The following is a 72,089-nucleotide window of genomic DNA, read 5'->3' on the forward strand; positions in this document are numbered from 1 at the left end:
ATAAAGGGGTTATTACACCATATCGAGGAATAATGTCCTTTGTATTATATTATAAAGGGGTTATAACACCATATTGAGGAATAATGTCCCTCGCAGTATATATGACTTACTCCTCGGGAAAACATTCCTAAACGTGTTAGCGTAATTACCCTCTATTAGATTCAAGCTATTTTTGTCAAAATCAAAGCATCTTACTTTTCTATCACATGAAGAATGCTTTTTAGTGAGGTATTTGTTCTTGATTTTTGTGTAAACAGTTTTATCAACTCAAGTGCATGCAGCCCCTGTTTCAAGTTGATATTAAGGTAAAACCGAACGTTTGGGTTGTATTGTTATTGGATTGCCGTCTTATTGAAGTTTGTCCAAAATATGTCTTTAATGATTCTCATTGTACGAATGACAGTACGTTCTGTCATTAAAAATTGATATAAATAGTCAGCGCAAATCAATCTGTTTTACTTTTTTTTGTAGGGAGAGAAAATAATTCACTTTAAAATGAGTTCGATACTGTAGCAGTATTGTCCGTTCGTCTTTGGTGATAGTTGTCTCATTGGCAATCAAACCATATGGCCATAATGAATACGATCTGTAGTAATATTGCGACATCAATGTACTCAAGCTTAGCAGTAGCTTTAATAGGTATATTAAAAATGATAAATGCTATGAAAATGTATTATTTTATCTTTTCTGAGTAATAAAATTTAACGCTGAAATACATTCATTCTAGTTATTTTTAGTTAATTTATGTAATGATTAAAACAGACGCTATTCACAGCAAGAATATAATTATTGCCTTTTTTCTCGTGTATAATCCGACTAACATCGGAAATAGCAACATACTTGGCAGTTAATGACCAGATGAAGAATATAATTAGAAACAACATATGCGTCCTTCCAGTAGTCCTCAGAGACGGAATAACCAGCGTATTTTCTTCCTCTCGCATTACGGTTCCCAGGAGATGTGTTAATAAATGGACGATCTGCTTCAAGCAGAGAATATGTCACTTGAAATGTTATGAACTTACGAGAATACATATCTTTACATTGATATCTTTGTCTCCTCTTGACTGTTAGCATTGAGATCGTTTGAAGCAACAGGTGTATACATAGCAAAAGCGTATTCATTTGAAAGCTCAGACTTTGGCTTTTTTCGGCAACATGGACTTTTACAGCACATATTATGAACACGTTTTCTGAACAAACTCCCAGTTAAATAATAAATGAAAAAATAACAAGCCTGGTTTGAAAGACAAATCTCCTCAACCACTTTTCTTATCATTAAATACTGTAAATATTTCCTCCATGTTGGATCCAACACCATTTTTTGTACTGACATTTTATTACCATAAGGTAATAAAGATTGCATCGCATATACAATGGAGGCCGGCAGTAAGGTACATATGAAATAAAACGACACTGATAACAACGTTACTGTTGATGTTGTTGTTGCGCGTCCACTATGTCCGGAATAAAGACGTGTAGTATCCCTTGCATCGATTTTACGTATTTCAATAATAACAAGTATATTAAAAATCAGGACACATAAAGGTATTAATAAGAAATGTAAAATCTCTGTAACAAGCGTCCATATTTTCTCAAATTTTTGGTGCCCGAAGCTTAGGAAGGCACAAAGTTTTATTTTGTCATCATAGTCCCAAAGATAGGCCTGGACTGAGGATAATCCTGCTGAAATGATAAACATACAAGTTGATACCATTAGGGCTCTTTTAACAGTACAGAATTTTTTCTTCTGAAATGGATGGCATACAGCAATATATCGTTCTATTGTAAATGCTAAAACCAACATCGGTGACAAATACTGCGGTATCATAAGAAAAACACTGAATGTTTCACAGGCACCAGGACTGGCGTATAACTGTATGCCCCAGGCATAATTAAGTTCCATTATCAAATGAACAATTAGGAAATATATATTTACTATTGCTAATATTCCCTGATAAACAGCAGAAGAATTTTTTCGGTTACTGCGTCCGAACCATATGGCAGCCGAGAGTGGGTTACCAATAAAACCTATGACGTACCAAACAGGTGAAATTATTCTGTCGATTAATAAAACCTCTGGTGAAATCTGTTGTAACGTTTCTATGTATCGTGGTGCTGAATCTTTCGGTAAATCAAACGTCACATTTTCAAACATTGAGGTATTTTTCACCAGACTGAAAGATAAAAAAGAAAATGTATATATATGAAGAATTTTCCGAACGGAATATTTATTTTCTTTTGTTTTGCCACTACGGCTTATTTAGTCATAACAAGGTCAGAATATTCATTTTTTTCTTTAAACAAAAGTAAATAAAATAAAAATTATAATGTCTAAAAAAAAAAGTCAAACTCAAAATCTAATACGACTCTTATTTCCTATTCTTTTCCATCGACATTAAAAAAAATCCAGAACACTATTTGACTTGACAAACTATAAGTTGTTCATGATTGTATTGGTCTAATCTGGATTATCAGAAATACTAATGTATTCATACCATATGTCGGAATATAAATTCAACTTATAACTGTCAACTGGGTCTTTCAATAAATTGTATGTAATTGATATATAATGTAACAAATTATTTCATCTAATGTAAGCTGTACACTGGCAGATAAACTAAAGCATACAATTCTTTTAAAAGTTTCTTTACGGATAAATTTGTATGAATCAACTTCGGCTATTAGACTTGGTAAATAAACTCGACTAGAAATACAATACATCATGATGATTAACAAAATAAAATGAATAGGTATGAAAATAAGATGATGAAGTTTGATTACCTATGAGACAAATATCCAACATAGTCCAAAATGAAAGCAAGTATAGGTCACCCACCAAATAGCCATCAACAATGAGTAAACCCAATTACGCTATGAAACAGTGTACTTTGTTTTAAGGACACGGTTCATTTCATTTATTTTTACAGTTCATTCTTATTTCTTCAATATGAATATATATAAACTGATGGATTTATTCAACGAGAAAAGAAGCATCAAACTGCATCGATGTAACGGTTATCCAATGTACAGTTTTACCAACGCCAATCAACTCTCAAAGACGTTGGTATTGTCGACTGGATGCTATGATTTCAAACCAAAATCTAAACATTTATCTATATGTGCTGCGCTAACTTGCTTTTATCATTTTTATCAATGTGATAAAGCCCATCACCCAAAAAAATCATCGCCACGTTCGACAAGAACAAAATGTTTTATAAATTATAACATACTAGTAATGGATATTTTATGAGACGAGTACTACGAAAATAACCTGCATGAAACTCTCTAAATCTCTCTAAGAATCATGTCTGAAAGTATTCGCATTTGTAAATAAGAAATCCGTATGAAGTACGTGTGAATCAAAGAGTATATTCACTTCAGCTCGCAGATAATAAATACTTAATTGTCAATCACATGCTGGATAAGGAATTGATCATCAGTTTATAACAGGTTTATTCACCAAAGCTCAATATCAAAAATATTTCCGGTGGTCTTGAATTTGCTAAAAAAAATCTTCAAACTGATGGTTTAATTTTTCAATCAATATCAAGTGTATTGATTGAATATTGTGAGCTTAACACCTAGTGGCCAATATCTCATTTAAAATCAAGTAAAGCATAACTTATGGTGGTCCCTTTTGGAGTTCATGCGATTCCCTCATTTTTTTTTTGTTCTCTTGATTAGTAAACTCTCTTTTCAAAATCTATGGCAGGAAATTTGGACTGCCACTGGAAATTACGGGCATGTTGCAAAAGGTCACGCATAGGAAAGGGGTTTCAACGTGGAGAGAGCGTGGTAATCTCCATTCGCGAGGCATCGGATTTAACGTCCCCATTCGAATTAACGCTGCTGTGTTCAGTGTATGAAAGAGAAAACCCAAATTTCCCGGATAACCATTCTTCTCACTAAATTATTAAAATATCTAGGTGTGGTGCAAGTATTGCAACTCACATGTGTTAACATATAAATTACGAGGTTTAACGCTCGTAATTCTTCACAAGAATGCATGTATATGTAATAACAATTTAAATGCATGTTCTTTTCTTTCAGTTAAATTGTATCGGGGAATAACATCAAAATTACATCCTTATACAAGATTATGTGTTAAATTATATTTGTAAGTATGTTTACTAATGTGAAACAAAGGCGGCAAAATATACTTTTGAGGGGAGAGTTGAAAAGCTAGTCCAGATCTGCAGAAAATACCAAAAATGAAAATAAGTCACTAAGTCATGGGTTGGATTAGCTGAGGTGCACTTTGTTTGTGTTTATCAAAAATCTCACGATAAGAAAAAAACACTTAAATCAAAACAAATCATTGCAGTTATCTAGCAGTACATGTAGAAAAGCGAAGCTTACCGGATTTTTCATGACTAATATAAAGTATCTTAAGTTTTATGTCTTTCAAAAATTTTAGGATGAAAAACAAAAGGAGTGGCAAATGCACTTTATTACCTCCCTTACTTTTGAGATTGGTGACAATATCTCCTATTTCCCCCTGTTTGACCGACAATGAAATGGAATGTTAAATCTGTTTATAAATTGATAGGATATTTTATATACTGCAACACAAAGTTCAGACTACGTAATTATATATCCTTACCAAGATGGTAGCAATGACTTTTAAGAAGAGATAAATCTATTTTGATAGTAACACGTTCTGAAATTCAATCATGGAATTAAATTGGTTGTCTTACCATAAACAAAAGCGGTCGATCAAAATACAACGCAATTAGCACTGAATGGTTCCGAGAAAACGTCTCTATGTTCAGTATGTTGTATGGCATTCGATATGTTGTTTCAATTGGGTAGAAATAATTTTCCAATTTTTATCTTCCGACAAAGTATGGTTAGACTGCTCATATGGCAATAATGTCACAAAATACTATAAAATCATTAAACAAAACAAAAAAAACAAAAAAGAAAACAACATTGCTTTAATTTTTGTTCATCATTTGAACAGTTTCAGTATGTTGAATAGATGTCGATAAGTGTATTTGTTATTATTCGTGGGATGGATACAAATTTTCTAAGTTTTCGCAGGTAAAAGTTCACCGCGAATTTTAAGTGTTTAACAAAATACTGACATTTTTTTATCACATGATTAACAACAAAAATTTCTAAAACTATCCGTTTATAAATTTTGAAATTATAAAGAAACTAAGGTTTCAACTCCCTCAGGCAAAGTTGACCTTAGAGGCTATTTTTAGGTACTTTTTAGTCATATAGCTCTGCAACTGTTTCGGTTCTTGTACATCCCCGGCTTTCAAATATTCGGCTTTGAGCGTTCCTGATGAAGATAAATCCAGAAAAGCGCTTCAGAAGCATGAAATCAATAACGTGTAGTTTTCATTTTTTATAAGAATCCATCAGGAATATTTTTCAACCACGAACATCGTTTTACTAAATCCACGAAAATAGATACCAAAAAGAAATCGACGAAAATAGATACCAAAAAGAAATCCACGAAAATAGTTACCAAAAAGAAATCCACGAAAATAGATACCAAAAAGAAATCCACGAAAATAGATACCAAAAAGAAATCCACGAAAATAGATGCCAAAACGAAATCCACAAAAATAGATGCCAAAAAGAAATCCACGAAAATACATTGCCAAAACGAAATCCACGAAAATAGATGCCAAAAAGAAATCCACGAAAGTAGATACCAAAAAGAAATTCACGAAAATAGATGCCAAAAAGAAATCCACGAAAATAGATACCAAAAAGAAATCCACGAAAATAGATGCCAAAAAGAAATCCACGAAAATAGATGCCAAAAAGAAATCCACGAAAATAAATACCAAAAGAAATCCACGAAAATAGATACCAAAAAGAAATCCACGAAAATAGATGCCAAAAAGAAATCCACGAAAATAGATACCAAAAAGAAATCCACGAAAATAGATGCCAAAAACAAATCCACGAAAATAGATACCAAAAAGAAATCTACGAAAATCGATACTAAAAAGAAAAAAAGAATCCCCAATTGCAGATTTCTAAGCAATTATATAAGACTTTCTTTGTAATAAACTGTTACCCGCGTCATTGTTTATTTGTCTTTTATATAACTTACAAAGTCAGACAGATATTGTTGTAGTAGATCTGACTTACTGTATCATTTAAATCTCATACATAAAACTGTATTACATGTTTAATAGCATGAAGTTATTATTATGCATGTCTGATAAAAGAATATAGTTTCCATCGTTCTCTTTTTGCGCTTACAAATGGACTGAAGCATCATCTAAGAATCTTCCTTTCTTGTATGGAAATTTAATTTCGTATATTGACATGAAATTTTCCCAGAAGATAATGTGTCTGGTGTATATGACAAACGGATATGAATGACATATTCAATAAATTCCATGACAAAGCTGTTTATGGTGCAGTTGATTAAGCTGTAGAGCGTTAGGAATATAATTACTTTCAGAAATTCTTTTCAACTTCACAAAAAGAAAATGATCCGCATTTGGAAATATGGGTTATCCTTAGGTCAAAAGATGTCTGAATTGGCCCTTCCTGATTCCTACAAGACATTTAACAAAACCACAACGTGGTGTGTTATTCATCACATCTGTGTATGTGGCATGCCATTGATAAAGCGGCATTCAAGATCTTACATATACTTTGGGGTCAGTAAAACAAATCTGAAAGTATTCGCATTTGTAAATAAGAAATCCGTATGAAGTATGTGTTCCTTGTCCAGTTATTTTAAACGTGTCAGTAGATGAAAAACATAGTGATGCACTTCATGTTTTTTTCATTTCATTTGTTTTCAATTTGAAATTTCAGATTTTACTATTGATTGCTGATCACAGATAGTTAAGCTGAGATGAAAGCCAAGTTAGGAATATGACAGCTTTTTTTCCCCATTCGTCCTGTTGGTTGATAAAGTCTAACTTTTGATTTTGTCAGTTTTATGGACTTCCCATTTTTGAATTTACCTTGGAACTCGGTATTTTTGTTATACTCTTTATTCCCTAATAGTGCTAAAAAATAAACTAAAACGCCAATATTTTATAGCGACCAGGTTTGAATGTTATAAGGTCTTATTCACCATAATACTGTAATAGTTTGCCTTTGATAAAATTTAATTTTTGTACCTTGATTTTATGACTTCCGTTCCATGGATAATAAGACGATAAGCAACGGTCATTAAAACCTCTAATGATACATAATCTGTGTCCAGATTAATGGATTTCCCATCAAAGTTAAGCGATGACAGTTATTGCTTTCTATAAGATGTTATCAAATATTAAAATTAATTTGTGTATTCCATTTAGTACAAATGATGATACGTTACACTGTTTGGTATAATGAACTAATTAATGTGGGGTTTATATTATTCATTAATTTCTTCAGAATTCATTTGGGGATTTAAACTTTGGACACAATGCCAATTCGTCTATGTAAAATCGCTGAAAAAATTTGCTGCAAAATCTTTGAAGATAGTGGTGCAAATTATATAAATGTTTAACGTTCACTTGATATACATTTTGATTATCTAACATGAATAACATTGAAATAATTTCAAAGCAGCGGCGTACTTCCGTTTTATACGAATTTAAATATCTGTGTTTTCTGTCAAAAGCATGTTATACTTTGGTAAAACTGTTTATACGCGTTACTTTGAAATTAACTCCATATCTCGCTTTATGAATGATGTATGTATTTCTGAAAATGAAGTCATTTTATGGAAACGGATGTCAGGAAAAGCGCATGACATAAAATACAGTATATATATACCTCCTTCAGTTCATAAATTTACTTTAAAACTTATAATGCAATAGAACAAATTTAAGAGTAAAACTAGTATTTAAAAAAAAACGTACACACAGTAACCCTTAACAAAACAAAACAGAACTATGATATCATTCTAGCATGCCCGTAAATCAGACTGGCCTGCAAACAGAGGAAATAAAGAGAATGGTATTTCCCTTTAAACACAAATTCAATGAATAGAATAACGAACGATAGACGGAAGATACCAAGGGACATCCAAACTTGTAAACTCGTTAGTCGAACACAAATAAAAATGCATATATTAATCTGTAAAATGAACAACATTCTCCAAAGGTCTTATTTCAGTAAATTACATATTACATTTCCTTGCGTGCGACTAGTATGTGTAATATGTGTCAAAGACGATATAAAAATTATAGGATGTGGTATGATTGCCAAATGAGACAACTTTCCACCAGAGACAAAATGACGTGGAAGTAAGCAACTGTAGGTCATCAAACGGCTTTCAACAATGAGTAAAACCCATACCGCAAAGCAAGCTATAAAAGTTCAAACAAGAAAACAAGATAACTAACGTCCTGATTTATGTACAAAACACTAAACGAAAAACAGATATGATATACAGCAAAAAAACGACAACCACTGAATCACATCTCCTGACTTTAGACAGGCACAAACATAATGCGTGTTAAACATATTAGCAGGCTCCCAACCCTCTCCTAATGGATTTCTTTATAACATACATTTAAGTCTCAAGACTCAAACCATAAAAGCACTTAAATTGTATACTTTGCTAAATATTGACGGCTATTCACATTTCCTTTAATAATGATTTTATTTTTTAAGATTTCACCTGAATATTCTAAAATGTGTTACAGTTGAATAATTGTTACATTATAGAACGCTTAGAAAAAACTCTTTATGTAAATCTTTAAAACACTTTAAAATGTTTCCTTTGAAAACACAATTTTGAATGGTCATAAGAACTTGTATCTTACAAATGCCAGTTATGAATGAAAAGAAGGGAAATTTTATATCAATAAAGAAAAATCTGTATATGAACATGACAAAGAATAGGAACAACGTTTTATTGCTGTTCTTCATATCTTAACTTTACAGCGAGATCAATTACATATATTTTCATAACCCTGACGTTTAGTTTTGAAATGTTCATACTTTTACCGAATACCAGGTGCATCAATTAATAGATCATACACTAAATTTTAAAAGCCATTACAAAAAATGTTACAACCAGCTCTTTAATCACACTTCAATAAGTTCACATTTATAATGATTGAAACCATTTATACAAAAAAGGTTAAATACAATATAATATATTAACATTTGTAACTTGATAATTTTAACCGGATAACAGATTTTATGATCGTATTACCCATACCTTTTATAACCTTCTCCGAAACAGTAGTCATTTCTACATACCATACAAAAATACAGTTAGTATATGATCGCTCAAAATTAAGAGTCAATACAGGATGACAAAATAAGAAGATGTAGGATGATTGCCAATGAGACAACTCTCCACAAGAGACCAACTGACACAGAAATTAACAACTATAGGTCGCCGTACGGCCTTCAACAATGAGTAAAGCCCATACCGCATAGTCAGCTATAAAAGGCCCCGAAATGACAAATGTAAAACAATGCAAACGAGAAAACTAACAGCCTGATTTATACAAAAAAGTGTGTAAAACTATGCATTGTTTGCTTTCATTTCTAGTAGAAACAAATATTAACCATGATGCAAATGAAAGAGTGAACGCAGAGTGAAACTAGAATTTAAAAAAAGTACCCAGTAATAACGTAATTGTGAACAATATGCAAAGTATTAAATGATATAAACTATGTCAGAACTCCAATGTGCTTTATTATTTAAAAGGGTAAATCTCATGTGTGTTAAGACAATGTATATAATCAAAGATCTCCGTTAATTCCAGAATTAGAGCCAAATAAGATAAGTCACATGGAAATAAAAAGCAGTGAATTATATCCAAGAAGAAACCAAAGTCAAAGTCAATTCATATCAAAGTCATAAATTCAAGTTAATGTTAAATTCTCGTTCAAGTTAGATTCCCGTTCGTGTAAAACTCTCGTTCATGTTAAACTCTCGTTCATGTTAAACTTTCGTTCATGCCAAAAAATCGTTTTTAGAACACTACGTCGTAACGCGTTTTGATTTATAAAACAAGTCATCGTTCTTAGCTAATTTCAAAACAGCACTATAGTATTCCGAAAATGTGACATGTATACGCAACGACATCTTTTTCCAACGATAAGCCATACACAAACACGCAAACACACATACATACTCGTACATAAAAACCAAGTGTCAAACAAAGATAAATATTCGGTTAAGTATTGTAATTTATGCCTCGTTCACACGTACATTTAATTCGAATTGAATTCGAATCGAATGCGAATCGAATTCGCTAATCGCGTTCACACACTCTTCTTTTTTAATTCGAATTGATTCGAATTGGCTAAATCGCATTATCCAATTCGCATTAGAAATGCGTTTTTGTTAATACGAATTAAAAGTTAACGTCGTTAGGACAGTAAAGCGAATTTGATGCGCATTGCAATTCGAAATAGAATTTACGTTTGGACGTTAAACGTTTCGAATGCGAATCGAATTCGCTAATCGCGTTCACACACTCTTCTTTTTTAATTCGAATAGATTCGAATTGGCTAAATCGCATTATCCAATTCGCATTAGAAATGCGTTTTTGTTAATACGAATTAAAAGTTAACGTCGTTAGGACAGTAAAGCGAATTTGATGCGCGTTGCAATTCGAAATAGAATTTACGTTTGGACGTTAAACGTTTCGAATGCGAATCGAATTCGCTAATCGCGTTCACACACTCTTCTTTTTTAATTCGAATTGATTCGAATTGGCTAAATCGCATTATCCAATTCGCATTAGAAATGCGTTTTTGTTAATACGAATTAAAAGTTAACGTCGTTAGGACAGTAAAGCGAATTTGATGCGCATTGCAATTCGAAATAGAATTTACGTTTGGACGTTAAACGTTTCGAATGCGAATTAAACTAATTCGAATTAGTTAATGCGAATCGAATTCGAATTACGTGTGAACGCAGCATAAGTTAGGAGATGTCTCAGAGAGGATAAGACGTTTTAATATCTTAGGATAATAAGTATAAAAAGTGTTGTTCAAGTTCCAGTTACCAGGCGCAACATAAACATAAGTATTTGTAACAGTTTTAAGATAACCAGAAAATGTTTCATCGTAGTTTTGTAGTATTTTTAGAATGTTTTTTAAATATATAAATACTAAAACCATTATTTGTACTCTTATTAAAGTTTCAGTTTCTCTGTCGACATGGCCATTCCCTCCGAGCTTAATAATTTGCTGGTTATCCTAAAATTTGTTAATAGGATACATTTCATTTTTTTATACTTATGTTTATTCGTTCATTTGACACAAACACAACATATGTTCTTTAAAATCAAATAACATATATCAGACACAATCTGTTAATTAATGAATAAAGCGAAAACTATAATTACCTGAAGATGTGCATGGGGTATATGTTAATGAGACTGCAACCTAACGACATATATACCAAGACATCAAAGGGGGCAATTTACACAAATTTTCTTTATCTGGGAGGGAACTTGCACAAATTGGACATGTAAACAAAAAAAAGAGGAAACATTTATGAACATATAAAAAGAAGATGTGGTATGATTGCCAATGAGACAGTCCTCACTCATTTTCTTGCAAAAAAATATCAAAAGCAAATGAAATTAGTACATAATGTAAGTGTATGCACATACAGAAAATCATATCGGTATCCAATGTTATTTATCTTCGTCTGTTATTATATCTATATATTTTTTTTTAATTCCAAAAAGACATTCTACATAGTATTTTTTTCCTAGGCTTGATAATTTGGTTTAGTGAAAAACTTTGAGTTACATGTACATTAAGTATTATTACAAATTCATTTTAGATAACCTTCACTTCCTGTATACGTGTAATAAAAAAAGAAATCATTATTATTATTATTACTATTAAATAAAATTAAAAAATAAGTTAAAAGCGTAGTCCTCCCTCGTTTTCTTGCGAAAACAATCAAAAGCAAATGAAATTAGTACATAATTTAAGTACCCTACCTTAATAGATCTTTCAAATCAAAGGAAGACATCGTTTATTGTGTATGCACATACACAAAATCATATCGATATTATTACATATCCCAGCAGTCTTTAAAATTCCATAATAAGTCAACTAAACGGGTCAAGATGGTGTGTCTGAATGACTGTCTGCACCAGCGGACTGGATATCATCGCATTTATTCAATAACCTACGCAGGAATCGTAATTGTTATGTAAAATTCATTAATTATGCTTCTTAATACTTGGAAGTATTTGAAGGGTATCACATACATGTACAAACGGATGAGAGAAAATAAAAATATCTGCAACAATTCAATAAAAACTACATTTTATAAAAACTCGTACTTGCCACTAGATGATCGTTATGATAGCAACACTTCGTTAAATGTCACTTAAAGGATGTGTAATATTACATTGTAAACTATATAAAACATCAAGTTTCGCTAACTTTTGTCACCAATTCAACCATCATACACAATTAACTAGTTCAAATGAGGTATATTATTGAGATTCTTGGTAAATAATCATGGACAAATTAACACCTCCTGCTATCTTATAACCGTTAAATTATCATTTATAGATATAATAATAGACGAAGATTAATAATATTGGTTTTTTATTAAAAAATAGAGATACCAAAATACAATGAGAGACCACGTTGTACAACAACGTACAATAAATGACAACTGGAACATTCAAATTTATCAATTTTTCTACTAAACGGCATTAGATAATAGTTCGCTCGTCTACCCTTAAGATATTGTCAAATTCATAAACATTGGCGCATGTTAATACATGACCAATTGTGGAATTTATATATGTATTCTCTCAAACGAGGGTTAGACCTTTCGTCTATAAAACAATAAACAATTATAAGGTTACTGTCTAGAAAGAGATAGAAATAAACCATTTCCCCGCCTACATTGTGTCGCTGAACCCATTATTGTTTCTAAAAAAAATAATAGGAATTGGCTAACAGTAACCTACAAGTCAAAATGATCAAACTAAATACAAAATATAATACCGGAGATAAAAAAAAAAACAACAAATAGGTAATAAGAAAATGTTAATACTACTAAGTAATACATATTTGATTAGATATTGGCAATGGTGTTCGTGGTTTTCGTCGAATAAAACTTGTCGTCAAATTTAAGGCTAATCCCGATACTCTTGCCTAGAACTGTGTTATGAATCCTTTATATCATATGTTTTCAAAAACATGAAATAAATTACCTTTTTTTGTTATTCATATTTAGTATTATTTTGATATATTGATTCCAATTCAATTGTTCAAGTTTTCTCCATGGGAACTTACCGGATATCATTAATGACCTTGGTATACGCAAAAAGAATGATACTTAACCCTGTATTATTCAGCTCCATTAAGCTAAGATGAGTCCAACCCCCACTCCCCCCATCCAAAAAAAAAAAAATCATTGAAAAAAATTCAAAAGTTTTTACTGATGGATCCAATAATGGAGTTAGACACATCTTTCTAGACAGTAACCTTATATGTTTGTATTGTTTTATAGACAAAAAGGTCTAACCCTCGTTTGAGAGAATACATATATAAATTCCACAATTGGTCATGTATTAATATGCGCCGATGTTTATGAATTTGACAATATCTTAAGGGTAGACGAGCGAACTATTATCTAATGTCGTTTAGTAGGAAAATTGATGGATTTGAATGTTCCGCTATTGTTAGTAGCGCCGTCTGCTTCAATGCTTACCGCTGAAGCAATAGTAATATATTTGACACTGCAATATATTGCTGATTTAGACAAAAACAAATTTATTATTTGTCGTGACTAAATCTGTTCAGTCTAAAGTCAATCAAGAATGCAAACATTAATAATCCATTAATGTTCTTCATGTTATTTGTAGTTTAAACTTTTATTTATAAAGAAATAGTTTTGTGATGGTTGTCAAGCCTATCCACGGAAACACATTTGTAGATCCGGATGCCATAACTACGTGAAATGATGTAACATATCCTACCTTATAATTAGAGATTATGTTTTCATATGAAGTGAAATGTTGGAGTGAACTTACTATATAACAAGTGACATGAAATTTTGCTTAATATTGGGATTTCTTCCCTAATTTCAAATGTTGGAAAAACCAGTGAGTGGTCACAAGATGTCGCATCGGACTTACTAGGGCAATGAATATTAAATAAGAGTTTCAGAAGCGCCTGAATCGCTCGCCTGGTAAAAAATATGCAGTTTTTTTTATATTTATTCTTTTCCTTTATTGCAATCAGATATGTTTGTTTTTTTGTAGATCTTATTTAGAGGCATTTTGAAGGTCTTTTATTGATGAACATTTTTTACTGTTTACAGTGTATACGTATCTATTAAAGTTTTTTTGAGATAAAATATTTATAAAATGGGTAAAAATTGTCAATCAGGGGCAATAACTCTTAGAAGGTGTCAGTTGACAATTTCAGCTATATTGAATTATTAGTACATCTTATTGTGCTAGCTTAACATCTTTGCTGCTTACAAATTTTTCTCGGTCTATAATGGTTTCTGCAAAAAGTGAAATAATGATTTTAATTGGAAAGTAAAAACCATCTTTCAAGGGCAATATACTCCTATAAGCGGTCAATTGACACTTTCGACAAAGTTCACTTATTTGTATATCTTATTTTGCTGAATATTTTTACTTTAAAATTTCTCTCTATCTATTATAGCGTCTGTAAAAAAGCAACAACAAAAAATAGTCAAATTAGTCTTTAAAGGGTAATAACTCTAATAAGGGATTCAATTGAAGATCCGTCCATGCTAACTTATTTGTAGATCATATTTTGTTGAACATATTTACTGCCGAAAGATTCTCTCTACAAACTATAGTTTCCTAATAAAAAAATGCGAAAAGAGTAAAAATCATCATTTAAAGGCAATAACTCATATAAGGGATCATTTGGCAATTTCTGCCAACGGCAAGTTTGACTTATTTGTAGATCTTATTGTTTAGGTCAATTTTACTGTTCCAAATTTCTCTTTACAAATGTTATTTATAGTTTTCAAGATATTAACCAAAAACTGCGAAATTTGCAAATAACTGACATTTCAGGGGCAAAAATCTAAAGTGGGTCGTCCATTTTTTCTGTAATTCCATAGGAGATAGACCTCGACCTGTTGATCAATTCTACTCTGTAAGATTTGCTCTAACTGCTTCAGTTTTAAGATACAAGCTAAAACAATTTGAAATTCACTAACAATTGACGTTTCAGGGGTGATAACTCCAAAATCGGAATCCCAATTTTTCTGACAATTCCTTAACAGATAGACCTTGACCTTCTGATGTCATATTTGCTCTAACTGCTTTTGTTTTTGAGATGCAAACCATGGACAAATACTGCATTTCTCTTTATATGTTCTGTTTTTAGCAACACTGGTCATGTGATACAACTTTTTAAACTAGATACTCTAAGGAGCATTCGGGTAAAGTTTGGTAACATTTGGCGCAGTAGTTTCAGAGGAGAAGATATTTTTGAAAAGTTTACGACGAAAGCACTTGGTTACGCGGAGGAAACTGATTTTGTCAATCTAGCACGATAAAGATAAAATCATTGTGTAACTATGCAATGCTACTATCTTAAACACAAAACAGATGTAAGAAGTATGTCAAAAAGTTTATATTTATAAAAAGTATCAAATTATATAAAAAAAAAATGGATATTATGAAAAACACCAGTTTTTGTTTATTTTTGTTTGAAGAATTGAAAATAGAATGGCTAGAAGTTTACAAATATCAATCAAATCTATACATTTTACACTTGCTTGATTGTAAACTCGAAATTACAACCAGGATGTTGTTCATTTATAGCTCACCTGGTCTAATGGTCTTGTGAGCTTTTGCCATCGTTTGGCGTGCGTCGTGCTAGATTGACAAAATCAGTTTCCTCCGCGTAACCAAGTGCTTTCGTTTCATTAGTACGGCTAATTAGTGGTAATAACAAACAATAAACCCGGCCATGGGTTAACGAATGGCCGAGGAAGTATAATCGATTAAAAATAAGCGCAAAAAAACAAAGACAAAACAGCAACGAACAACACTTGGTCCAGATAGCCTGACTTGGTACTGGCAGAAACTGTGGTGGTGTGAAATCAACGAGCACACCACCTCTCCTCTCAAACACCCAGTCCAGCTACCAACATAACAGGTTGGCCACTTATTTGTAAAAAAACTCATCATCAAAGATACTAGGCGCATAATGTTGTACGCCAAAAACGTTTCCTCTACAAAACACTCATCAAATAAGCGACTTAATATTAATTCCAACATCACTCTAAAAAATTATATGAATAAAATGTTACAAGAATTCCATAAATATAACTTTTATTATTAAGTCTGTTGAGCCCCATGAATAAAATTGAAGCACAATTCTTATACTTGTTTGCTCTTTAAATACTATTAGTATACCAAGCTGGCTGTGAATCCTTTAGTTTAACCCAGTGGAAATATACTACCACAATAAAAACTCATTTATTTATAATGACACTTTGTAAAGGTTTTGATCTTGAATATGAGCCTAGTTGACAAGATACAAGTCCTATACCCACGAATGAAGACTTTTGACTACACTACTTTCAACTGAATGTGTAGCGAGTTAAAAATATACAAAGGTGATTAAATCTGAAGTATTTTCAATGCGTATTCATCAAACTTTCAACTTCCACGAAAATACTGTATGAATCTGAACTATATATGGTGGAATATTATCTGAGTAAAACTAAGATTTTAACTTTAAAGTAAATAGAAATTAGTATTCTCTCATCTTATTTTTAGAATAATACCTAAAAGAAACCGGATTCAGGACTACAAATTTGAAACTGGAATAGAAATTTGGCAGTCAGATATAGGGAATAATTAAAGTGGAAAATAACTACCGATAACTGTACATGTATCTCTGTTTTTAGAGCTTTTAGTAATGAAAGATATTATTAATATGTAATTGCAAACAAGAACAGTCTAATCGAATCAATTGGGAAATGTACACACTATAACAATAACCTAATGGTAGAAGGAAATATCAATTAATAATAGGAAAAAAATATCGTCCCGATTGTCAGGATTTTGGAATGAAAAATAAAGGAGATCTAATTCAGCCAAAGTTCACTTATTTGTATATCTTATTTTGCTGAATATTTTTACTTTAAAATTTCTCTCTATCTATTATAGCGTCTGTAAAAAAGCAACAACAAAAAATAGTCAAATTAGTCTTTAAAGGGTAATAACTCTAATAAGGGATTCAATTGAAGATCCGTCCATGCTAACTTATTTGTAGATCATATTTTGTTGAACATATTTACTGCCGAAAGATTCTCTCTACAAACTATAGTTTCCTAATAAAAAAATGCGAAAAGAGTAAAAATCATCATTTAAAGGCAATAACTCATATAAGGGATCATTTGGCAATTTCTGCCAACGGCAAGTTTGACTTATTTGTAGATCTTATTGTTTAGGTCAATTTTACTGTTCCAAATTTCTCTTTACAAATGTTATTTATAGTTTTCAAGATATTAACCAAAAACTGCGAAATTTGCAAATAACTGACATTTCAGGGGCAAAAATCTAAAGTGGGTCGTCCATTTTTTCTGAAAATTCCATAGGAGATAGACCTCGACCTGTTGATCAATTCTACTCTGTAAGATTTGCTCTAACTGCTTCAGTTTTAAGATACAAGCTAAAACAATTTGAAATTCACTAACAATTGACGTTTCAGGGGTGATAACTCCAAAATCGGAATCCCAATTTTTCTGACAATTCCTTAACAGATAGACCTTGACCTTCTGATGTCATATTTGCTCTAACTGCTTTTGTTTTTGAGATGCAAACCATGGACAAATACTGCATTTCTCTTTATATGTTCTGTTTTTAGCAACACTGGTCATGTGATACAACTTTTTAAACTAGATACTCTAAGGAGCATTCGGGTAAAGTTTGGTAACATTTGGCGCAGTAGTTTCAGAGGAGAAGATATTTTTGAAAAGTTTACGACGAAAGCACTTGGTTACGCGGAGGAAACTGATTTTGTCAATCTAGCACGATAAAGATAAAATCATTGTGTAACTATGCAATGCTACTATCTTAAACACAAAACAGATGTAAGAAGTATGTCAAAAAGTTTATATTTATAAAAAGTATCAAATTATATAAAAAAAAAATGGATATTATGAAAAACACCAGTTTTTGTTTATTTTTGTTTGAAGAATTGAAAATAGAATGGCTAGAAGTTTACAAATATCAATCAAATCTATACATTTTACACTTGCTTGATTGTAAACTCGAAATTACAACCAGGATGTTGTTCATTTATAGCTCACCTGGTCTAATGGTCTTGTGAGCTTTTGCCATCGTTTGGCGTGCGTCGTGCTAGATTGACAAAATCAGTTTCCTCCGCGTAACCAAGTGCTTTCGTTTCATTAGTACGGCTAATTAGTGGTAATAACAAACAATAAACCCGGCCATGGGTTAACGAATGGCCGAGGAAGTATAATCGATTAAAAATAAGCGCAAAAAAACAAAGACAAAACAGCAACGAACAACACTTGGTCCAGATAGCCTGACTTGGTACTGGCAGAAACTGTGGTGGTGTGAAATCAACGAGCACACCACCTCTCCTCTCAAACACCCAGTCCAGCTACCAACATAACAGGTTGGCCACTTATTTGTAAAAAAACTCATCATCAAAGATACTAGGCGCATAATGTTGTACGCCAAAAACGTTTCCTCTACAAAACACTCATCAAATAAGCGACTTAATATTAATTCCAACATCACTCTAAAAAATTATATGAATAAAATGTTACAAGAATTCCATAAATATAACTTTTATTATTAAGTCTGTTGAGCCCCATGAATAAAATTGAAGCACAATTCTTATACTTGTTTGCTCTTTAAATACTATTAGTATACCAAGCTGGCTGTGAATCCTTTAGTTTAACCCAGTGGAAATATACTACCACAATAAAAACTCATTTATTTATAATGACACTTTGTAAAGGTTTTGATCTTGAATATGAGCCTAGTTGACAAGATACAAGTCCTATACCCACGAATGAAGACTTTTGACTACACTACTTTCAACTGAATGTGTAGCGAGTTAAAAATATACAAAGGTGATTAAATCTGAAGTATTTTCAATGCGTATTCATCAAACTTTCAACTTCCACGAAAATACTGTATGAATCTGAACTATATATGGTGGAATATTATCTGAGTAAAACTAAGATTTTAACTTTAAAGTAAATAGAAATTAGTATTCTCTCATCTTATTTTTAGAATAATACCTAAAAGAAACCGGATTCAGGACTACAAATTTGAAACTGGAATAGAAATTTGGCAGTCAGATATAGGGAATAATTAAAGTGGAAAATAACTACCGATAACTGTACATGTATCTCTGTTTTTAGAGCTTTTAGTAATGAAAGATATTATTAATATGTAATTGCAAACAAGAACAGTCTAATCGAATCAATTGGGAAATGTACACACTATAACAATAACCTAATGGTAGAAGGAAATATCAATTAATAATAGGAAAAAAATATCGTCCCGATTGTCAGGATTTTGGAATGAAAAATAAAGGAGATCTAATTCAGCTTTTATAATATTAAGTCATGCCGGTTTCTGTCAACAAAAATGTCCATTTGCTCTAATTTGTCAACACAATAGCTTCCTAAAACATTTATCATATGAGTAGTAAATCCCAAGTATGATTGATATATTTGCCACTGGATGTTTAGCATTAACAATTATGCAAGTGTTATAGAAATCAGAGCAGGTCGTTCTAAATTGATATTAATGCCAGAGGTAAACGTGCTATATCATGACTATTATTTAGTATAGAATAGATGATATCCAGACATACCCTTGAGATATACATCAGCATTGTCCTGTATATTTTGATTGTATCTAGTTTGTAATTCAATATCATTTAAAATCATTTCGAACCATTTCAATAATTGTATGTTGTTTGTACATGTACTTTTATGAAAAATATGTTAAAGCATAAATATCATAAATAATTGGGTATCATTACCATATATTTATAATTTTAATTTAAACAAATGAAGACTTGAATCATATTATTTGTCATTAATCATATTCGCTATGGTAATACAGCTAAATACATGAATATTTAATTTTCAATGTTAACTGCAAGCTATTGTATTAAAGTCACCAACACATGTTTTAATTCGATCTTTGTTTTTTTATCTAAAGAAAATTGACACCAACTTGTCAAATACTTTGCAAATGGTGGACGTTTAATTACATTGTACCAATATTACACCAATGACTACCAAATTGATGTCTGAAGGGTGGTACTACGTTATCACGGACTGGACCACCGACAAGAGGAGGAATATATCTCACATAATGTAAATTGTTGAATTTCAGATTGTTGGAGTAAAAGTTCTATAACTATTGCTTTTTGGCACATTTACACTAGGGTCAAATTATACAATTTATTACTAATATATTGCGGTGTAGTGATTAGTGAATCAAACTGTTTTATTTTAGTGACTGCTAAAATATAAACAGTTTGATTCACTAATCACTACAAAAAGCAATAGTTATAGAACTTTTACTCCAACAATCTGATATCCAACAAATTCTATTTTTCTACTGTTTTCTTTTCTTTAATCGATATAATTTATTTCGATTTTCAAACACTTTCATGTCATATGTTTTTCTGAATTTCTAATCTTATGTTGAAATGATTGAAAGATTGAGAACTTAAAACACCATTATACACCAACGGTATAAAAAATTCTTTATTTCACTATTGCTCTGATAGGTTAACTATTTCTTCTGTTGAAGACATGCAATAAATATAAAAATTATGATCTGTTGTTTGATTGCCAAACAATGGCCAAAATACAAAGGACCACAAGGGCTAACTGCAGCATAGAATTTGGTCATCCCTGGACTTCTCCCGGCCGGCAATTAAACCTTTCTATAGTTAGACGTGTAGGGTACAGCCACATCTGGTTTGAACGGTGACGTTAAATATGATGTCTCGTGTAGGTCGAGTGTCACACTCTCTGCAGTTAAAGAAGCCTTGTAACACCTGTCTGGGGGTCCGTAGGGCAAACTTTCTGTTCCTGTCTAGGATATACTTTATTTTCAATTGACAGTCCTAATTCCCCGCCTTTTATCCCGGTCGACGTATATTGAACCTACCTATTGTTTTAAATGTTAATTTGTTCTCTTCCTAAGTATGTATGATGTATTTGTCACTAGACGTTTAGCAAGAAAAAATCAATTAACCAAAGATCTAAACAACTACAGGTCAACGCTAAGTATATAACACTGCGCGAAACCCATACCAAATAATTAACTATAATATGTCCCGCGGTGATATAATGTTGAATAATCCAAAAGAGAAAAACAACAGCCTAAATTATACTAAAGCGTCAAACGAAAAAACAGTTATGACAGACAACAACCAGCAACAACCATTAGATTACTACAGGCTCCTCGCTTGAGACAGTCACATGAAGAATGTGGCGTTGTTAAACATGTTTGCGAGCGTTGAACCCTCTACATAACCTTGGATAGTGTTGTAACAGCAAAAAGAAAGAACAAAATATGATTATCAGTTGGAAAGGGTGTGATTATCAGACCGGTATAAAGCATGCACAAACTCAATTTATAGAAAGACAACAGACACAAAGTACCGATCTCTGAGTACTATAACCTTTTGTTCCTACAATTAATCTTTTGTTTAGCGCTTTTTCCCTTTCTCGATTTGCTAATTCTTGACTAAATATGTATCAAATGTGTAATAAAATGAACGTTTAAAATGATTGAAGTACATCAAATGGGAAAAAGCAGAAATATGTCAATAAGGGACTAATAATATCAGACTTGTCGATGCAATAAACTTTTATCAGAAACCTAAAAATGGGCGGTCATCAGTTATAATGTAGTAGCAATTAGTTTAATGTCACGGTTAAAATATAAAATTGATAGGAAAACTTTATCAAAATGTGTTTACTGACCCATCAATCTCAGTGCATTTTATTTTGTTGTCCCAACTCAACACTTCATTGTGAAAGCTACGATGGTCATTAGAAGCGAAATCTATTATACATATATTGTACTTTTAATTTAACAATGGGACCCAGTTTCGGTGAGGTACTTTAAATATTTTACTTTTAATATTGACGGTCTTATACATGCACACCTATGTTTTTTGTCGGTCTGCGCTCTTAACTAAAATTTCCCCTTTGCCTGGGGAAGTTGAAACCTTACTTTTGGCACATATCACAGCCAATACACTGAAAATTACAAGCCAAATAATTTATTTAAATCAAGCCAGTAATGAACCACTGGCAGTCTTCAAGAAGCGTTACCGACCTAGTAAAAAAGCTTATCACGATTTCCACTTGTCTTGACAAACTGACTGTCTAGATCCCGATATAAGATATAAAAAATGCTCAAAAATAAAAGTTTCCAAGATAGTTAAAGAGGAGGAACTGCAATCCTGGTAAAATTAAACCCATATTCTATTTTAAGTATTTTGTTTTTAAAGTTATCTCCCCCGAACAACCAGAATCATTTTTTCTTTCAGAACAATATATTTTTTTTTGGGGGGGTAGGGGGTCGTCAATATGGTCAATGCATGTTCAGATCTTGACGTAAAATGATTTTACATTATTTTTAACCCATTCCAGGACATTTTAAATTTGATTAATAAAAACATAAAAATTTATCTACGGTGGTAATGTATTGAATTTGATATTTTACAGACTCTCCTTTCCATTTTTCACAACTTCGATGACTAAACATTTAATAACTGAAGTCTCATATTTGTTAGTAACTATATCATTCTAGTAGACATCATTTTTGATATCACTTCATAAAATACATATCATACAAAAAAAAATCCATTTCTATAAGCACATTGTCATTCGACAAACAGACACATTTGCCAGTTTATTAATACCAAAATAAGACTAATAGAGTTTCTTCCGATAATAAAAAAAAATAGTCGTGATATGCTAAAACACCTCTGGTGTAAATCATTAATTTTGCTACACAATTTTATTCTTTATTTGATATTCTGTCCCAACTGTCAGAATTTCATCTAGAATTTTTATTATCTGTTTTATTTTTGTGATAGAAGCTAGTACAAAGGCAGTGTAACCTTTTATCATCAACGCCAGAAAGAAGCAATATCTAATTTATACAATTTATTATTTCATTCTTTTCTTTGCTTGCAGTTACTAGTATTTCATTTAGACATTCTTAATCCATTTTAATCACAGTCTCCTTTTGTTTAATCAAATGCATCAGGCGATAGTCGTATATTAGTCATATTTGATGGCTTTAAAAGTTTTATCGTTAAAAATTGATAAAAAATATTCGACATACGGGAGTGATTTTTATTATGTTATTTTATTATTTAGGTACTTTAAGATAAAACAGCAGAAGCCAAGATATAAAAATAGAGGCTCCACGGAACCTTTCTGAATTTTTGCATAACCTCGCAACAAGAATATTTGTGTTAAATGGAAACAGTTTGGGCCAAAATCTTGTCTTGTTGGAACATTTTAATGGACCGTTTTTCTGTCTATTCAAGTTGAATGATGATAGCAAAAATAATAATGGGTTAAAATTGTGATTAAGCGTCCTTACAGGTTTGATAGACGCTTTCATTCAGGTCGACTTATTCATAGACCCTTTGTTGCTTACTATGTTTGCTGCTCAAAGTTTTAGACTATCTGTTATAGTTTACAAGATATAAATAGATTTCCTTTGACCTAATTGTTTTGCTTTATTTTCTTTTGGAGGTCAAGGTGCAAAAATTCCTTCATAAATCTAACAAATTCAACTTCCTATTCTGACCTCTAGATTAGAAAAATTGGTTTTCTGAACCGTTTTGATTTGCTACTCCGATCTTTTCCGACTTCCTTGTACCACTTGTTTTAAATTGATTTGCCGTATAAAAAAAATCAACCATTTTGCTCTCCAACATGGAGGTCAAGGGAAATAGCACCAAATCAAACTATGTCAATTACAACTATCTATTGGGTAAAACACTAAAATTGGTAAAAAAAAAAAAAATAACATTGGGTTCATTTTGCTGTTTTTTTGTTTTTTTTTTGCTTTATTCAGCTTCTCTTTATCTCTTATAGTTTTGGTTTTTTTCTCTCTCCAAAAACGCTACAAAATGTGCAAACTGCTTTTCACTCAACTGCTTTAATTGTGTATTTTTATGTGCAATTTTTGTTATTGAAGTGGTCCAGCCAAAGAGTTAGAGGGTTGAGTAAGTCAAACCTTGCTAAATGATACGGTGCTTGTCTCTTGTCTGTCCCAACATTTCCAAATTCGTGGCGATTTATTAAAGCTTGAAATATGACACAGAAAGCTATCCATTATCAAAAGACTGAAATTGATTCTTAGAGGGAGCTACCATTTGATTTTTATGGGGGGAAAGGGGGGGGGGGCTAGGATGAAATTTGAAAAAAAGGCAGGACAGGAGTTTTGAGTAAAAAAAAGGCAGGATGAGCAACTTGGCAAAAAAAAAAAAGGCAGGATGACAATTTATGTAAAAAAGTCAGGATAAACTAATAAAAAAAGGCAGGACCGAATAGAGTGAAAAATAAAAAGACAGGACAGAGATTACAACTAAAAAAAAAAGCAGGACAACATTTTTCATCTAAGCCCCTCCATAAAAATCAAATGGTAGCTCCCTAAATGTTCGTTTTGGTTTAAATTTGTTTGATTTTGTGTTTTTATTTTATTGGCATGTACTCCACATCTTCTATTCTTTATCTATTATTTATATAATCGTATAAACGACAAACGGTTGTATGACATTGTAGTTCACAAGATATTGACTGCTCTTGTAATATTGACTGAAACAGAAAAAAAGGAGAAAAAAATAATACTTTTTGTAATAGTCTGGTTTGGTTTTAAGATTGAAGCCCGTCACACTCATTGACAGTAAATAAACAAATTCGGGTTTTTTTTTCGGATTAATATTTTAATCAAAATTAAGAACGACGCGTTATAAAATTGAGAAAGGAAATGGGGAATATGTCAAAGAGACAACAACCCGACCAAAGAGCACACAACAGCCGAAGGCCACCAATGCAGCGAGAAAATCCCGCACCTGGAGGTGGTCCTCAGCTGGCCCCTAAATAAAATTGTGTACTAGTTCAGTGAAAATGGACGTCACCCTAAACTCCAAAACATATAAATGAACTAATTTAAAAATTTAAAAACATACAAGACTAACAAAGGCCAGAGGCTCCTGACTTAGGACAGGCGCAAAAATACGGCGGGGTTAAACATGTTTTGTGAGATCTCAACCCTCCCCCTATACCTTTAGCCAATGTAGAATAAAGAAACACATAGTAATACGCACAGTAAAACTCATTTTAAAAGAAGTCCGAGTCCGATGTCAGAATAGGTAACAAAAGAAACTAAGCAAAATGACAATGATACATAAATGAACAAAAGACTACTAGCAGTTACTGACATGCTAGCTCCAGACCTCAATTAAACTGATTGAAAGATTATAACTTCATCATATGAAAATCAAGTACAATCCCTCCCGTTAGGGGTTTAGTATCATACCATCATTAAATATATGAGAAGAACATAATCCGTATCATGCCAACAAGTGGTTTTAGAATAAATGTGTTTATTTCGGATGCAAATACCCTATGAGTGAATCAATATTAATACCAAAATATGCAATCCTTAATGACTTGACAACAGTATCGGAACTATATCCTTTCCGAATAAGTCTGTTTAAAGGTTTGGTTAGCTTTTGAGGTGAATGCCGACATTTTTGTGCTTTGTAAAGAATATTACCATAAAATATTGGATGTGAAATACCTGAACGTATAAGATGTCTGCATGTTGATTTATATTTACGAATGATGTCCTTGTACCGATGATAAAATTTAGTAAATGTTTTGACTAGTTTGTGATATCGAAAAACCTGGTGTAATAATTTTTCAGTAATACAGAGATTTCTTTCGTTGAATTCAAATACGTTATTACATACTCAAGCGAATCGAACAAGTTGAGATATATAAACACCATAAGATGGCGACAAGGGAACGTCGCCATCTAAAAATGGATAATTAACAATAGGAAATGAAAAATCATCTCTTTTATCATAAATTTTGGTATTAAGCTTCCCGTTAAAGATAAATATATCAAGATCCAGGAAAGGGCAGCGTTCATTGTTATTATAAGCTTTATTTAAAGTTAGTTCGGCAGGATAAATCTCGTTAGTGTACATACTGAAGTCGTCATTATTGAGAGCCAATATATCATCTAAATATCTAAAAGTGTTATTAAATTTTTGAATCAGATGTTGTTTCTATGGGTCTTTGCTGATTTTAGTCATAAATTGTAACTCATAACAATACAGAAACAGATCCGCAATAAGTGGTGCACAGTTAGTCCCCATGGGAATTCCGAGAATCTGACGATATACGGAATCTCCATAGCGAACAAAAATGTTATCTAGTATAAATTCAAGGGCAGTTATAGTATCAAAGCAGGTCCAATTGACATAGTTCTTTTGTTTGTTGTTACTAAAAATTGACCTAAAAGAGTTTGAACATATATATTCGCATTCCGATTTTTTAAATGCCAATTTAATCAGGTGTGTGAATTTCTTCTTAATAAGATTATGAGGCAACGTGGTATATAGGGTAGAAAAAGCAAAACTTTGAACAGATTCGAAATCACCAATATATAAATTGTATTTGTTTGCTGGTATGGGTTGAAGATATATGACCTCCATATATTTCTTCAAATGTTGAAGGTGTAATATCACTTAATCATAGTACGTCACATCCGGTTTCATACGAAAAAGGGTCGAAAAAAAATATTCCCTTGAATTTGACAGTTGTAGGAAGTTAATGCAGAAAAAAATTGTCTGAGTCATAAACATATATCTTGGGTGTTTCAAAGCACCATTCTTCTTTTATCTGCTTTTTCTATAAAATATTTTGGAAACTTGAGGTTACATAGTTACTAAAGCTGCTTAACAGAAAAAAAAAGTGAAATTTTGATTGGTAAACTTCCAGTGATGGTTATAATCTTATAAGCAATGAAATGTTATGTGAAATGTTGTCTGTAGTACTGGACAGGATAAAACTTTACTCATGCCAATTATTTCTTTATTTGAAACAAAGATAAATTTTTTGAAAAGTGCAAATTATAGGTGAAAAATCAATGGTGGTATTACTCCTGAAACAATGATCTCCCGTTATGGCTTTTAATGAAAAGTTTTCTTTAATCACCCAATACGTTTACCTTGCCGTAAATTCCAAAACACATGAATTTGAAGAAACAGATAAAGTCCTCACCTTACAATGTCTAATAGATTAATGGAATCTGCCTCCATCCTCCAAAAACTAAACTATTCCTAAGATATCACCAGTTGTTTTGTGATGCCACATACAATATGTTACATACAATATGTTACATGTTTATTGTCTGTCGCATGAGAAATGTTAAATTGTCCTATACTGTATTGGTCAATAATCTCACGTCTAGTAGTACTGTGAAATAAACTTTGACAGCCGTCGAAGATAGTTGGATAAGTCAACGATAATGTCCTTTCTACTCTTTCATTCATCTGATTCACGCCTATCAAATAATACCCTACTGTTGATAATGGTATCATTAAAGTATTCATGTACTTATCTAATTTCATAGTCATGCTGGTCAAGATTTGGTATGTTGAAAGGTCACACACAGAATAATATAAGTAACCACATTAGTTATGAATGGGTTGGTAATAAGACATTCTATCGTCATTTGTTACATAAACACTTGATTTTAGCATGGGAAAATTGAGAGAGAAAAATCAGTAATAAAAAGTGGATATATTCGGTCCATCGTTATCTTTGCGATGCATCGTAATTTGCCGATGGCGTGTGGTGGTCGACTGTAAGAAGCAATTATCATTTTATTGTTGGCTCCAATGATAAAATTAGTATAAAATGTTTAAATCAACAGTTGCATCAAGAGCGCGTGATACATGCTCATGTCCGCTTTATCTGTCCCTTCCTGTTTTGTTAAGGAATATGTTGCGCGCGTTGTTTGACAAATTCCAATTTTTTTAGAAAGATAAAACCCTCTCTTTGTCATTACTTTAGCTCTATATTGAAAGTAGTTATCGTTCTGGTGAGCACCAACACTTTCTAATATGACGACGTCACATTTTGTAGTTGCTCCTTTTTGTCAAATATATTTCTTGGTTCCTTTACTAATAATTTGTAGCATGAGCGCACGTTTTTTTCCGTCCCTCCTATAAATAAATTAGTTTTTGTTTGGTTGCTTCGCATCCAGTGCTTAACCTTTCATGCATATTCAGAATGAGAACACAATAGCAATTAAACTAAAATTAATAAGGGCATGAAATGCCGATAGATGAAAAATAATATTTTATTACATTTTGTTTTCCTGTGCAAACTAAGGTTCAAGCCTATTCACTTCTTTTGTTGTGAGTGTATTTTTAGCTCACCTGGCCCAATGGGCCAAGTGAGCTTTTCTCATCACTTGGCGTCCGTCGTCCGTCGTCCGTTAACTTTTACAAAAATCTACTCCTCTGAAACTACTGGGCCAAATTTAAACAATCGTCATTAGGGTATCTAGTTTTAACCAAAGCATCGTCGATGTTGTGATCCAGCCATATTCATAGCTAGTCTGATATTCTTTCTGGCCATACTTTTTCAATATTTTTCTCTCTTTTCATTTCCAATCTTAGTTACTGTTACATTTCTATGTTATTATACAAAGGTAGGAAATTTTGCAATATTGATGCAAATATATACATATATATTGATATTTCAATTTCTGTCAGATTTTTTTTTTTATATAAATATTTGCAATTTAATGGTATTGAAAAGAGTGGAAAGGGAAATCGTCAAATAAGTAATATATTTTTTTTTATATTTCATTAATAATAACTGGCTTAATAATTTCCAGAAAGAGGCCTTGGAAATGCACTTTCTCAACAACAAAAATCTTAAAAAATAATACCTATTTTTATCTTAATTGGTGTTCATTCTTCATTTTAAAGAAAAAATATATTTCCTGTATTCAAATTTAAATGTACAAATACCTAATCATGTAATGCTGAAATATTTCCAATTACTGTTAACAGATACATATATATGTATCTGCTGTTAAATAGCAATAAAATGGGATATAAATGTAGAATAAACAAATACATTTTATTGCAGAAAATGCTCAGGCAAGAATTATGCAATTTTGTTTATTGTTTCAACCAAATATCTGATAATTTTAACTAATTAATTAGAACTTGATTATTGACTTATGTCAGATGATAATGACACTGATTTTACAAGTGAAATAAAATTTGTTTGCATTTTTCAAGGACGTATTACTAACATACCTGTATATACGTCATTGAAGGCCCTCGGGCTGATATAGGTATCTCGGGATGATACGGCATGTGATACGGATTTTGCCATGTATTATTCTCTATGTATCGAACACAAAGACGGACGGACTACATGCTCCAAAATATTTCTTTTTGGATTATAAAAACACAAGAAACCGACCTAAGAGTACTCGCATTTACTGAAAGCTATTTCAAAGCTAATTTCAAATTATAAATAAATCATGTTTTCCCAGACTAAAATTTCAATCAGAACTTGACAATATATTCAATAACAACAGACTGTAGAATGCTACAGGCACTATCTAGCTATTAGTAATTGCATTATGCCTCTTGTACATAATATCACAGACATATAATACAATTGTATTGTATGTCTCTGATAATATGTATTAGGGGACATAATGTTTTGTTCGTTCCAATGTCATGACATAAAATCTCCTAAAGCCTAAATATATTTCGAACAGTTGTGCACAATCTTGTATATAGAGAATATCATATGGCTTTTTCAATATAACATTCGTATCAAACCCGAGACAACAATATACAATATATATTGGTTGAGGGTTGATACGGTATATGATATTGAAAAAACCGTATCATATACACTTTATTATAATATAAATTTGAACTTCAAGTAGATGTTTTTCGCGTGACATGACGTAATACAAATTAGTTATTTGATAAAGCCTTTGCAACCGTGACTGATATCGATATCATCACGGATGGTTGATACAGCACGATTGCTATTGATCGTATTACACATACAATTTATCTGTATTTACAACTAAGTATATAATAAATCGTGTTATCGGAATGATTTTGGGGGTTTCTAATATAAAAAAAAAATCAGACTGTAGGCTTTAAATGTTCTACTACATAAGGGGACACGCAAATCGGTTTCATTCTACACATGGAATGGCACGAAATTGAAATCAACTGTTCCCATGTGTAATTTGCATTAAGTTTTGTCTCGTCTAAACCAATATTGTAGAAAACCTTCTATTTAAATTTGGACGGGGGAATTAATTGACATGTACTTTTATTTATAAGATTAAACTGGAATCATAACTTCAAAAACTCGACAAGCAGTCTATCAGCGATGGAGAAAAATGATTGTTTTTATTTACAACTGACAATAACGACACTTATGAATTAAATATGTAAGAGTTTTATAGTTGTGTTTACATAACTGACATCTATAGACTTATTTATTAGAAGTTCTAAATGTAAATGTTATTTTCAAAACATTATTAAGGCAAATCTCTTTGATCCTACGTTAAGTATAAATTGGTTAATGTATGCACAGCTGAAACTTCACTGATGATGCAAAGTTCATTCATACTTTTAACATTTTACTAAGGACGCTAACTGATATTCGAAAGTAACGCTTAAGTATTCATGGCGGTGTAGAGCGGTAGTTTATCTGAACTATTTATTTATTTAAGAAAAATAAATGGAAAATGTGTCCATGGGACACAGATGATGCCCCCGCTTGCATATCATATAAAGTTATAAAGGGACATAACTGAAGAACGGTAAAAGTGACGCTACCCAAATTTGTTAATGATCTGAGTTTTGTAGTAATAAATATTGTGTATAAGTTTCATTACATTTGGTTGAGACAAACTTAAGTTAGAGAACAGAAACGAAAAATTCAGCATTTTTTTCCTTTTGTAAAGGGGCATAACTCTACAACAGTAAAAGTGACGCCACCTAAGTTCAAACTTGATCTGCATTTTGTGGTAATAAGCATTGTGTATAAGTTTCAAAACATTTGGTTGAGGCAAACTAAAGTTACAGAACGAAAACGAAAAATTCAGCAATTTTTCCATTTGTAAAGGGGAATAACTCTGAACGATTAAAGTGACGCCACCAAAATTCAAACTTGATCTGTGTTTTGTGGTAATTAGCATTGTGTATAAGTTTCATAACATTTGGTTGAGGCTAACTTCAGTTAGAGAACGGAAACGAAAAATTCAGCATTTTTTTCATTTGTAAAGGGGCATCACTCTAGAACAGTTGAAGTGACACCACCAAAATTCAAACTTGATCTGTATTTTGTGGTAATAATCATTGTGGATAACTTTCATAACATTTGGTTGAGGCAAACTAAAGTTAGAGAACGGAAACCAGCTTTGGGACGTACGGACGTACGTACGGACGGACAAGGGTAAAACTTAATGCCCCCTCCGCTACGGGGGGGGGGGGGGGTCATAAAAACACACATATACATAAAATCTAATAATCTGAGGATCGGAATTGTGTTATTTTGTTTTAAATAGTCCCAATGCATTTGTTTTGAATATCATATGAACCAAAACAGTGTACGGGACTTACGTAAAAACAGCGATTTTAATTTCAGTAATGTTTTTCGAATATGATTGAAAGGATTGTTTTCTCGAGTGCAATAAAGACAGCGTTTCAAGACAATCGAAACCCTAGAATGGGTTTTCAAAATGAATACCCGTTCAATGACTAATAACAGAGTCTACGAAAACTCCAAAACTCACTTTACCAAAATAAGGAGATGAAATTGAGAATGGGAATGGGGAATATGTCAAAGAGACAACAACCCGACCAAAGAGCAGACAACAGCCGAAGGCCACCAATGGGTCTTCAACGCAGCGAGGTGGTCCTCAGCTGGCCCCTAAATACAATTGTGTACTAGTTCAGTGAAAATGGACGTCACACTAAACTCCAAAACATATAAATGAACTATAATTTAAAAAAAAAAAATTTTTGTTGGGCAATGTATGACAAATATATGTTGAAAAACCTCGCCCGTAATTATAAATTATGTAATTCATTGACCGCTCCCGACATGTGTAACTTCAAGGCATATTTTAGCGGCGATCGATGTCTTTCAAAATTACTGCACTTTTCTTGTATCACTGGTGCTTTCGACTGGAGAACCGTCGTACACAAGCATCGCACAAGTTGGCACTCCGTGGCGGGTGGGGAGGAAGAAGGTGAACTGTGGTTTATTTTTATCAATAGTACCGCTTAAGTCGACGCTAGGAGCCGTCTTGACTTTGTTGTAGGGTATGAATGATTCGTTCATTGTTTTAGACCCTACATCAACTGTCAAGATGAAGAACAGGAATAAAAGCCCTGTTCATTGATAACTTTCTATCTTTTCAATGTATTGTGTGCGATTTTGTCCCATGTACATTTACTCCATATCCTTTCATTTTCTAACAAAGGCCAGAGGCTCCTGACTTGGGACAGGCGCAAAAATGCGTCGGGTTTAAACATTTTTTGTGAGATCTCAACCCTCCCCCTATACCTCTAGCCAATGTAGAATAAAGAAACACACAGCAATACGCACAGTAAAACTCAGTTTAAAAGAAGTCCGAGTCCGATGTCAGAATAGGTAACAAAAAGAAACTAAGCAAAATGACAATGATACATAAATTAACAAAGGACTACTAGCAGTTACTGACATGACAGCTCCAGACCTCAATTAAACTGAATGAAAGATTATGTCTTCATCATATGAAAATCAAGTACAATCCCTCCCGTAAGGGGTTTAGTATCATACCATCATAAAATATATGAGAAGAACATAACCGGTATCATGCCAATAACTGGTTTTAGAATAAATGTGTTTATTTCCGATGAAAATGGCAAACTCTTTGATAAGTCATTGATTAAGTTCGGGCAAACATGAACTTTATGTAATTCTAGAACTATAAAATATTCATTCGTTCTAGTCACTTCTCTTCAATACTGATATGGTAGTAGACCTTTAGCAAATGTTATATTAGAAAAGACAGGCGAAAGATAACAAAGAGGTATTCAAGCTCATAAGTCGAAAATAAACCATGGCTAAAAAGACAAAGAAAAACAGACAAACAACAGTACACAAAACACAGCATATAAAACTAAAGACTGAGCAACACGAATCCCACCAAAATCTCAGATCCTGCTCCACATGTGACACCCGTCGTGTTACTCCTATGAAATTAGGGATGAGTTTTATCAAGTGATTAGACATCACAAAATAGCAGATTGGTAATAGATTTTTATCTAACCCTAAGACATCACCAAATTAATAAATCGCAATTATTTACTGGACATATAAAACTCACGACGAGCGTAAACACACACACACTATTAGAGATATGAGTATCGTAAACCCAATTTTAATGATATTCACGTAATCATATAAATTTTGTATTATAATTACTTCGTTTTGAAGTATATCATCAGTTTTATATTCCTATTGCCAAACAAGGAACATGGGTTTTTGGTGCGCACATGCAAAAAGAACAGGAATAAAAGCGGAGTTCTGTTAACAATAAGCTTTGATTGTTAGCTGATTACAAATCTATATAAGACAAGGCTCTCCACGCGACCAAAACCATCCTAAAGAAATGGAGGAACAAGTTATAAATCACTGAATAAACAAAGTTTCCTCAGAGCAATTAAGATATTAAGTCATACTATTGATACTATCTGTACAAAATGCAACAACCGACAAAAAATGAAAAAAAAAACAGATCTTTAATACCTTAATTTTGGAGTTTTCAGAGTTACGGTCGAAATGTCTCGTCACTTTACTACCAAATACCACGGCTACTGAAGAACTTCGATCCCAAGATGTGACAATCGTTTCTGAGAGCACAAACACAAGACGAGTTATGGTTAAACATTTTGAAATAACCTGTTTGCAATTGAGTATTATTTTCAAATTTCATTTTTTTTCGACGGGAAAAATTCTGAGAAAACAAATCGGTCATCGTCGTGGGTTTCATATATCGTTTCACAAAATGACAATTTATTCTAGTGGACTATTAGAAACCTCTTAAACAAGATTAAAGGTTCGTTCACATTAACGGTGAACACAGTCAACTGATACCGTGTGTTAAAATTGACATTGCTGTTTGTTTAACGTCCAGTGGCAAATATTTCACGCATTTACCTGAAGAAAATATTCCATTGTTCTGTAAGTTCCTGCCTTTTGTTATCATCGAAATCCAAGAGAAAAATAGTATCATCCAAGTCTAACACCATTTCATATGAATTTCTCAAATCAATGTTCTTAATATATGATTATGAATTGAAATCGGACTTCACTATAGCACACACTAAATCCCGTAAGACGTGCTTGTAGAGGCATTACCTCTTTTATTTGTTTATGATAGTTCCTGTGATAGCCGATTTATAATACTCTTAAGAAAGTCAACTGACGCGATGGTAAGATGCACGTAAATTCGTCTTTATAAAAATACAAAATCACCTGAAGAGCTTCAAATTACAATTTTATACCAGACACATATAAATTAATAATGAGATTTTCCTGTTTTGATCGACTATCAGTGCTATGCATATCCTCTTAGGTCATTCTTTGCCGCGATAACATTTTCCAGATTCTTAGTTTTAACAAAATTAAAAGCGTTAGTTTATTAATCAAATGATAAGATTATAGAGAAAACTTGCCATCAAAAAGCATAAAATATATATAATTACTGTAGCAGAAGTGTAAGTACGACTATAAAACATAAATATACAATTTGCAATGAATTTGAAAATAGATAAAGAAACCCAACGACAAAAATAATCAAAAGCAAACTAGAGGTCAACACACAGTCTTCAACAATAGACAGATGTCGATATGTCAAGCACTAAATCGTCCCCAAGTCTATAATGGTTGTGAACAACTTTAACAAGCTCTATCAGAGGTCTGCCATTCACATCATATTTTACAAAATTTTATGACAAAAACATTAAGAAATGAGATTAGGCAACCACTGATCAGGTTCGTAATAGGTCGTGATAGGCACACGAACAAGTGATGGGTAGCCTGGGGTGTTTTATTTTTAGATCAAAACCCTCTCCCTTTTCAATCTAGATCAGTGGAAGCATGTTTTTTTTTCAATGAAATGTTTTGATTTTATAAATTTCTCGTTAAAAGGAAGACAATTAACCTTATAGGGATTACATGTGTGTATGTTATCTGTTCGGTCGATATATTTAATTAGTTAAAAAAAGCAAATATTTGCAACGATGAATTATTCATTTGAAGGAACAAAATCGATGTACTTTGACTTTGGATTAAATACGAAATTCCGATTTTTTTTTTATTCAGTGCAAAAATGACGACAGCGGTGATCTTGAAGTCGTCAGGTAATTAAATGTATTTTTGACAAATCAAAGAATGGCGAGGTTGTGCCGGTGATCGTTAACGTGCAGGACCACAATATTTTCTTCAGGGACCACCAGGGGGACAATATTTCGAGAATTCTGAACGTTCTGATAACAATAAGATTAAACATCGTAATGAAAAGATCACCGGAACTGCCGATGAAGACCGTTATATATTATCCTTGAAAACCATTACATTTTTTGTCTTGTCGTAGTAATAAATTCGTCATTTTTTTTTACATTAGTTACAGTATCTAAAATAACATTTTATAATGTGTTTTGGTGTTTTTTTATTTACAGCATTAAACTTCAAAACCTATAACAATACCTTAATTTGGCAGTTTGTTTTGTTCTCGGTTAAAAATGAGATATATAGAAAAATTAAAATTTTTCTTTCTTTATACAAAAAATGAACAGGATATTAAACTAGATGCTCTAAAGAGCCCGTGGCGCTCACCTAGATCTATGTGCATCTTCAACAATGGACAATCTCCAAAATTGTAGACTAAAGTATAATTCATGACTAAATTTTATTTTTTGTTAACATGGGGACATGTTTTCTATAACATTACAGTAAAATTCGGAACAATGAACTTTTAAAAAAGGCTATAACATTGGTGCCCTTAACACAAACTTTCTGAAAAAAAAAACGAAAAGTTTTGAAGGGTGGCAGGACCTACTACATTTATATTATGTTTATAATACTATCAACTGTATTACTATACATTTTCTAATTCAGGAGGTTTAAAACTTCCATGGAATTTGACGTTTGGATTCTAAAGATGTATAAACAAACAGGTGTATTTTAATTGGTGGATATGAATATTTCACTGGCTCAATGATGTCCAGATATCTATTTTTCATCATAACCATTGTCACCTTAGGGGAACATCTTACTAATTTCAACAGATTTTGTTAAGTGTGACCTCTTCTTATCAAAAACTACCATATTATTTGTTGGTATTTGGTTCAATGAACCTGAAATCGAAAAAGAATTATTTAGATGAATATAGATAAGGTCGAACCCTGAACAGTGGAGCAAGTATGGACACAACATTTAAGCTTAAAACCGCTCTGAATTTGGATTGTGATTGAATATTTGACACAATATAGGTTTGTGACACAAAATGAATGTGGTCAAAGAACTGAAAAATTTGAAATCGGAAATTTACCTGTTATGGTCCAATATCCAAAATCTAATAACATTGTTATCATGAGCATATCAAAGAACCCCAAGATTTCAATTTTTGAATTGTTGATGAAATCAAACAAAAGTTTAATTTAGGACCCTTTGGTCCTCAATGAGGTATTACATGTATCTAATTAATAATGAAAATAAATACAGGTTTAGATTCAGCTTTTCAAAGAACCCTATATATATTCAATTTATGTTGAAATCAAACACAGTATAATTTTGGACCCCGATTTGGACCAACTTGAAAACTGGGCCCAAAATCAGAAATCTAAATATATGTTTATTAAAAGACATACTAAGCTTAGTTTTTAAAGGAGTTTGCTTCATCAAAATAAATATATATATAGCATTCAGAAAATAAGTTTATAAAGAATAACAAACAAACCAACCACAAAATTCTCCAAACAATTTACAAAAGAAAAGATGAAAAAAAGTCCAAAATGCCATTTATCATTAATACAATAACTATTAAAAATCTATAAAACTTATCTGTAATTATCTTCAAAATGTCTAATAATGAACAGTAAATTTCAAACTTTCCTACAGATCTTATTATCAACACTTAGGAAACAGAAAAAATTCAAATAAATCTGTCACTCCAATTATAATTGTGTGATAAGATATTTACCAGATGTTTTGTTATCTATTAACAGATGAAAATTATTTAAAAACACTTAGTGTAATCAAACTTTATATATATAATTAATAGTTCCCAATATTTTTTCTTTCATTTGTCACAAACTAATAAAGATCTGCAGCTTATCTATCAATGTCAACAATTTTATCTACACAATGTAATGTAATGAAATATATCCTTTAATAAAAATAGATTATTATCTAATGAAAATGATATTTGCAAATCACAATTTCTGTTCAAAGGGAAATAACTCAATCATATAATAAGTATATATTTGGACTTCTAAAAAGTCGAAAACTCAAACACGACAAAAGCTAAAATCGTGAAAATTGAACTTGACCTTCATTTAGTCACAGGAAACAACATATCAAAATTTGAAAAAAAAATCATCAAAGCGTTTGCATGTTGATGAACGGATACTGTTTGGCAGCCGCCCGCCCGCACGCCGTACATCCTCAAATCAATAACCGATTTTTCCTTCGAAAATCCGGTTAAAAATTAAACTTAAAGTTTGTAATTTTTCTGCGTGATAATAATTCTAACAATGTATAAACGTGATTCATTTTTGACAAAGGGAATACGATTTTTAAATAGTGTCTGTTTTCTTCTTTAGTGTTAACTCTACCTTGAAAAAATCCTCCATTGTTCTATGTATTCTTGCAGTGAAGCGTCATCATCCCTTATGTCTAAGTCTAAAAGAAAGCTGTCCCACTCCATTATACGAATAATTTATGTATCGAATTATAAATTACACTATACTGACCACTACACAACCTATATCAGCTAACACTAATACATGTGTTTGTACAGTGTTATGTACTACATAGATTTATATAGTAATACACAAATCCTTGTTCATAGTAATGTTGTTATGATTATTATCACCTGTCGCGAGAAACTACATTTATGTCATATAAAGTAAATGACCGGAATATTAGGACATAAGCTTTTTTTGTTGTTGTTTTTATTTTATTATTGATATATTGTTTCTGTCAAGTACTTAATGACCATCCTTTATAACAGAGCACTATATATTTCATAGGGATAGAGGTGGTATTTCTTTTTTATTTATATTGTTTTTATCTCCTAAATGTTTACAATTTAACTGTGAGAAATCGATTGGTGACTTCTTTTCCTATCGTTAATTTTTCTTTTCTTAGACAGCGATGTCACGTGCTCACTTCTTATAGCGCATTATAAATACAGGACATGCACATAACCATATGGCGGGGTTAAACTAGTTTTTATACCTAGTTTTCAGTGATTTAGTTATGAATATACATGTATGTAGTATTGATCAGATATGACCGTAAATTTTTACATTGCTTATTTTTTTTTATCACACGACGGGAATACAGATATCGGAAATTAGGAAAAACTTTCAGCAAATTTTACAACAAATATAGGCGGCTACTGTTGAAGAGGTATATCACTTGAAAGAATCTAATATTCAATTTTTTCATTAAGTAGCCAAGTATAAGAATTGTCCTTCAAATATTTATGTTTGGCTTGATATAAAGGATTATAATTATATATAAGCATGCATCATTTATTTGTGGGATTGATATAGATTTTTTTAATTGACAGTTTGAAATACGACAAAAATAAATGAGTTTTCATAATTTTTTCTTCTGTACTGAAATTCTGTACAAAACTTGGAGAACTGCACAAAATTGTGTTTTTTTTCTGAAATTTTCATGTCGTTACTGTATAAAAACTAATCGGATGTTTAACCACCGGGATTGGAGTGTGTATATATATATACCACCGGGATTATATATATACCACCGGGATTATATATATACCACCGGGATTGGAGTGTGTATATATATATATATACACTCCAATCCCGGTGGTTAAACATCCGATTAGTTTTTATACAGTAACGACATGAAAATTTCAGAAAAAAAACACAATTTTGTATATATATATATAATGCGTTTTGTTTAAATATACTTTTTCACTTTTTTAGTCTTTTGGAAAATGTTGTTTGTGCTGTATTTAGACGCCTCTACCAAGAAATTTGTGTTGCATGCACACGTATAAAAATTGCGGTTTTTATCCAACGCAATCATACGTTTTAACGTTGTTTTCAATTTAGACTTATATATATATAGGCTGACATAGTTTCTATTTTATCTAACTTTGTCTTTGCTTTAAGTAATTAGCAAGGCTAGTACTAAGCAAGCACGATATTGTTGATTAAGTATTTCTACAAACACCTGTGTTTTTACCATCTGTAATACCGACACTATAGAGTTAAGAACTTCTCCTGAACTGATTTTTATTTCACGTTATGCAATGCATCTATAAGAAAAACCCTTCTCTATTCACATGTCCAAGGCCAACTAAAAGGGCCTTGTCAGTGTTTGTCGCTGTTAAAATCCACAGGTCTTTTGTTCTTTAAATAATTTGTAGTAGATCATATTTTGAAGTCTCTGTTCCGGTAAACTTTATTCACAACTTGCCTAGATTCAGAACGATATAGAGGTTGGCGGAGGATTGAGCACCCAAACAGTTAAACAACCACTCCCCAATCAACACGTTCAAAGTCAAGACCTTTGTCAGCGATTAACAGGTCGGTATATGGTGAAGCAACTTGTCTGTTGTTGAAGATCATATGACGCTTTTGCTTCCGTAATTGAGTTTTAAGGAATCTAATTGTGTTCAATGGAACTTTTTAGATATTAATATTTTTTTCCTCATAAAATATTCTTTTGAAGGACCGACTCGTTCAATCTTTAACGGACTCCTTTCGGATTTAAATTTGGTTATTCTCAATTGCAACGAACATAGCCGCTTGATCAACTGTTATTTTCCTTTTGTATGATCTACTTCTACCCACAATGAATCCCATTCAATAAACTGCAATGCCACCTCTCCGTAAACGATCTATACTCGTACCCACAAGAAAGACCATGCAATTAAAAATACTATTAGATCATTCACACGAACTACATACAACTACAAATATGACACAAATAACACGACAAAAACTACACACATAAGGTCAACCTTTGAGAGGTCAACACACTTTCTACACTAAAAATCAAAATGACAACCAATTTATTAACATGGGATGAGATGTCCGTCTATATATATCTGTTTCCTCTCTACTTTTATCTTAAAACATATGACACTCTAATAACTCTCATATGGATGACAAGCAAATTAAGGTTCTAATGCTCTTAAATGATTTATGTAATTTGCTTTTCAAATGTTTGGCTTATGAAGGTGTTTTCTTCTTCTTCTTCAGATACACGTATCAGTTACCCTGATCGGTATTATGCGTTTAACTAGAAAAGAAAGAATGAGCTCGAATCCATCATAACTTATAAAACGATAAAACACAGGCAGTTATCTCTAAAAAAGATGGATTGGACCAATAAAGAAAAAAAGTATATTTGATTAATTTCGCTCGTTGTTTGAAACACCAGACAAAACAGTAACATTAAATAAAATGTAATGTTTCTTCTAGACTTACACCAGAAAGCGCAAACACATTTCGTGGTAAAATCTAACAGTATTTCATTTTTAATACAGTTACTAGTAATGCAATATTAGTAGTGTGTATGTAGAGTTGCCACCGTCAATTGGAGATTTGTGCATGCAAAACAAATTTCTTGGTAGAGGGGTCTAAATACAGCACAAACAACATTTTCCAAAAGACCAACAAAGTGAAAAAGTATATTTAAACAAAACGCATTTGACTAACAGGTCGAACAACGGATGTTCTTAAACCATGCTGACTGCCAATTATGTACATGTATATACGAAAGATATTTTTTTTTTATCTTGACTCCGCGCCATACAAGTCAATATTATGTCAGTCGATGTGTCAGGTTCCATGCTTCATTTTTTAACCGTCATGACCATTGCATTATTTATGAATTGAAAATTTACATAAAAAATGTATATCATTTAAATCGTTACTACGATGCCGTTAATATTGATTCATACGACCTTCGGGGATTAGTACCTCTTCTGAACATTGTTTGTTTTTGTTTGTTTGGTTTTTTTTTTTCTATAGAGTGTTGCCCTCAATGACATACAGCCTATAAGCAACACACGTTGATATCAACGAGACGTGTCGCTGGAAAATACCGCATGTTTGTGGAGTTAGATAAATACCATGAAAACAGAAAGACGGATTCGACTGGAAATGGAAAAAAAATAATATTACCTTGAAAATATACTCCACTGTTCAACAAATGTACGAAACTCAATTTCAACATCCATATCTTCTTTTTACAGGCGATTGTGTATTTACCATCAATTAGAAATGGGTCAACAATTCAATCAGGTCAAGGTTCGCAATAGTAAACTGTATTAAATACTACCCGGAAGTATTGTGTACAAGATATAGTACCAAAACCCTAAAAATAGGAAAGTTTAAGTTTCCGGAAAAAATATTACAGTAAGTGTAAATAATAATAATTACACATTTAATATTGGGTAAAAGTATTGAAACTTATTATTATCGTAAATAAATAAAACTATTTAACCTAAGATATGAATGAAGAACTTTATGTGTATAACGTAATTCTAACGGGATGCGAGAACAGAAAATAAAATAAAAGCTATGCTAGAAAAAAAAGTATGAAAAAACATGATGTGTCTAAATATCTAGCGGTATTATGTGTAAGTTTATTAACATGTATGCCATCAACGCCATTGGGGTATATTAGTGCATTATTTTCAATAAATTAAAATATCTACAGAGTGGTGGTTCGTCTAAATATATGCTGGTATTGTTAAAATATCTTTAATTTAATTGTCTGTTATTCATAACTTTGCAATAAGATATTAATTAGCACATACAGCTAGTCCCATTGGAATACATACCAAACTTTTTTTTTATCTTCAAGTGTTTATCAAGCAGAAAAAAATGTATATGTTTACGGTTTTGTTATAAATCAGTTAGTTGGTGATCTCGTTTTTTTTGTCATAAATTAGTTAGTTGGTGATCTCGTTTGATTTGATTTGATTTTGTCATGTCGGGGTCTTTTAGGATCTTTTATAGCTACTATTAAGTATGGGGTTTTGCGCTCTGTTTAGGGCCATATGGCTACCTATTGAAGCTTACATCTACCTCATTTGGTTTTTGGTGGGTAGTTTTCTCGTTGGCACATCTCCTTATTGTTATATTATAGGCCTTGATTATTTCTGCGCATGTGCAATTACATGATAAGGGTATTTGTTAATTTTATTATAAAAAAAACCACAACAAAATGTTTAAGTTCTTAAAGTTACTTTCGATGCCAAATAAGGATTTTTTTTTCAGTTTTTACTTTCTAATTGCGTGTTATTTGGCATAATAAACCGTTTCAACGATTTTGGTTTCGAAGATAATATGTATATGGTCTAAAAAAGCTATATATCTATTTACCTTGAAAATATATCCCATTGTTCTCTCATTTCTCGTAGGTCTGTTGAGGTTAAATTAAATCGTTGATACTCCATTGCTCATTTTAATAGTGTATGAATATCAAATGACCTTCAGACTTGGATTACTGTATAAATATTTACAAATGACCAGTAAGCAGCTTATCTCACGTATGCATATTAACAACATCAGTATTCTGCTTATATTGTTTTATGTACAAATGATTACATTACATGTAATATATTTCATAAGAATCCGTACTTCTGATTGGCTGATGACAATCGCGAGGCATAAAAATGATTCCAAATTTATATTTTATTTCTCAACGTCATAACAATGCTTATCATTGAAAAGCTTAGTATAACTCGTAATTTTATGGTTGTAGTTTATAAATGTTTTATAAGAACTGAATGTTTCTTTTTGTATTTTTATAGGATTTTAAGTGCCAGTCTTTGTAAGAATCAGGCAATGTAGAAGAATTGCAAAAAAAAAAATGTTAGAAATATCTTGATAACTGTTGGTAAGAATGATAGCAAATAAGGGATTAAGCTACTCTTTATTGTTAATTTATAGTGCATTTCAACCAAATTATATCTTGAAACACTAAAACAGGAAAAGGAAACGAATGTTATATTCTTGAACCATTACACATTCTGAACTTAAATTACCGTAAACTTGAAAGGGTTTTTGTTTGTCATGTTTTTCCCATTGCCTAATTCTTATGCAGATTGGCAATTAATGGGTTGATCGTATGTACGTTTTTAGTTTGAGCGCATTCGATGCTTTATACAAAATGTGTTTATGTCAACGTTTTACACTCAAATACAATGATATAAACATTCAATTCATTATTATTTCACAAATATATGTTAATTAAAACCAATTGTTCAGAAAAGTTGATGGTCTTTCCACCTCAATTTCAAGGTCAATGGTCATGGATCTCAATTCAAAAGAAACCAGTTCTATAATATGCCAGATTAAGAAGTTATCCAACAAACACATTATTTTAAATATCTAAGGGGAGAAAACTCCTATATAAAGTCACTAGAGCACCTCGACCCAAATGTATTAGTGTGTGTGTCCTGTCTAAACTTACTACTGGAGGTGTGATCAATCTGATTAAAATTCAGACCTATATTAACTCGCGTGCTCGTACATATAAGCTCATATGAGTATAGCGAAATCAGAGAACTATATTTTAATTAGATTGGAGGTGTGATGATACTATTGTGATTAGTGAGCTAGGAAAACGAGCGCAAGTTCGAACCCTGACTGTACATGTGTTGAGAAGTAAACCGTTTGCAAGTTGGAAGTTAGAATATAAGTTAATTTCGAAAAACAATGGGAAAATAATCTACTGGTAGAATAATAATATGATTAAAGCGGTGAATTTTCTCCACGACACAATTTTTGTACGTTTCGGAAATTAAGTTTATCGACAGGTTGTAGGTATTCCCTAGGGCACTAATTGTGCCCCTTAAATAACAAACTTGTTCCTGTACTGTTATGAATCACAGTTTATGGCCAAACTCAGTAAAGACCGTCTAAATTCTATTTAATTGATAAATTCAACATCACTTACCGTTATCGTGATGATATTTTTTCCTTAATAAATCACGAATTTTCAAAATATACTGCCGAAATTTACCCAAAGGAACTTATTTTAAATAAATCAAATATTAACAGCAATAACTGTCCTTTCCTAGATTTAGTTAATTCAGTTTTACGACAGAAACTCTACACAAAAATTACGACAAAAGGGATGATTTTACTTTTTTCATTTTCTTATTTGGACGGGGATGTTTCTTTGCCACCCGTCGTACGGTGTTTATATATCCCAACTCGTTCGCTATGTTCGTTCCTATAGTCACGTTTTGGATTTCAATGAGCGTAATCTATGTGTTACTGGTTAATTATTAACTCAGGGATTTCGTTACCACAAATTACTTAAAACCTTTACTGAATTCTCCCATAGATACAAAGATTTGGTTTGTGAGTTTGGCTGTACCTTTAGAAAACTTATTTCAAACGGAATAGCACATCCTAAATTTTACGGTGATGTTGTTACCGAGCCTGGACATTTCGATACGATCCGGGTAAACTTATCAATACTTTAAATAAACTTATTCTAAAAGGTTAACAAGTCAACACTGTAATAGAACTTTGAATATTGTTTTTATTGGTATAAATATTGATTTTGTTATAGGTAAATTAAAACCATACTAAATGTTATAGTTATACACATATGCACTTTCACGGTACTGCAATCTGTCGATACCTATATTTTGGCATTGCACAAGGTCATGTTTTTCTCTGACTGTTAATGAAGTCTTTACACTATATCCATTGGATGCTGTATGTGTATTTATTGATATTTTAGTCTTAGATACATGATTGTTTTATTAGTTGTTATTGGCTTTGAACTAGCTATAAAGTGTGAACATTGAGGTGGAATGCTGAAAAAAAAACTGTTAATAGAAAAGATCTTTATAGTACATATAGATCCTGGCATATATGTGTCTGACAATTTATACAAAACTCTATAATAGTCTTTCATTTTAAAAGATGTTTACAAGGTAAAATAATTTTTTCCCCTATTTTTCTCTAAAAGTAAAAAAAAAAGAATTTCCCTACCTACCTACCCACACCTGAGATTAGTGGGTAGGGTTTGGGCAAACAGAAATATTTTTAAGTCTGGCCTAACTGCCAGTACTCTCAGATCTGTACTTTGTGTCTTTTTTTTTGTTAGGGATGTATGAATACCCTGCCACGTCCGGTCTGTGTTTTTGTTAGATGTTTTGCACCGATCTGATGAGTTAAGCTCTTTTCAACTGATTATTCTAGTTTGTTATAATGTTGTGCTGTAACATACACCACTGTCCCAGGTTAGGGGAGGGTTGAGCGCTCACAAACATGTTTAACCCCCGTCAAATTCTTTACGTGCTTGTCCCAAGTCAGGAGCCTGTAGTTCAGTGGTTGTTGTTGGTTCATGTCCGTCATATTTGTTTTTCGTTTTTTGTTAATTCATTCATGACCAATAGGCTAGGCGGAAGTTCGTTCCAGTTTGTAATGGTTCTTAAGAAGAAGTCTATTGAATTGTTTCATATTTTTCATGTCGGGGCCTTTTATAGCCGAATGTACGGTATGGGTTTTTTCTCATTGTTGAAGGCCGTACGGTTGTCTATAATTGTTTACATCTACTTTATTTGAACTTTGGTGGATAGTTGTCTCAGTCAATAGCAATCATACCACATCTCCTTATTTTTTACATCTATTACAATTTGCTAAAAATCTTATGTCGATTACATTTTTTGGTTTCTGCGGAGTTGTGATAACAAGCAAAGTTCAAAATTTTTATAATGACCTTGACCTAAATTCACAGCTTAAGGATCAAGAACATCATATCAAAAGCCACTAGGTCTGTATGATTTACATGTGTGGTTTTTGAGTTACACGAACATACCACTCATGTCAAACACAAAAAGGGAAATAGCTCTAATTACATGTAATCGCTCCTCTTCTGTTCAATTTAACAGATCATCCCGAAGAAGTAATGATCATTTTTGAGAAAAAAAAATGAAGCAGTAACTTTTACACTTTCTAGAGAAGCGATAACAAGAAAACAGTATACGGGGAGATAACTTCCATACGGAAAAGTGTTCGATTAAAAATGTTGTGTTTCAAAAGCGCAGTAACTGTTCGATATCATATACCAATATCTTATCGACATGCTGCAGAACGAAAGCGACATTTCAGAAACAAACGTGGCGGAAGAAAAAAAGATTAATCAGAACAAAATCAAAAGGTGTTCCACGGAAAGGTGGAAAAACATAATGAGTATAGGAAATAACATTGCAGAAGGTACTATTTGTCCCCACCATATATATATATATTGAAATTCGAACAGCACAGTGAACACATCTATTATGTACCTCTCTATATATAATCATTATCCAATATGTCAGATATTATCAGTGATATGCCAGAACTTTTTTAAAAATTTGATCTTCGCACTCAAATAAGATGAAACCTAAGATGTCAGTTAAACGATCATCTATGACAACGCCACTTTTCGGCTCCATGACTTGGAAAATCAAAGTGCATAATACTTTTACCAAATAAACAAAATAAACCAAATGATGGCAAGACATTGGATGTCTTCTTAATGGGTTTAATATTTGCATGTGAAAAAATACATAAATTACTAAAATTGCCACTCTCAATATCCTCTTTTTTATGATTTAATTGTCCTGTAAAATAGAAAGAAATTTCCTTCACGAAATATAGTATGACAATGTTTAAGATATCACAGTGGCATTGCAAAATATGTTCATGAACTTAAGTAATCTGTTTCTTTCATTTGCTTGCATCTTCGCATTTAATTTTTTCCAAAAATGTTTTTTTTGGAAATGTTGCTCAAAAACGAAATAGAGAACTTCATTAATTCAACATTTGGTAAATCGTTACCGTGTCTCAATTCAATATACAATCTTCCATGCACAGATCTTACAATTTCACACAGTAGAATAGTTTGATCCTTGTTCCTAGTGAGGCAAACGATTTAGGGCTTGGGAGTCGAGACCTCAGCGCGGTTCAAGAAACGCAATGATTGTTTAAGGCGAAACTGGCGTAGCAAAAAAATGTTCTGACAGCATTCATTTTATAGATGCAAAAAGTCGAATTTATTACAGGTTTGATTTTATTGTTGTATGCATCACTCCCAGTGATAAACACTTGCACATACAGGTGTGAGCAAAATTGACAATGATAAAAAATATTGGTTCTGCATAAAGGGTTGACAAGGACGAAGGGCAGATATTTCTGCTGTAATTGAAAAAGAAGTATTTGTTGAAGAGGGGGCTCTTACGGATCCCTAAAGTTGTTGTTGCAATGGAAGTTCATTTTTTAATGAGTGCTTAGAGCAGGCCGCTCTCCTTAGACGAAACTCAGCAGTTGTTTTTCACTTGTTCCGTTGATTGATAGCGTTTGATTTTGTCAGTTTTTTTATGGACTTCCCCTTTTTGAATTTGCCTTGGAGTTCTGTATTTATGATATACTTTGTTGCTCTTTCCACTCGGACGTGGTTGCGTATTTATTTATCCCGCATAGCCAAACGGACGCCCTCGTAAGCATGTGTGGGAGAAGCCCAGGGATGGCGATGTTTCAATACTGGAAAAGGACTTATGTTAGATAGGGAAATAATTGATGTATTGCAATAGATCTACTGACGAATCCCTAAAAAAATCGTTGCAATGGTTCTTGAGCGTGCGTAAAGCATGTCACTCTCCTACATAATGCATCAGTTTTTACGTCCCCATTCTTTTTGGACGTGTAGGAGAATGGAATACGTACATACCAAATACATCCAATTGCCAAACGAAAAAAAAAAAAAAAACACCCCTCCCCACTCGGCATGGGATTTTCTTCCGGACGGAATAATCGATATAGCCATACTAGTATTTTAAAACAGTTTAAGTGTTGTGTTGTTTTAGAAAAAGGAACACAATACATAGTTCTTGTCTATGAAAAACCCAGATTTGTGAAACTTTAATTATGAAATGGTGACTTTTCAGAATGCGCATTAAATAAGCAACGGGACGGGTGTCACATGTGGAGCAGAGTCTGCTTATCCTTTCGGAGCACTTGAGATCACCCCAGGTTTTTTTTGTCGGGTTATGTTGCTCCGTCTTTAGTTTTATATGTTTTGTGTTGTATACTGTTGTTTGTCTTTTGTCTTTTAAGTTTTTTTTCATGGCGTTGTCGGTTTATTATCTACTTATGAATTTGATATTGTTTTTTGACTTGTTCTGTTGATTGATAGCGTTTGATTTTGTCAGTTTTTTACCATTTGGTATCTTTCGCCTTTCTTTTTTAAATCAATACATTTGAAGGTTCCAAGCCTATGCGCTTAGGACATATGTGAAAAGATGCATGAGATTTGCCTTTCAACTCCGTTAAGTATAAAACCGTGACACCTCGAACTAAACTCCCTCAAAAATAGGATTATATTTAGTTGTCACTATTTACAAATAATTTGTTATATAAAACGTAGTTACATTTGTGTGTATTTTTTTCATAAAGTTTGAATTTAGATATAAGTTTTTCTTTAGAATGATACTAATAATAATTCTAATTTTTAATCATATAATAATTATTAGCTCACCTGGCCAGAAGGGCCAAGTGATCTTTTCTCATCACTTGGCGTCCGTCGTCCGTCGTCGTCGTCGTTAACTTTTTACATTTTGAACTTCTTCTAGAGAACTACTGAATGGAATAAAACCAAACATGGCATGAATGTTCCTTATGAGGTGCTGACCAAGTTGTTACTTTGTAGCCGATCCATCATCCAAGATGGCCGCCAGCGGGCGACTTCGTTTAACATAGGACCCTATGGACAATACATACAAATGTCTTCTTTTAGAGAACCACTGAATGGAATGAAACCAAACATGGCATGAATGTTCCTTATGGGTTGCTGACCAAGTGTTGTTACTTTGTAGCTGATCCATTATCCAAGATGGCTGCCAGCGGGGGACTTAGTTTAACAAAGGACCTTATGGACAATACATACAAATGTCTTCTTTTAGAGAACCACTGAATGGAATGAAACAAAACATGGCATGAATGTTCCTTATGAGGGGATGACCAAGTGTTGTTACTTTGCAGTCGGTCCATCATCCAAGATGGCCGCCAGCGGGGGACTTAGTTTAACATAGGACCCTATGGGAAATACATACAAATGTCTTCTTTTTGAGAACCACTGAATGGAATGAAACAAAACATGGCATGATTGTTCCTTATGAGGTGCTGACCAAGTGTTGTTACTTTGCAGTCGGTCGATCATCCAAGATGGCCGACAGCAGGGGACTTAGTTTAACATAGGACCCTAAAGGAACAGTGGCGGATCCAGAACTTTTTGTAAGGGGGGGGCCCGCTGACTGACCTAAGGGGGGCCCGATCCAGTCACGCTTCAGTGATTCCCTATATAATCAACCAAATTTTTCCCACGAAAGGGGGGCCGGGCCCCCCAGGGCCCCCCTGGATCCGCCTATGAGGAAATACGTACAAATGCCTTCTTTTAGAGAACCAGTGAACTGAATGGAACCAAACATGGCATGAATGTTCCTATTGAGAAGTTGAACAAGTGTTGTTACTTTGTAGCCGAACCATCATCCAAGATGGCCGTCAGCAGGGGACTTAGTTTAACATAGGACCCTATGGGAAATACATACACATGTCTTCTTTAAGAGAACCACTGAATGGAATGAAACTAAACATGGCATGAATGTTCCTTATGAGGTGCTGACCAAATGTTGTTACTTTGCAGTTGGTCCATCATCCAAGATGGCCGCAAGCGGGGGACTTAGTTTAACATAGGACCCTATGGGAAATACATACAAATGTCTTCTTTTAGAGAACCACTGAATAGAATGGAACCAAACATGACATGAATGTTCCTTATGAGGTGTTGATCAAGTGTTGTTACTTTGCAGTCAGTCCATCATCCAAGATGGCCGCCAGGGGGGGACTTAGTTTAACATAGGACCCTATGGGAAATACATACAAATGTCTTCTTTTAGAGTACCACTAAATGGAATAAAACCAAACTTGGCATGAATGTTCCTTATGAGGTGCTGACCAAGTGTTGCTACTTTGTTGCCGATTTACTGTTCAAGATGGCCACCAGGATATTTTATTAAATTACGGGACCAATTTTAAACCAAATTTGGCCTCAATCATTATTTGGGTATCTGTTATGATTTTTATCTATCTTTACATGATTTCTTAAACCAAAGGAGAGTCAGGTGAGCGACACTGGCTCTTTAGAGCCTCTAGTTTAATTTTGTCTGAAATAAATTTAGCCCAAAAATGCTAAATCAGCATAAACATGTATGCGGTAGAATTGACATGTGTTTACATTGATTGTTCATGCGTATACATTAACTCAGCATCAGTATTGTCATACAGCTTGCGCGTTCATAATGGATTTGTATTCATACCGATTCACAGCATGTTCTTCTACATCAATAATGTACTTTTAGATCACACTTCAAATGTATACATCATTTAGGGATAATGAATCACATCACATAAGATTACAGATAATGAAACTAAATATTGAATGGATTTAGTCACAAGAAAACATTCGTTATAACACGCACTGTTAATTTTGTAGGTTATTTTGAAAAATGTAACCTTTTGAAAGATAAGTAGCTTTTAAAATAATTAGAATCATTTCAACACGCACTGTTCATTTTGTAGAAAGCTATAATTTTGAGAAAATTTAAAGCTTCTTAAAAAAAAAATTCTGCAAAATGTTTGTTTTATTACTTTCAAATATGTATTCAACAAACTTCACGTGATTTAAATTATATCAGATCCATCGCTTCAAAAATTATCACATTGATTTTTATGATTCATTCTCGCATAGTTATGGTGGTTCGAAATTTTACAGCAAAGTTCCAAAATGTATATGAATATAGTCGCTGAAAACGGCTATTTCTATTTAAATACATAAGCAAATAGGTTTGATTGAATCTTAAAATACAAACAATTCTATCATAACCTCGAAAATATTTCCCATTTCATACAAATTCCCGAAGTGCTTTTTCAGTATCTACATCGGTTTACAATTCATACTGCATTTATGTGAGTATCGTTGTGAACATGTACCATTTGTTAGTGCACTGACCAAAATAAATAGGGGAAGTTGAGACATAAAAAAGTAGTCTGGTAGTTAGCACGTTCGTGTTGATATGAAATATCATTGATATGCTCATTTTATGTAAATTTACTGTCTATTGAATATTAAATTATTGGAAACACTTAGGTTTGTTATACCCATGCATGATAGATTCCCTTAGCCGTATTTGACACCCAGGCATGATAGATTCCCTTAGCCGTATTTGACACCCAGGCATGATAGATTCCCTTAGCCGTATTTGACACCCAGGCATGATAGATTCCCTTAGTCGTATTTGACACCCAGGCATGATAGATTCCCTTAGCCGTATATGACACCCAGGCATGATAGATTCCCTTAGCCGTATTTGACACCCAGGCATTATAGATTCCCTTAGCCGTATTTGACACCCAGGCATTATAGATTCTCTTAGCCGTATTTGACACCCAGGCATGAAAGATTACCTTAGCCGTATTTGACACATTTTTTCCGAATTTTTTTTAATGCTCTTCAACTTCGTATTTGATTTTGCCTTTCGATTGTTTTTATTCTAGCGCCACTGATGCATTTTATGTAGACGAAATGCGCGTCTGGCGTACACAATTTTAAGTCTGGTACGAGTTGTTTTGTATTAAAGACCGACACATGTAATTCATGTCCCTGTCCAATGTCAGAAACCTCGTCAAAAAATTTTACGAAGAGGACAGGTCTCTGAAACATTTTAAACTTCGGTAAAGGAAACAAAATTAATTGTTCTTATAGTTTTATTTTTGTTACTATATTTTCGTTAAGATTTTTTTTCCACAGTGATCACCGAGGGTTCCAACATTACGTCAAATCCAAAGTTCCAAAATGTATGAAATGTCATCGAGAGTGGTAGAACTATGACTGTTGTATATCTTAATTTGAAGAATATCTAATGTGAAAAAAAAACACAACAAAAGTTAATACAAATAAGTTTTACCTTGAAAATATGCTCCATTGTTCTTCAAATTCCTGAAGTCCAGATTGAGTATCTACAACTCTATTCAATTCAAACGACATTTTGTAAATATCCTAACAGGTAACTATGTAAGTTCATTAAGATATTTAGCATCATGATTGTATTGTTTACTTCATCCTATCTTGAGATATAATCATTAAAAGGTTACATTGATCAGTCGCATTCTCTTCTAAAGGCAGACACATTTTAAATTCAACCTTGTTTGCTATGTTCATTATGAAGTGTAGTGTTTCTCTAACCTAATATACTATGCACTTTTATATATACGCTCGTTTCTAAAATTCTACGTAATCAAGATAGTGAAAATGAGAGCAAAAATTGACCTAGGTAGGATGAGGGAAATGAATTATCAAAACCAGACATTTGCATCGGTTTTGCATGATTTATGAACCAGATTGTGAGTAGAGCAGTTCCACAAAGTGTGTTCTTGTATAAGTCAGCAACCGATATAAGACTGTTGGGCGGCTCAGCAGGTTAAGCACATTGAGCCTGTTCTCGGCTACAGGGACCATTCTATGATAAAAAATATTATTGCTTACTATCATTTTTTATTTTTATATTTGTTATAAATTTTACTGTTATATTCAGTTTAACATAAACTCATCATAGATATCAGAATGAAAACTGTGTACGCCAGACGCGCGTTTCGTCTTCAAAAGACTCATAAGTGACGCTCGAATAAAAATGATAAAAGAAAGTAATCTATTCATGGAGTAGAAAATCCTTAGTATTTCGAAAAATACAAAGTTTTGTTAACAGCTTAGAAGTATAATTTATAATTATGACCAATATCAATGATCATAGTTCATGTCAACACAGAAGTGCTGACTACTGGGCTGGTGATACCCTCGGGGAGGAAGTTAAGTGCTTCTACTATACTGATTTTTATGGTTTGTTCTTTTTGCTTCGCATCACGGTGCGGAGCTATTAGTTTCAGTCGATATACACGCCATCTTGAAATAATTACTTATCACATATAGATTCTGATTGGTGGCTTTATGATGCGGCTGAGATACAGCAACAGCTATTGGCTTAAATGAGATACAGAATTACGGACTTTTCTCGTCTTAGGATAAGACATCAAATGCCGGAAAATTAAGTATGTGTTTTTCAATTCCGATCAACTGTTATTAATTCATGTTCGTTTTATTATGCATATATTGCATACTGAAATTCAATATTGAAATATCAATTATTAATACGTGTTTATTTGCTTTGTTGATATGCAATATGCACGATTTTTTTTTTGCTAAACAATGTTCCTATACAATGTTTACAAAAATGCATTATCTGTATTTTATAACTTCTGCCAATCTAGGCACACCTCCAGAGTCGTGTCTATTTGGAAATGTTTTAATTTTCAACACGTAAAGTGAACAAAATTTTTAAAGCATGGGTGTATAACGCACAACACTGAACAGCCAGTTTAAAATTTCAGAAAAGTTCATCTTAATATATGTACAAAAATTGATATTCCAAGTCTAAGACATCCATTTTATATCAATCAATATCTAAAATACCACATTTCCAATACTAATTAAATCAACAACCACATGCACACATATTACCTTAAATTAGGGTAGAGCGAAGCAGTCCACAGCTTTTCAGAAAGCTCAAACTTGTACGCACCTATTGTTAGCCCATTGATCGATATTGATAGGGGAGGGTTAAAAATACACAAAAAATAGTTTGCCCTCCACGCATATTCTGTGACTGTTCTATGTTAAGAACTTTCTTAGTGTTAGTCTCGTGTCATGTCTTATATATCTATCTATACATATACCGAAATATTTATTTCAGTATATATTTTTACTTATTTTTGTCGAGCCTTCGACTTTTGTCGAAAAAGCGAGACATAGCGATCCTACATTCCGTCGTCGGCGTCGTCGTCGTCGTTGTTGTTGTCGGCGGCAGCGTCCACAAATATTCACTCTGTGGTTAAAGTTTTTGAAATTTTAATTACTTTCTTAAACTATCCTGGATTTGTACCAAACTTGGACAGAAGCTTGTTTAGAAGGAAATTTGGCTAAACTTTTGTTCCATTTTTTCCATATTTTACTAATAAATGGACTTAGTTTTTCTGAGAGTTAACATTACATACAGTCTGCAGTTTAAGTTTTTAAAACATTTATTAGATTCATAAACTATCCTGAATTTTTACCAAACTTGGACAGAAGCTACTTACAATCAAAAGATAGTATAGAGAGGAATATTTTTATTAATTTTTTTCCTCATTTTTGTTGAGCCTGCGATTAACAGCAAAAGTAGGCGAGACACTGGGTTCCGCGGAACCCTTACAAATTTTTATATATTTTGAGAATGTTGTGTTATAGATGTCTAATGGATTCTAATGCCAATTCATTTAAAACTTTTTAAACTCGGAATGGTAAAAGTGACGTTAGGAACTTTTACAATAATTCAAAAAGTGCTTAACATTAATGCGTGTCGTTTTAAAGTGAATATTTCTTGTTTTAAATGTTTATTTATTCTTAAAAATAATGTTTCTTTATTTCAAATACCCAAATAGATTATAGTTTTAATAATAAAGAAACATTTAAAACAAGAAATATTCAATTTAAAACGCATTAATGTTCATATAAAGCACTTTTTGAATTATTGTAAAAGTTCCTAACATCACTTTTCTTCCGGTTATAGATGTTTAATGGTTTCTAATGCCAATGCATTTAAAACTTTTTAGATTCGGAATGGTAAAGAATGATCAATTGCTGTTTGCTTTACTTCCAATGGAAAATATTTCATGCATGTTCAGGACGAGAATAAATGAACAATAATTACAATAGTAGGTCCTGTAATAAAGGTCGTCAGGGATGAAGGGTTTGAAATTTGGACTGCCACTGAAAAATAAGTGTTTATTTGGCAGTACAGAAATTTTGCCTTGCAACAGGCCACCTACGGACCCCTCAAAAAATCGTTCCAAGGTTTCTTAACATGCAAAAGAGCATGGCTCTTTCTCTACAGGAGGCATCGGATTCAACGTCCACATTCTGACCGGCCGTGGTTGGTTATTTACACATCCCGGACAGCCAATCAGATGTCCCATTTTGGCAAGGGTTTTACTGTCCATTGGAAGAAGACCAAGCCTTAGGGATGACCAAATTTATATAACCCTGTCAATCCCCTGGATCAGGATGGTCAAATAGCTTTACATATTGTTTAGACAGCTGTCTATTGATGAATGACTATTAGTAATTTATGTCATTAATAACGTGTTGTCTCATAACTCTATATACAGAATCTCTTCATTTCACACAGTACGCAGCTAGCGTTCTGATTAACGAGAAATGATTTGTTTAGACATTTTTTCAGCTTAATATTATATTAATTATACTAGTATAAATGAACAAGAACAAAATAACTGTTCACATCTTCATATGCTCGAAAACGGGCCCTTTAATTTGATTTAATAAAGTATTCGTATTCTTACCAGTGGGAAATCTAGTGACAAAATATTACCTCCCCTGTAAACACTACACTGAAAACTAGATCTGCTGAATGTTTGTCCCATTTTAGCAAGGACGCTATCAATTATGGATTCACAGGAAAACGTTCTGGTAAATAGTAAAAATAGAAATAAGTTGAAATAAAAACAAATCTTCCATTCAATATTATCATTTACATCCTTTAGTAGCAAACGACGAGTACAGCAGGCTATAGAAGTTTGATGAAAAATTGGTTTAAAATGTTGCTATGCGAATAAATTCCTGGAGTACCAACTTAAATTTATTTTTCTACTGGCTGTATACCTCTCTGGAACATGCTAATTATCGAAAAATAGTAGAAAGATACCTAATTTATAAAAATAGTTATCTTTAATTTCTTAACCTGCACAGACGGACTTTTAAATTTTTATATTCACGAAAAGACAATATTTCTCTATTGAATATACATGTGACAAGAGCAGACCGGTGTGCTCGGTAACTTAGGTGTGAAAAAATAAATATACTTTGGGCAATTGTAACATGCTAAGGACTTTATGGAACACGCCGAAAATTGGTGACCCGAAAGATCTTTAGACTTTGAATGTACATGATTTTTTTCCATTTTTTTTTATCAATATGCAGCAAAGACTGGAATTTTTTAAATTTCAGTTTCACAAGCTTCTAATGCAAATATTTCGATAAATACTGAACATAAAACATCGTGTATTTGCATGTATATTTCTAATAACACAGTTAAACCAATAGTTTCTTTAAAATGTACAATTATTATTTTGAAATAATTTTTTATCAGTATCGTCACCGGCATTGTTTTATTATTGACTTTCACGACTCTTATCATAAGAAGAGTGAATTCCTTTTGTTTTCGTTCACTGGATATCCCACTCACTGTGTCTAAACTACCCCGGCAAAAAATGTTTGGACTCAATGGTATCTAATATCCGGCACGGTGACGGAACATCAATAGACAGAGAAAAGGTAGTATTTTGTTTATTTATTTGTTATTGCTATGATATCGAAGAAAATGTATACATATATAACTATTTTCTATTGTGAGATGTAATATTTTCTACAACCGTTCTAGATTAACGGAGAAATAAGTAAAAATGCACGTCAAAATGACGAATTGAGTAAACCTTGCCTCGAATTTGTTTAATTTCTCCCAAAATTGTTCACATGGTACAGAAAGAAAGGTACGGAAAGAAAGATATTGACATGGAGATTGCAAAACTAGTCACTTTGAACACCTCAATCCTTGTATTTCTGCGTATGGAACGAAAGAAATAGGTCATGTCAAAATGGAAGCACCCGGTTTTGTCAATGTTGTTTACTACATACTGACCCGGTTTTGTCTATGTATAGAACCCGGTTTTGTTTATTTTATGAAAAGCAACGTTAACACTGGTACCCTAAAAAAAACTTAATTTACAAAAGGCTGATCATGTTGGTTTTTAAACCAAATACCTCAATAAAGCGTGTGGCCAAGTTTGATTAAATTGTTAAAGAGGAGAAGATTTTTGTAAGATAATTGGCAAAAACGCAAAGAAATGGTAAAAATCGTAAATAAAGGTCAATAATTCTTACAAGGATATCGACCAAGTCGACTTATTCGTATATATTGTCTTGCTGATCATTTTTGCTATATAACTTTTATATATTTCAAGATAATAGACGGAAATGAAAAAAAGGAGAAATTTGTCATTCAAGGACATTAACTTCTATAAGAATTCGTGTGAGAGTTTTGATGTGTATGGACAAAAGGTAGAGCTCAACATTATGAACATATCTTCCCGTTAAATTTTCTCTATCTATAGCTGTTTTCAAATAATAGACAAAACTTGCATCCCCCTATGTTCTATTTTAAGCCATGTCGGCCATCTTTGTTGACAAGCGGTGTCATCTAAAAACTTTTTAAACTAGATACCCCAATGATGATGAAAAACAGTTAAACATAAGTTCGTTAGACCTTTTAAACCCGACATAAGAATTTGGATAAGGTTTATGAGGAGAAGATTATGTAAAAAATTAAAAAAAGAAAAAAGACGACGGACGATGGGGGCCAAGTGATGATATAAGCTCACTTTTCCCTTGGGGTCAGGTGAGCTAAAACCAACCAAGAATTCCAAACAAGATTGCACCGTTCTTGAATTAAAAAAAGTCTAACAATTCATAATTAAGGCTTTAGTTACACGAACGAGATAAACTAATCAGACTTGGCAAAACAACTTCAATTGCGTTTTTTTTTTAACAAAAATAAATACTACGTATTATTTATACAAGAGTGACTGTACGCACTGACATGTCGCGACTGCTGGAATGATTGTTACCGAATTTATTTTGAAGGTCTGTAAGATAAATAATTTGATAAACGTATCTCATAAAATTAACATTGTTCGTGGAACCATAAAAAAAAGTCAAGGTCTGATGAAACCTGCCAGACAGACATGAACACATTACAATCATTAAAACCAACCAAAAAAAAACTGAACATTTACTAATTAATCAAGAAAATAAGTTCAAGGTCACTTAAATAGTCATATGCGCCATAAGAGAAAATATAGTTGACCTATTACTTATGGTATTAGAGATACGGACTTAAACACGAAATGTTAACCTGGATCATATATATCAACCATTATCAGCTATTCGTTTTGTTAGGAATTCGCTGAACCATGAAAATGAGATCAAGGGCAATGGACATATGACAGATAGAAACATCGTTACATAAAAGATCTGTGTGCGAGGTATGTTGCAGTCAGGCCTTCTAACTTCTGACATATGAAGCTTCATACAAATAGTTCAAGCCGCCACGAATTTCAATCCCTTGGTCTCGCATTCCGACAATTCTAAAATATCAATGTGAATTTTTAGAATAAACATGATAATCCTACTCACATACATCTAATTTCGCGGGTGTCCCTGCTTTCTTATTTCTTATAAAATTTTAAGTTGGTATACGATTTAGTTATATAACATCAGTGGCGAATCCAGGCGGCGTATAGGTCGCACGCCCCCACCCCCACCTTTGATGGCCCAAAAAATATAAAACAAAATTTTACGATTTTTTTTAGCTTAATTCGTCCAAGACGTTGTTCACTTCGCTACGCTCTGCGGTATGTAAGCTGTTTAAATTACGCCCACTTTGAAAAAAACCTGGAGCTCTTTTCACAAAAAATCTTAAGAGTAAAAATACTCGTAAGTTATGAACATTTCAGTATAACTTACGATCAATTTTAGTCGTAAGACTTTTTGTGAAAAGAGTCGCTGAATCCGTCCCTATATATTGTCAATAATATATTGACCAACGTCAATGTACGATAATCATAACACAATGGAGAGATAACAGAAACGTTTATTTCTCTAATTTTTGTGCTATTTTCACTTTTCCTGAGCGGTGTGAGAAAAATATTTCTCCTCACTAGTGAAATATCTGTTCTCAGCAAATGATTGGTCGACATTTAATTATGACGTTAAATTTTCTTGATTTCTTCTGAAACTCCTATTGTGACGTCATCAAAAAAGGCGACCATGCCTGATGACGTCACATATAAAGAACACAACTTTCTGCAAATCTTCGTAAAGGAAGGATAAAAATCATTAGAGAAACAGATTCGACCGCTATAACTCGTGTATTACGATATTTCTCCACTCTCAACAGTTAAACTTTAATGATTTAAAAAGCTCGGCAAGCCTCGCGCTTTAAATATTAAAATTTAACTGTCTCGAGTGGAGAAAAATTGTAACACACTTGTTGTAGTGATGGAATCTATATTTATACAACTATTAATAAAATAATCATTATTGCATTTTCTCGATGGCCTGAGACTATTATACTGATTTATACTTAGTACTATAGTTACAATTAGGGATAGATGGATTTGATTTTTAATGCATGATTATTGTAATCCTTTTCTCACCATAAACATTCATTTTCTATGGCGATTCTGCAAGCATATATACATTTGTCTGATTATCATGCCATATAATGAACATTTAGTCTTAATAAGAAGATTTATTTTAAACGATCATAGGAAATTTTACACCCCTAGGTAGATTGGATTACTTATAAAGATAACCATCCTGTTGTGCAAGAAAATCACATATCAAATGTGCGTTCTTCAATTTTTAAGACCATAAACTCTAATTTTAAGTTTAAACACTAAAATTTACATAATTCATATAAAAAAAAACGTATAGAGAGCTTAAACCTCAATTTGCGGTTTAACCTTCATTTCTATCTATTTCGCAGTTAAAGTAGTTTTTTTAAATGCAAAGCAAAAGTATAATTATTTTTGTTCCAATAAAGTAGGAATTCAAGTGTTTACAGATTCAAATAAATAATAAGTTGTCCTCTGTAAGAAATCGTTTTCCAACCAGCCACCAAACTCCTTTTAATTACTGAAGTTCAATTATGTTATGCGATTATGCCTTTTTTTCTTTGACAAAACCGGGTTCTGCCTTGTGAAACCTAGGACAAAACCGGGTTGTACACATTGACAAAACCGGGTGCTTCCATTTTGACATGACCCATTTCTTTCGTTCCATACGCAGAAATACAAATATTGAGGTGCTTAAAGTGACTAGTTTTGCAATCTCCATGTCAATATCTTTCTTTCCGTACCTTTCTTTCTGTACCATGTGAACAATTTTGGGAGAAATTAAACAAATTCGAGGCAAGGTTCACTCAATTCGTCATTTTGACGTGCATTTTACTTATTTCTCCGTTAATCTAGAACGGTTGTAGAAAATATTACATCTCACAATAGAAAATAGTTATATATGTATAAATATTCTTCGATATCTTAACAATAACAAATAAATAAACAGAAAACTACCTTTTCTCTATCTATTGATGTTCCGTCACCGTGCCGGATATTAGATACCATCGAGTCCAAACATTTTTTGCCGGGGTAGTTTAGACACAGTGCCACTGCTACGACACGCTCAATTAATAATATTTACTAAGTTCGAGTGTCCGTGTGCATGTATACCAATAATTTCATTTTTCATTGTGATCATGCGACATGTTCAATCGAAAAGCTTACGTTAACTTGTGACATCCCATAACTTTTCAGTTTTTGTCTATTTTGTATGGGTCATTTTGGCTTTTATTTTCTCGAAAAAAACATGCTGAAGGTTAAGGCCTGTAGTGAGCACGGAAAAATACCATGTTTTTACTCAAGCTATTATAATATTTAGTTGTTAAGTTGGCGTAGCTTCCTAAAACGCATTAACTCGTAAAATATTAGATCTTTGTCAGAAAACCTTCTTCAGACTAGTTAAATGGTACATAGATAAACCAATATTGTATAGTCGTAATAAGGTTTGTTTCCAGTGCTTCTAGTATAAAAGGTATGTTAATTTCAAGAATTTACTTGAGTCGATAAAAAAAATCATTTTAAGAAAACGATATTGAAATCACTAACCCCCCCCCCCCCCCCCCCCAAAAAAAAAACAACAAAAAACAGTCTAGTATGACGGACAAGAAAGCAAGCTATTTATTTTTAGTTTTCTTGTGAGAAGTGTAGGTTGTTTATACCCCATAAGGCCACACCAATTTAATTTCTTGTTCTACGGATTTTTCCATTCCAGAAATTGGGGCGAGCGAGCGATTTGAAAGTTTTAATAAAAAATTTAATTTGCAAATTTTTTAGGCAAAGCTTGACAAGTTAAGGCGAGCGATTATAATTTTTTTTTTTAAACATAAAATCATAGGTTCTGACAATATTGATCAAAACAAAATGGTATGAAACTTGATTTAAAACTTGTACTTTTGACATTTCTTTTATTTATCAACTGCTGAAGTGTATTTTTTTTTCTGTTCACCAAGACATGTAATGCCCACTTTTAATTGCAGCATATTTATGACTTCTTGTATTACTGTTACTTTCTGAGGACATCGGATCTTGAATTGAATAATTGAATAATAAATTATTATTTCAACTGCCTTAAATGATCTCCATTGAATTGTCATAGATGTCTTTCCTCCTTCACCGTACATGACTTATAACTAGCAACAGCCAACACGGTGTGTGTCTTGCAAGAAGCAGGAACTGCTCATCCTTCTGGAACACCTGAGTTCACCCCCGTTTTTGGGGTTCGTGCTGTTCGTTGATGAGTGTACTTTTTAGTTTTTTGTGTTATATGTTGGTTGTATGTGTCTCCGTCGTTTTGGTATTCTCATTTTTGTTCTTTGTCTTTTTGTCACTTTGTATATAAATAAGATGTGGTATGAGTGCCAATGAGACAACTCTCCATCCAAGTCACAATGTATTTAAAGTTAACAATTATAGGTCAAAGTACGGCCTTCAACACGGGACCTTGGCTCACACCTAACAGCAAGCTACAAAGGCCCCCAAACTGACTAGTGTAAAACAGGAAAACCAACGGTCTAATCAATATACACACTGAAACGAAAAACACCTATGAACCACACCAACAAACGACAACTACTGAACAACAGGCTCCTGACTTAGACATGTGCATAAAACTTCCGCCGGCAAACGATATTGAAGTTGAAGGCACTTCTCCTTCTTCTGCGTCCTTTATTCTAACAACGAAAATCGGCATGATTTTGTGAATGATCGTCTTTGACTTTGATAAGAAATCTGTGTTAATGTTTTAAGGGTCGCGATTTGACGTTGACTAAAACGCGCTGACGATCGCTTTTTATTTTTTCAATGGTTTACAAAAAAAATTGGCGCGGGAAATGGACACGATTACTTTTCCGGATGCGGGAAGCAATATTTAAAAATATTTTTTCCGTTTAGAAAAAAATATGTGTGGGCGGGTCCATCGAACAAGGAATTAAATTGGCATGGCCTTAGCACATCATTCCATCCCCGGTAATTTCTTTGACTTAAACCCGGGAACTTTACTAGCGTAGTTACCCGAAAAAAGTCTTGTAACAAAAAGACCATGAATGCCTGAACATATGTAAATACGTGATGATTTACGTATTTGGTCTAACTATGGGTCTAATGTCTACAGTTTATAGCTGACAGGGATAACTAAATACACGTATACCCAGCCATCACGGTATAGAGATATTTACACTTGCGCATTACAAATCGGATGTTTTGAATTTTTAGGCTCTTGATATAAATTCTTATACCAATGGATCTAATGATTAACCTTACACCATAGATCGTATGATTTTTATATAAAGGTCTTGGAATGAGGGTCAGACTCTTATCCTCTCAACACCCGTTAACAATGATAATCGTGTATTTGATATAACCTATGATCCCATTCCGATCCGATTTACAATTCACATTAGACTATAGTTAATTCTACTGAGGGTCTAGAGGAGTAAAATAAAGATGGGGACAAAAAAGATTAAAGTTTAAGCTTTCTAAAAAGCTTTGGGGGTGCTTCGCTGTATCCTAATTTTAAGTAAGATGTGGTTTATGTGGTTGTTTATGTACGAGAAAGGTGATATTTATCCCATTTGTTCATATACTCATAAGCCCGTCTTAGATGGGTGTGTTGTGGTATATTGTAGTTTGTCCATGAATACTTCCTACAAAAAACTAAAACGGAACATTAGGATTGATAGACGAAACATTCCTTTTGATTTTAAAATTCTCATGTGTCGTAATTCCAGGGATATCGTTTGATTTTGAAAATTTATGATTCGTCATCCCACAGTTATGAGACTTATGGTAATATTCTACATGGCATACTCTAGATTTAGAATGTTTGGATTACTTACAAACTTTACACTGTTGTTGGTATTGGCGAATCTAGACTCGATCTGGATTTGAAAAAAAATATAGTATGCCGTTCCATAAAGTTATGGGACTTTAAACAGTCAATATTTATTTCCATATGGATATTTTCACGCATGTTTTCTTAAACAGCAATGTTACTAAGTTGGTATTTTAAAAATGCTTAAATATTTCAAATCTTCTCACAATAATTCTAATGCACAATTCGGGGGTAGTATCATGTGGTCTTGAAGCAGTTGTTTTTTTGTTAAATATAATTTTGTTTTATAACCTGGAATAGATTATACACGTATTTTGACAATTGTTTTGGAGATCACTGGCAGTTATATGTATTTTAAGTGTTGGTGTATATGCATATTATCGTCAGATAAGCATTATCGTCAGATAAGCATGCACTCAGAAACTTGTTTATCTTCGTCCCTCTTCTAATTTATCAACACGAATGTACTCGACATTATATATATATCAAAGTAAACCGGTAAAGGCAAAATTATTCATTGATCGGAGTATCAGATCGGAATTTAAATACTCATACTGTAAATATGTCCGTATTTAACATCTTCTCCTGTCCGGGACATGTTCCCAACTTTATATCTCATTCGGGCCATAAAATCTTTCCATCATCAACATGCAACCAATTAGAACCGATATTTGTTACGTAAAATTTTGAAATTCAGATGAAAAATAGATTTCCTTTGCGGAGGGTAAAATCTTGGGGAATAGTATTATGTTTTAAGACATATTTAGCAGATAAAATAACTGTAATTGATACAGATAGTTAATATAATATTTGGTTCACAATTGATAAATAAATATTTTTTAAATCCATGTAAATCAAGATGTTTTGTTTGGAATTGTGTACATTCCTCTTGAAATTAAATCCATCGTATTGTATTGGGAACCCTTATAATGAAATAGAAGATGAATTTTTGAACCTCTCCCCACATTATAATCACTAGAAGATGCCCGCGAAATCGCGATACAATTGGGCAAAAGGGGGGGGGGGTTACACATAAAAGCGGGGAGGGGTCCATACGTCGGGTGCCTGGGTTTACACATAAAAAGGGGGAGTGGTCCGGACGTCGGGTGCCTGTGTTTACACATAAAAAGGGGGGAGGATCACTTCGACACGTTCAACGCCCATTTCATTTTTGGACAGTTCTGCACCTGAGTAAAAAGGGTGGATGTCGTTTAATTTAGCAAAATGATGCACTTACAATACAATACAGGATCCTTATAGGCCTAACTAGTCTATTTTTGTTTTACATAAATGACCTAGCGAAAGACCTAAAATCAACAGTTCGTCTCTTTGCGGATGACACAGTAGTCTACCTAACCATCGCCTCAGATACTAATTGCCGGCACCTACAGTCAGACCTAGATAAACTGGCACTATGGGAGGAAAAGTGGAAGATGGAGTTTCACCCAGAAAAGTGTAGCGTGCTGACTGTCTCCAGAAAGAAAAAGCCGATCAAATGGGACTATATATTACATGACCATGTATTAAAACATGAAATGTCAATTAAGTACCTGGGCTGCACCATCACAAGCGAACTAGACTGGGGAGAACATATCAACAGCATTACCAGCAAAGCCAGCAGAAGCCTTGGCTTCCTCCACCGAAACCTACACATCGGCTCTGAATGCATCAAAGAGCAAGCATACAAAACTCTAGTAAGGCCCCAACTAGAATACGCCACAACAGTATGGGACCCCCTATCATCAAAAACATATTGATCAAATTGAAAAAGTTCAAAGGAGCGCCACAGAAACAGATCAAGTGTCACGGACATGATCAACGAAATGGGTTGGAAAAGTCTCGGAAAAGAACGGCGCAGAGAGGCCAGGCTCGCAATGATGTATTAGATCGTCAACGACAAAGTAGCCACCAACAAAGACATGTACCTCCAAAGGCCAACTAGACTATCCAGACACACACAACAGCATGGATACATGGTAAAACAGCAACCAAAGACTGCAGGAAATGGTCCTTCTTTGTGAACACCACCAAAGACTGGAACAAGCTTCCCCCGGAGATCGCCACAGCACAGTCACTTAAGACATTCAAATCTCAAGTGACCAACTTTACAAACTAAAGATGAACATTTGCTTTTATCCTGTTTTTAACCATGCAGAACCGATTTTGCCAGTATATTCAGAAAGTTGAATTTGGGCAGTATATGGAAGAAGAAGAAGAAGAAGAACTGTCCTATTTTTGGATTTCGCGGGCAGTACGTCGACTGAGCATGCGTGAAAGCGTATAAGACACGGATCGATAACGGTCTCCGAATCTGGATATTTTCTCAAAAATTGGCGTTTTCTGTGGAAAAAAGATTGTTTCAAAGACAAATTTAGAAAGTACAAAACACTGCATTTATACGTCATATCACAAATATATCCGACTTTGTATGGTTTCAGAGGAATTGCGGCTCAATGAAATCGGTCTCTTCCTTTAGTAGTATAGATATCTTTGTATGGTTTCAGAGGAATTGCGGCTCAATGAAATCGGTCTCTTCCTTTAGTAGTATAGATATTTGTCTTATGGGAGATTTCAATTCTAGACTGAACTAGCAGAGATCCAGATTTTATTGATTCAGAATACGATGAATTCTCGGAATGTAAGACATTGAAAATATGTGTATTAACGCATTAAATTTGATAACTATTTATTAACTTTTTGTAAATATAATAATATGCCGCAGTTATTGTCAATAGTAGTGGCGGGGTTAAACATATTTGCTGGCGCCCAACCCATCCCTAACCTGGGACAGTGGTGTAACAGTACATGATATAATCTCACTAAATATAAAGTTGTTTCTTGGAAGAGCAAATACTTTGCCAATCTAAAAATGTTACAAGTGTTATTGATTATAATATAACAAATCGAAAATTTCTCTGTATTAAAAACGAATACTTTATTTTCTGACATACATAATCTGTTTTCACAAAATCTTAAGGCCGAATTAAATGAAAAGGAAGTCGTTTTAGATGAACCGTCGTATGGAAAAATTTTTAAAAATGAGATAGTGATAAAACTCCAGATTTTATTTATAATACAGACGGAGAAAGAGTAAACGAAATACTGACTCAACTTGTAAATATTGTTGGCAACGCAACAATAAGTGAAACAACCACAAATACCGCAGATGAGAAATATGTATAATGATATTAAATCTAGAATTGTATATAATGGCCAATCATCGGACTATTTTCCTTGTAATTGGAGTAAGACAAGGAGAAAATCTCTCTCCTTTCTTTTTCTCCCTATATCTGCATGATTTTGAATCTATTTTACAAATGCATTATGTTATGGTACTAAGCTGTACATCTGAAGAAATTGAGAATGAGATGAATAATTATATTTTACGTTTTGCTTTATTATATGCAGGCGATATATAGTTCAGTTTACTGACTCAGTTGAAGCTCTTCAGTCCCAACTAAATACATTAAGTGAATAATGTAAACTTTGGAAACTTAGTGTGAATTCTAGTAAAACGAAAATTATGATTTTTTTCTAAAGGACGTTTGTCTCAAAATGTTCATTTCTATTTTGATAATGTTGAATTAGAAGTTGTCAAAGAAATTCCATATTTTGGATTGACTTTTTCAAGGACAGGTAGCTTTGCAAGTACCAATCAAAGTACTGAAGTACTGAACATCGGATGACCACAAGTTCTTGAGGATGGTCAAAAGCACTTGTCTCAGAAAAAAACAACATATCTCTTTACCTGAAACTGAGGTTAATGTACAGAGATATATTTTTTTCTGAGACAAGTTCGTGCGTGGATGATGAATAAATGACAGGAAATTCAACTTCACCGTAATAACTATTATATTGCAGTGATACAAATCAGTATACATGGTGGACACTTTTCTGTAAAAATTCGATTTTTCTAAGATTGGATACGAGTAGGCATTCATATTTTCCCGCAAAAACAATTACAGAGTTACCGGTCCTCGCAAAAAGTTCTCTGAGATATTCTTCCGCATGCTTTAACACAATTTTTCGGTACGTCTGCATTGATATTATCAATGATTTTTTACTTATTTATAGAATAACTAATCGAAGAATTCAAATAGAGAAAAATATTCAACGAGTGACCGAACAACACATTAATTCACGAATGCGCGTAGCGCATGAGTTAATTATCAGTGTTGTTCGGTCACGAGTTGAATATTTTTCGATATTTGAATTCTTTGATTAGTTATTCTTTTTATTACAATGGCAAATGGCTTTTTATGAAATTAAAGTAGAAACTGTAAGGAACTATATCTTTTTCTACGCATTCACAATTTGTTTTGATCCGACGTTATCGACGTCTTGACAACGCCTATTGTTGTATGACGTCAGAGGAGTGAAATAACCACGTTTATTTCACATGTGAAATTATCGGTTTTTATTTCACTGGGAAATCAATGTAATTCATTGCAACCAATGTAATAAATATATATATCTAACTACAAAACATTTTCATATTATTAATTTATGTTGTAAACAAAAATATTTTTATCAGTATTCATTGAAGAGATGTATTTATATCAAACGATAAGGAATGTTATTTTGCATTCGTTTATGTGCGCATATTTATCATGTTTATAGATCGGTTACAAACCCAAAACTAATTTACATAATGGAAATCTAGGCGATAGCAATACATCTGAATGACCCCAAGGTCATCGCGATGTAAAAAGGTATTAGTTACTGAAGAATATCGTGCTATATATGATATACTAAAAAAGGGGAGAGCATTGGCGGGTATTCCGGGGGTTGGAACCCCCTTTTTTCGATTTTATTTTTTTTTAAATTATCATCAATTCTTTTTTTAATTATGTGAACGTTTCATGGTGTTCCGTGGTTTTGACCATGTCTGGATTCGGGTCTGTGGAGTACATAACCTTTCTGTGAGATACCAATATGATTTGTTCGATAAGATAATAAAGCCTATTTTACTTTGTGGGTGTGAAATTTGGGGATTTAGTAAAACAGATATTATAGAGAGATTACACCTGAATTTTTTCAAGCTAATACTGAATATAAAGTCGACTCCAAACTTCATGGTATACGGCGAACTTGATGTGTATCCCATGGCAGTCTACATTAAACTGCGTATGGTAAATTCTTGGTCTAGAATTGTTCATGGAAAGAAAATAAATTGTCACACATTTTGATACTTTTATGTTTTTAAAATATTCACAAAATAATAATTTATTATATTTCTGAATGGATTAATTTCACCAAAATATTCTTGATACTTGCAGTTATAGTGATATCTGGTTGACAAGAACCAACTTTAGTGCAAAATGTTAGTTTAAAACAAAAGTTATTTTGACCAATTTCAACAAAACTGGTATTCAGATGTATGTAAAAGGTTTATCATACAGATTATATAAGGATAAGTTTGAGTTAGACAAATATCTATATATACTACCAGATTATGGTTATATTTTGAAGATTTGGAACTGGTAATTATAGATTACCAATTAAAACTGGTAGATAGATAGGTTTATGTAGACATAGAAGATATTGTAATTTATGTCAATGTCAAGAATAAGGTGACGAATTTAATTTTCTGTTGAATTGTAGATCTCTAGACAACTCATGAAAACAGTTTTTGGATCAATTTTACTGTAATAGAGTAAAGGTAATTAAATTTTGTAAATTGTTACTAACAACACATAGAAATAAGGTTAAAAATATATGTAAATTTATTAAGATAATGAATTTACTAGCAGGTTTTCCTGGTTAACCTTTGTATATCAGTCTTTCTATTATACTACCTAAATGATCTCGAAAATTCATTGTAACATCCTTATCTTATTTTTTTTATTGCATTCTTTGTACCAATGTGTATACAGTGGTTTTAAAGAATTAAATTGTCTTGTCTTGTCGTTATGACAAATTCATAAATCAATTATTAGAATATATACAATGTAAATAAAATTTTTAAAATATTTTTCTTTCAGTTAAACATTGCTTCCATAAATTGTAATCAAAACCATGAACCAACACCAACAAACCCAGACAACAGCTTGGTCAAAAAGCAAAACATAGACTATGAGTTTGTATAACTGTATAGCAATGCATAACTGTATGTTTTAATTTATCATAAACAAAATCCATAATAGTACCAATAAAAACAACATTCAGAGATCTTACTATTATGGTTAATATGGATAACATATAAGCATAAGTTTATTCGAAGGATCAATGAGTTTACAAGGATCGTATTTTAATTTACGGGCTCTTATAAGAAACATTACCGAAAAAATAGGATGTAGTAACCCGGTTTTAATAAAAAATTGTACATGTACAGACAAATTTCCAAACAAATCTTTATATTTACGAAAACAAAAAAAAATGGTTTTAAGTAATTTCTTGTTACGAAATCTCTGACTAACGAAATTAACAAATAGTTTAATATAAACATAAGGGAATGTGGTTTGTTGCCAATGAGACAACTATCCACCAAAGTGCAAAGAAGTGGATGTAAGCAAATATAGGCAACCCTACTACCTTATATTTTTTATTTCCTAAATCTAAGCAAAATGGATGAGACACAAAGTAATCATACTTGCAGTATTCCTCATGATAAGTAAATATCAAAAATATTATACCGGATACAAAAATGCTAGGATTTACATAAATTTACCAGCTATACATATACTGCGTTCATTGAAATCAAGAACCTGTCTGGATTATTTTAATATCGTTTGCTTTTTAAATATAATTGCAACGCATTTATGGTATACCAACATTTACAGATACGCAAATATCCAAGTTCACAAAAGTGTGCAAATCACTGAAAGCGGTTGATTTCTATTTTGAAAAGTAAGAAGATTCGATGGAATGAGAAAAAAAACACCCAAAACTACTATATTACCTTGAAAATATATTCCATTGCTCTAAAAGATCCCTAAGATTAGTTCCAGCATCTACGTCGTTTTTTAACTCAAACAACATTTTGTGAATATCCTAACAGGTGATATAATGTAGGCAGACTAAACTATTCATTTGAACTAAGTAAACGTTGTGTTTTTGCTATTCATTTTGCAATAAATTGTCACTTTATTGAGAGATATAATCAGCATAAGGTTATAGTGATCAACCGTATGTACATATGTATACCTTAGGCAGAAACTAATTTTAAATTTAATGTTCCTTGTTTTGCTCTGTTTATTTACTGTTTTGATATAAATCAAATCCGTACCCCGACATCTCCTTATGTTTATATTAAACTATTTGTTAATTTCGTTAGTCAGAGATTTCATAACAAGAAACTACTTTAACCTTTACTATTTTTTACGATCTATACTGTATAATGTTTAACTGTGAACTTTTCTATAACGGTCGATTCCAAAACATAAAACGCATAAAGGGAGAAAAAGAACAACCAAGAGAGAACTCATTAAACGGATTTCTTGTGTAACATGCATTTGTATATCAACCGATATTAGACTGTTGGACGGATCAACATGACAAGTACTTTGTGCTTGCTCTCATTAAATCCGAGCATTTTTTATAATGTATAAATTTTTACTTGTATATATATAAAAATAAGGAGATGTGGTATGATTGCCAATGAGACAACTATCCACCAAAGTTCAAATGGAGTGGATGTAAGCAATTATAGGCAACCGTACGGCCTTCAACAATGAGAAGAACCCATACCGTATAGTCGGTTGTATATTTGTTATCTATATTATAGCGTTATGTTAGAGTGAAGTCCTTATCCGTTATTGGTTTTCATTGTATGTAACTTCATGTACCTTTTGTAAGTCAACTGATCGAGAATTATTAGGGAGTGTTGAGATTTGGAAGAAAAAAAACCTCCCGCATATGCATGTGCCTGTCCTATGTAAAGAAACTTTGCAGTGTTTGAAGTATCCTCCATGTCTTCACTTTTTAATATTTTGAAAATGTGTTGTCAAAAGCAGACAACTGTTAGACATGAGACGATTTAGAGCTCGACATATTACAGTAAGAGACAATTGAAGACTGTATGTTGCCCTCTCGACGACTTATAATATTTTGTCTCGCTAGGTTACTGTCTCATTGACGCTTATGACCTGAACCTCTTTCACTGGATATTATTTCGTTCAGAGCCATGCAACTATATTTTTCGCCTCTAAAACTTTGGATCTTTAAAAAAGTATGTCAAATGAAAAACAAAATCAATTGATGGTTATTAATTTTTCCTTTTACGCATTAATTTCACCTAGCACGCATCGTACTGCTTAACGATTAATAATTTGATCAAACAATTATTCTAGTTTTTAATTGTTATAAATGAACCATAAAAAATGCATGTTGAAATTAATTATCTAACACATTCTACTTATAATATTTTCTAGGTCTCAGTGTCCTTGTGCATTTGTTTACTTTAATGTATAATTTCATTTTGAAAATTCAACACTTTCTAAAAACCTAAAGTTGTTTTTCACTTGTCGCAGCTCCGTATACTATATTTTTACTTAGACGGATTTGGCTATTCTGTATAGGTCACGTTTGGTCT

At 32.7% G+C, this 72,089-nt stretch overlaps 1 protein-coding gene across 3 annotated transcripts; it reads right to left on the reverse strand.

The window, feature by feature from the left end:
- Positions 1-661: 661 nt before the first annotated feature.
- Positions 662-52,603, reverse strand: LOC127734393 (thyrotropin-releasing hormone receptor-like). Of its 3 annotated transcripts, none has more exons than XM_052244232.1 (2): positions 52,350-52,603; positions 662-2,177 (listed from the first exon to the last, which is right to left on the reverse strand). In XM_052244232.1, exons 1-2 carry the CDS (start codon positions 52,427-52,429, stop codon positions 1,040-1,042), a joined length of 1,218 nt encoding a protein of 405 aa, XP_052100192.1. In that variant the 5' UTR covers positions 52,430-52,603; the 3' UTR covers positions 662-1,039. The 3 variants fall into 3 exon arrangements, with proteins under 3 accessions (XP_052100192.1, XP_052100193.1, XP_052100194.1); XM_052244233.1 differs by lacking the exon at positions 52,350-52,603 and adding an exon at positions 41,500-41,622; XM_052244234.1 differs by lacking the exon at positions 52,350-52,603 and adding an exon at positions 11,907-12,166.
- Positions 52,604-72,089: the final 19,486 nt, after the last annotated feature.

Source organism: Mytilus californianus, unplaced genomic scaffold (genome assembly GCF_021869535.1).
Source record: "Mytilus californianus isolate M0D057914Y unplaced genomic scaffold, xbMytCali1.0.p SCAF_3, whole genome shotgun sequence".
Lineage (NCBI taxonomy): Eukaryota > Metazoa > Mollusca > Bivalvia > Mytilida > Mytilidae > Mytilus > Mytilus californianus.

What these genes read in the sequence shown, in the direction of transcription:
- LOC127734393 (XM_052244232.1), bottom strand. Translation starts at nt 52,429, where the DNA reads ATGTCGTTTGAATTGAATAGAGTTGTAGATACTCAATCTGGACTTCAG. An exon ending in CAATGGAGCATATTTTCAAG is followed by an intron (nt 2,178 to 52,349) that starts GTAAAACTTATT and finishes TTTATCTTTCAG; the next exon opens with TCTGGTGAAAAATACCTCAA.